We start from the raw sequence: 72,089 nt of genomic DNA, 5'->3' as shown, positions 1-72,089 counted from the left end.
AGTCCAGAAAAAGGTGTTTCTCCCGGAGGAGAAAGCCAGGGAGTTATCCGAACTAGTCAGAAACCTCCTAAAACCAGGCCAAGTGTCAGTGCATCTATGCACAAGGGTCCTGGGAAAAATGGTGGCTTCCTACGAAGCAATTCCATTCGGCAGATTCCACGCAGGAACTTTCCAGTGGGACCTGCTAGACAAATGGTCCGGATCGCATCTTCAGATGCATCGGCGGATAACCCTGTCACCAAAGACAAGGGTGTCTCTCCTGTGGTGGTTGCAGAGTGCTCATCTTCTAGAGGGCCGCAGATTTCGGCATTCAGGACTGGGTCCTGGTGACCACGGATGCCAGCCTGCGAGGCTGGGGAGCAGTCAAACAGGGAAGGAATTTCCAGGGCTTGTGGTCAAGCCTGGAGACATCAATTCACATAAATATCCTGGAGCTAAGGGCCATTTACAATGCTCTAAGCCTAGCAAGACCTCTGCTTCAAGGTCAGCCGGTGCTGATCCAGTCAGACAACATCACGGCAGTCGCCCATGTAAACAGACAGGGCGGCACAAGAAGCAGGAGGGCAATGGCAGAAGCTGCAAGGATTCTTCGCTGGGCGGAAAATCATGTGATAGCACTGTCAGCAGTGTTCATTCCGGGAGTGGACAACTGGGAAGCAGACTTCCTCAGAAGGAATGACCTCCACCCGGGAGAGTGGGGACTTCACCCAGAAGTCTTCCACATGATTGTGAACCATTGGGAAAAACCATAGGTGGACATGATGGCGTCCCGCCTCAACAAAAAACTGGACAGGTATTGCGCCAGGTCAAGGGACCCTCAGGCAATAGCTGTGGACGCTCTGGTAACACCGTGGGTGTACCAGTCAGTGTATGTGTTCCCTCCTCTGCCTCTCATACCCAAGGTTCTGAGAATTATAAGACGGAGAGGAGTAAGAACTATACTCGTGGCTCCGGATTGGCCAAGAAGGACTTGGTACCCGGAACTTCAAGAGATGCTCACAGAGGACCCGTGGCCTCTACCTCTAAGAAGGGACCTGCTCCAGCAAGGACCCTGTCTGTTCCAAGACTTACCGCGGCTGCGTTTGACGGCATGGCGGTTGAACGTCGAATCCTGAATGAAAAAGGCATTCCGGATGAAGTCATCCCTACCCTGATCAAAGCCAGGAAGGATATAACCGCAAAACATTATCACCGCATTTGGCGTAAATATGTTGCGTGGGCGAGGCCAGGAAGGCCCCTACAGAGGAATTTCAACTGGGTCGATTCCTGCATTTCCTGCTAACAGGAGTATCTATGGGCCTAAAATTAGGATCCATTTAGGTTCAGATTTCGACCCTGTCGATTTTCTTCCAGAAAGAACTGGCTTCAGTTCCTGAAGTTCAGACGTTTGTCAAGGGGGTGCTGCATATACAGCCTCCTTTTGTGCCTCCAGTGGCACCTTGGGATCTCAATGTAGTTTTGGGGTTCCTAAAATCACATTGGTTTGAACCGCTTAAATCTGTGGATTTGAAATATCTCACATGGAAAATGGTCATGCTGTTGGCCTTGGCTTCGGCCAGGCGCGTGTCAGAATTGGCGGTTTTCATCTTATAAAAGCCCTTACCTGATTTTTTCATACGGACAGGGCAGAATTGAGGACTCGTCCTCAATTTCTCCCTAAGGTGGTTTCAGCGTTTCACCTGAACCAACTTATTGTGGTACCTGCGGCTACTAGGGGACTTGGAGGACTCCAAGTTGCTGGACGTTGTCAGGGCCCTGAAAATATATGTTTCCAGGACGGCTGGAGTCAGAAAATCTGACTCGCTGTTTATCCTGTATGCACCCAACAAGCTGGGTGCTCCTGCTTCTAAGCAGACTATTGCTAGTTGGATTTGTAGTACAATTCAGCTTGCACATTCTGTGGCAGGCCTGTCACAGTAAAAATCTGTAAATGCCCACTCCACAAGGAAGGTGGGCTCATCTTGGGCGGCTGCCCGAGGGGTCTCGGCTTTACAACTTTGCAGAGCAGCTACTTGGTTTAGGGGCAAAACACGTTTGCAAATTTGATACCCTGGCTGAGGAGGACCTGGAGTTCTCTCATTCGGTGCTGCAGAGTCATCCGCACTCTGCCGCCCGTTTTGGGAGCTTTGGTATAATCCCCATGGTCCTTACGGAGTTCCCAGCATCCACTAGGACGTCAGAGAAAATAAGAATTTACTTACCGATAATTCTATTTCTCGTAGTCCGTAGTGGATGCTGGGCGCCCATCCCAAGTGCGGATTGTCTGCAATACTTGTACATAGTTATTGTTAACTAAATCGGGTTATTGTTGTTGTGAGCCATCTTTCCAGAGGCTCCTCTGTTATCATGCTGTTAACTGGGTTCAGATCACAGGTTGTACGGTGTGATTGGTGTGGCTGGTATGAGTCTTACCTGGGATTCATAAATCCTTCCTTATTGTGTACGCTCGTCCGGGCACAGTATCCTAACTGAGGCTTGGAGGAGGGTCATAGGGGGAGGAGCCAGTGCACACCAGGTAGTCCTAAAGCTTTACTTTTGTGCCCAGTCTCCTGCGGAGCCGCTATTCCCCATGGTCCTTACGGAGTTCCCAGCATCCACTACGGACTACGAGAAATAGAATTATCGGTAAGTAAATTCTTATTTTCTAGCAAGCTCAGGAGAGCCCCTAGAGTGCATCCAGCTCTGGCCGGGCACAGATTCTAACTGAGGTCTGGAGGAGGGGCATAGAGGGAGGAGCCAGTGCACACCAGATATAGTACCTAATCTTTCTTTTAAGAGTGCCCAGTCTCCTGCGGAGCCCGTCTATTCCCCATGGTCCTTACGGAGTACCCAGCATCCACTAGGACGTCAGAGAAATTTATGTTTACCCAGATAGTGCTTTTATACTCAATGCGCCAATTATGTGCCCCCCCCCCCCCCCTCTACTTTAAAACCCTCTTGTCACCGTGATCTAAGCAGGGGAGAGTCCGGGGAGCTTCCTCTCAGCGGTGCTGTGGAGAAAAAATGGCGCTGGTGAGTGCTGAGGGAGAAGCCATGCCCCCTCGGCGGCAGGCTTCTGTCCCGCTCTAAATTTTAAAACTTTGGTGGGAGCTCGTAGGTATATACAGTGGCCAGCTGTATATACCCATCTTTTGCCAGGAGAGGTTTATTTGCTGCCCAGGGTGCCCCCCCTTACAGTGACACAGTATGTGAGGTGAATGGGAGCAATGGCGCACAGCTGCAGTGCTGTGCGTTACCTCAGTGAAGAACAGTGAAGTCTTCTGCCGCCTCTGATGTCTTCTAACTTCTCATACTCACGTGGCTTCTACCTTCAGGCTCTGTGAGGAGGACAGTGGCGCGGCTCCGGGACGGACGGCGAGGATGAGACCTGCGTACCAATCCCTCTGGAGCTAATGGTGTCCAATAGCCAAAGAAGCAGAGCCTTTCAACTCACAGAAGTAGGTCTGCTTCTCTCCCCTCAGTCCCACGATGCAGGGAGTCCGTTGCCAGCAGAGCTCCCTGAAAATAAAAAACCTAACAAATATACTTTCTGACAGGAAACTCAGGAGGGCTCCCTGTAATGCACCCAGTCTCCTCTGGGCACAGTAGTAAACTGAGGTCTTGAGGAGGGGCATAGAGGGAGGAGCCAGTGCACACCCATACCTAAAGTCTTTCTTACAGTGCCCATGGCTCCTGCGGAGCCTGCCTATCCCCATGGTCCTTACGGAGTCCCCAGCATCCTCTAGGACGTAAGAGAAATATATCTGGCCGTGTGTACTTGGCTTGAAGTTTGTTAATTAAATCTTATATTGTAACATTTCAGAGGTGGCTTTCCTTTCCAGATTATGCTTGGGGAAAGCAGAACATTATCTGGGGACCCAGTTGTTTGTCTTTGTATTTCAACACACACAGGTGAGCTTGTACAGATGCCATACATAGAATGTGTGTGCAAAGGAACCTCAGAACAGAATACAATGAGGCTGTATTGAAAATGGAAGTAGCCTTTTCAGGCACTGCACAGAATACCCTCTTATGTAGAATGTTCTGGCCATCAGTGAGTGTAGTTACTATCTTATTTAATACATGGGAGTACTTGTACTTAAATATGTTCATATCTATCCCTCACACTGCATTTCCTGCAGAGGCAAGTTATTTTCTATTTACTACCAATTGCAGACTAAGGGTTATTTGATTATAGCACGCAGGCTGGTTAATGTGGAGCTTTCGGAGCCTTCAACATCAATCCGCATAAAGCTGTTTACCCATATCTGAGAATTGTCCCCCGATTCTACAGGTTAACGCACAAGGAGAAGGGGCTGTATTTGCATAACCCCAGTGATTTGAAGTACGAGGCTGCAACTCTTTTTCAGGCATGGTAAATTATTGCATTTGAAACCAACCATACCTCACAACTTTTGCCCTCTGTAAAGAGGGACATATGCGCGGCGAAGCTGCATGCGCTCCCGAAAAGGGGGCGTGGTCTCTGAAAAGGGGGTGTGGCTTCACAGGAGGACCTGCGATCGCGAGCCATGCCCCCGTTTTCGTCACTGAAGGGGCATGCCCCCTCTCCCTCTGTCTCCAATGAATAGACGCTGTGCGCATGCGCACAGCGTCTATTCACCGCTGCTCTGCTAAGCAGGGCAGTGAGAGACAGAGACTCCCAACTGCCCCCCCCCACCGCGGGACACTGCGGCCCGCGGGTGGGACAGCGGGACAGTCCCCAAAAAACGTGACTGTCCCGCGAAAATCGGGACAGTTGGGAGGTATGACCAACCCATACGCTTTGGCCACACAGTGTTTTCACAGGACCCGTTCAACAGGAAGGAGACTTTTCGCTGGATTCTGCAGAATAGGATCCAGTCAGTGCCACAACAGGATTTCAAGTAGAACACAGTGCAGTGAATACATACATTCAAATGTATGTGTTCTACTTGAAATCCAGTCGTCCGGTCATGCTACGGTTGGATCCGGCGCCAATGCATCCGTTTAGATGGCCAGACAGACGATCATGTGCAGGCTCCTTCCTGTCAAATTAGTCCTGTGAAATGGGTCTGGCGAAAACAGTGTGTGGCCTAAGGGTGATAATTATCAAAGCCATTCTTTCTAAACACAAACTGTAAAAATAAGAATTTACTCACCGGTAATTCTATTTCTCGTAGTCCGTAGTGGATGCTGGGAACTCCGTAAGGACCATGGGGAATAGCGGGTTCCGCAGGAGACTGGGCACTCTAAAAGAAAGATTAGGTACTATATGGTGTGCACTGGCTCCTCCCTCTATGCCCCTCCTCCAGACCTCAGTTAGGGAAACTGTGCCCGGAAGAGCTGACACAATAAGGAAAGGATTTGGAATCCCGGGTAAGACTCATACCAGCCACACCAATCACACCGTACAACTCGTGATACTATACCCAGTTAACAGTATGAATAACAACTGAGCCTCTCGAACAGATGGCTCAAAACAATAACCCTTTAGTTAGGCAATAACTATATACAAGTATTGCAGACAATCCGCACTTGGGATGGGCGCCCAGCATCCACTACGGACTACGAGAAATAGAATTACCGGTGAGTAAATTCTTATTTTCTCTGACGTCCTAGTGGATGCTGGGAACTCCGTAAGGACCATGGGGATTATACCAAAGCTCCCAAACGGGCGGGAGAGTGCGGATGACTCTGCAGCACCGAATAAGCAACCTCAAGGTCCTCCTCAGCCAGGGTATCAAACTTGTAGAATTTAGCAAATGTGTTTGAACCCGACCAAGTAGCAGCTCGGCAAAGTTGTAAAGCCGAGACCCCTCGGGCAGCCGCCCAAGAAGAGCCCACTTTCCTCGTGGAATGGGCTTTTACAGATTTAGGATGCGGCAATCCAGCCGCAGAATGTGCAAGTTGAATCGTGCTACAGATCCAGCGAGCAATAGTCTGCTTTGAAGCAGGAGCACCCAGCTTGTTGGGTGCATACAGGATAAATAGCGAGTCAGTTTTCCTGACTCTAGCCGTCCTGGAAACATAGATTTTCAGGGCCCTGACTACGTCCAGCAACTTGGAATCCTCCAAGTCCCGAGTAGCCGCAGGCACTACAATAGGTTGGTTCAAATGAAACGCTGATACCCCCTTAGGAAGAAATTGGGAACGAGACCTCAATTCCGCCCTATCCATATGAAAAATCAGATAAGGGCTTTTACATGACAAAGCCGCCAATTCTGATACACGCCTGGCCGAAGCCAAGGCCAACAGCATGACCACTTTCCACGTGAGGTATTTTAGCTCCACGGTTTTAAGTGGCTCAAACCAATGCGACTTTAGGAAATCCAACACCACGTTGAGATCCCAAGGTGCCACTGGAGGCACAAAAGGGGGCTGAATATGCAGCACTCGTTTAACAAAAGTCTGAACTTCAGGCAGTGAAGCCAGTCCTTTTTGGAAGAAAATCGACAGAGCCGAAATCTGGACCTTAATGGAACCCAACTTTAGGCCCATAGTCACCCCTGACTGTAGGAAGTGCAGAAATCGACCCAGCTGAAATTCCTCCGTTGGGGCCTTCCTGGCCTCACACCAAGCAACATATTTCCGCCATATGCGGTGATAATGTTTTGCGGTCACATCTTTCCTAGCTTTAATCAGCGTAGGAATGACTTCCTCCGGAATGCCCTTTTCCTCCTTTAGGATCCGGTGTTCAACCGCCATGCCGTCAAACGCAGCCGCGGTAAGTCTTGGAACAGACAGGGCCCCTGCTGCAGCAGGTCCTGTCTGAGCGGCAGAGGCCATGGGTCCTCTGAGATCATTTCTTGAAGTTCTGGGTACCAACTCTTCTTGGCCAATCCGGAACAATGAGTATAGTTCTTACTCCTCTCCTTATTATCCTCAGTACCTTGGGTATGAGAGGAAGAGGAGGGAAAACATAAACCGACTGGTACACCCACGGTGTCACTAGAGCGTCCACAGCTATCGCCTGATGGTCCCTTGACCTGGCGCAATATCTTTTTAGCTTTTTGTTGAGGCGGGACGCCATCATGTCCACCTGTGGCCTTTCCCAACGGTTTACAATCATTTGGAAGACTTCTGGATGAAGTCCCCACTCTCCCGGGTGGAGGTCGTGTCTGCTGAGGAAGTCTGCTTCCCAGTTGTCCACTCCCGGAATGAACACTGCTGACAGTGCTAACACGTGATTTTCCGCCCATCAGAGAATCCTTGTGGCTTCTGCCATCGCCGTCCTGCTTCTTGTGCCACCCTCTCGGTTTACATGGGCGACCGCCGTGATGTTGTCTGACTGAATCAGCCCCGGCTGGTGTTGAAGCAGGGGTCTTGCCTGACTTAGGGCATTGTAAATGGCCCTTAGTTCCAGAATATTTATGTGTAGGGAAGTCTCCTGACTCGACCATAGTCCTTGGAAGTTTCTTCCCTGTGTGACTGCCCCCCAACCTCGAAGGCTTGCATCCGTGGTCACCAGAACCCAGTCCTGTATGCCGAATCTGCGGCCCTCTAGAACACAGGTTCTCAAACTCGGTCCTCAGGACCCCACACAGTGCATGTTTTGCAGGTCACCTCACAGAATCACAAGTGAAATAATTAGCTCCACCTGTGGGCCTTTTAAAATGTGTCACTGAGTAATAGTTACACCTGTGCACCTGCTGGGTTACCTGCAAGACATGCACTGTGTGGGGTCCTGAGGACCGAGTTTGAGAACCACTGCTCTAGAAGATGAGCACTCTGCAGCCACCACAGCAGAGACACCCTGGCCCTTGGAGACAGGGTTATCAGCCGATGCATCTGAAGATGCGATCCGGACCACTTGTCCAACAGATCCCACTGAAAGATCCTTGCATGGAACCTGCCTAATAGAATTGCTTCATAAGAAGCTACCATCTTTCCCAGGACTCGCGTGCAGTGATGCACCGACACCTGTTTTGGTTTTAGGAGGTCTCTGACTAGAGATGACAACTCCTTGGCCTTCTCCTTCGGGAGAAACACATTTTTCTGTTCTGTGTCCAGAACCATCCCCAGGAACAGTAGACGCGTCGTAGGAACCAGCTGCGACTTTGGAATATTCAGAATCCAGCCGTGCTGTTGTAGCACTTCCCGAGATAGTGCTACTCCGACCAACAACTGCTCCCTGGACCTCGCCTTTATAAGGAGATCGTCCAAGTACGGGATAATTATAACTCCCTTTTTTCGAAGGAGTATCATCCTTTCGGCCATTACCTTGGTAAATACCCTCGTGCCGTGGACAGACCAAACGGCAACGTCTGGAATTGGTAATGACAGTCCTGTACCACAAATCTGAGGTACTCCTGGTGAGGAGGGTAAATGGGGACATGCAGGTAAGCATCCTTGATGTCCAGTGATACCATGTAATCCCCTTCGTCCAGGCTTGCAATAACCGCCCTTAGCGATTCCATTTTGAACTTGAACCTTCTTATATAAGTGTTCAAGGATTTCAAATGTAAAATGGGTCTCACCGAACCGTCCGGTTTCGGTACCACAAACATTGTGGAATAGTAACCCCGACCTTGTTGAAGGAGGGGTACCTTGATTATCACCTGCTGAGAGTACAGCTTGTGAATCGCCGCCAGCACCACCTCCCTGTCTGGGGGAGTAGCTGGCAAAGCTGATTTGAGGAAACGGCGAGGGGGAGACGTCTCGAATTCCAGCTTGTACCCCTGAGATACCACTTGTAGAACCCAGGGATCCACCCGTGAGCGAACCCACTGGTCGCTGAAGTTCCGGAGACGGCCCCCCACCGCACCTGGCTCCGCCTGTGGAGCCCCAGCGTCATGCGGTGGACTTAGAGGAAGCGGGGGAAGATTCTTGATCCTGGGAACTGGCTGTCTGGTGCAGCTTTTTCCCTCTTCCCTTGCCTCTGGGCAGAAAGGAAGCGCCTTTGATCCGCTTGCTTTTCTGAGGCCGAAAGGACTGTACCTGATAATACGGTGCTTTCTTAGGCTGTGAGGGAACCTGAGGTAAAAATGTCGACTTCCCAGCTGTTGCTGTGGATACGAGGTCCGAGAGACCATCCCCAAACAATTCCTCACCCTTATAAGGCAGATCCATGTGCCTTTTAGAATCAGCATCACCTGTCCACTGCCGAGTTCATAATACTCTCCTGGCAGAAATGGACATTGTATTAATTTTGGATGCCAGCCGGCAAATATACCTCTGTGCATCCCTCATATATAAGACGACGTCTTTAAATGCTCTATGGTTAGCAAAATAGTATCCCTGTCGAGGGTATCAATATTATCTGACAGGGTATCAGACCACGCTGCAGCAGCACTACACATCCATGCTGAGGCAATTGCAGGTCTCAGTATAGTACCTGAGTGTGTATACACAGACTTCAAGATCGCCTCCTTCTTTCTATCAGCAGGCTTTTTCAAGGCGGCCGTATCCTGAGACGGCAGTGCCACCTTTTTTGGCAAGCGTGTGAGCGCCTTATCCACCCTAGGGGATATCTCCCAACGTGACCTATCCTCTGGCGGGAAAGGGTACGTCATCAGTAACTTTTTAGAAATTACCAGTTTCTTATCAGGGGAAGCCCACGCTTCTTCACACACTTCATTCACTCATCTGATGGGGGAAAAAACACTGGCTGCTTTTTCTCCCCAAAAATAATACCCTTTTTAGTGGTACTTGGGTTAATGTCAGAAATGTGTAACACATTTTCCATTGCCGTAATCATGCAACGGATGCCCCTAGTGGATCGTGTATATGTCTCATCCTCGTCGACACTGGAGTCAGACTCCGTGTCGACATCTGTGTCTGCCATCTGAGGTAGCGGGCGTTTTTGAGCCCCTGATGGCCTTCGAGACGCCTGGGCAGGCGCGGGCTGAGAAGCCGGCTGTCCCACGGTTGTTACGTCATCCAGCCTTTTATGTAAGGAGTTGACACTGTCGGTTAATACCTTCCACATATCCACCCACTCTGGTGTCGGCCCCTCAGGGGGCGCCATCACATTTATCGGCACCTGCTCCGCTTCCACATAAGCCTCATCATCAAACATGTCGACACAGCCGTACCGACACACCGCACACACACAGGGAATGCTCTGACTGAGGACAGGACCCCACAAGGTCCTTTGGGGAGACAGAGAGTATGCCAGCACACACCACAGCGCTATTTAATCAGGGATTTACACTAACAGAAAGTGATTTATCCCTATAGCTGCTTTATATATACAGTTTTTGCCTAAATTTTGTGCCCCCCCCCTCTCTTTTTAACCCTTTGAGCCTGGAAACTACAGGGGAGAGCCTGGGGAGCTGTCTTCCAACTGCACTGTGAAGAGGAAATGGCGCCAGTGTGCTGAGGGAGATAGCCCCGCCCCTTTTTCGGTGGACTTCTCCCGCTCTTATAATTATATTATGGCAGGGGATTTTTACACATATATAGCTTATTAGGCTATATTATGTGCTTTTGCCAATTTAAGGTACTCTAATTGCTGCCCAGGGCGCCCCCCCCCCCCCCCCAACACCCATCAGTGACCGGAGTATGTGGTGTGCATAGGGAGCAATGGCGCACAGCTGCAGTGCTGTGCGCTACCTTAATGAAGACCGAAGTCTTCAGCCACCGATTTCCAGGATGATCTTCTTGCTTCAGGCTCTGTAAGGGGAACGGCGGCGCGGCTCCGGGACCAGACGACCGAGGCTGGGCCTGTGTTCAATCCCTCTGGAGCTAATGGTGTCCAGTAGCCTAAGAAGCCCAAGCTAGCTGCAAGCAGGTAGGTTCGCTTCTTCTCCCCTCGTAGCAGTGAATCTGTTGCCAGCAGATCTCACTAAAAATAAAAAACTAAACAAATACTTTCTTTTCTAGGAGCTCAGGAGAGCCCCTAGTGTGCAACCAGCTCGAGCCGGGCAGATTCTGAGGTCTGGACGAGGGGCATAGAGGGAGGAGCCAGTGCACACCAGATAGTACCTAATCTTTCTTTTAGAGTGCCCTGTCTCCTGCGGAGCCCGCTATTCCCCATGGTCCTTACAGAGTTCCCAGCATCCACTAGGACGTCAGAGAAATTTGTTATTTGCCCATTGGTTAATACTCTACCCTTCTCTTGACAAGCATTGATAACACTGGACACCTAGGAGGGTATTTCAGTTATATCACCCCTTTTTTCCCCCCATTTGGGCAATCTCCATTTTATATGGAAGAAATTACATACACCCAAAATTTTAGTCATATCAGGTTGTAGAGAAGGCGATTTAGTTAACAAAACTTCTATAGCTGTTAAGTTTTGTAGATGGCCAGTCTGAAAGATATGTCTTTTTTTCTGGTCATTGTCACACTACATTCACTCACTGATGGCAGGTCAGCCCCATCCACCAACCCCCCACAAAATCAAAGAATACACACTATTGTACTCATACCGTGGAGCTAGGGGCAACTGTAGTACATAAGACTACATCAACCTACTTTCAGAATAGTGAAGCACCAACTCTACTGATTTTAGCTACAACAGACTTGTGATATTTTACCCGCACCAGGATGGCCTCTACACAAGGGAAAGCACCTGCCACAAGCCTGTTCATATAATTCAGGAACAATGCTTTTTAAAATAGAATTTTGGCTATGCAAATGCATCCATTTCTCACCTATTAGATGAGAGAGTTTATAACCACATACAGGTTGAGTCTCCCTTATCCAAAATGCTTGGGACCAGAGGTATGTTGGATATGGGATTTTTCCGTATTTTGGAATAATTGCATACCATAATGAGATATCATGGTGATGGGACCTAAATCTAAGCACAGAATACATTTATGTTACATTTACACCTTATACACACAGCCTGAAGGTAATTTTAGCCAATATTTTTTATAACTTTGTGCATTAAACAAAGTATGTGTACATTCACACAATTCATTTATGTTTCATATACACTCTATTCACACAGCCTGAAGGTCATTTAATACAATATTTTTAATAACTTTGTGTATTAAACAAAGTTTGTGTACATTGAGTCATCAAAAAACAAAGGTTTCACTATCTCACTCTCACTCAAAAAGGTCCGTATTTCGGAATATTCCGTATTTCGGAATATTTGGATATGGGATACTCAACCTGTAATTATCTCCAATTTCAACATATAGCTATGTGTCTACATTGCACAACACAGAGGTGTTGTTACCTACTGCTTCTGTCAGGGACATTTACATTTGATTGCCAATGGATATGGTGTTTGTACACTGCATACAGTATGTCACTGAGGCTGGGTATATGCTTGGACAATGGATTACCCATCCAGCACACCCATTTAACAAGCTATATAAGCACACTTACCAATCCACTACCCTACATGCCTGATCACAGGAACCAGTAATACATTGTCAGCAGTTCCTGCAGCCAGCATATTGGTCAGATTCTGTGTGTGTACCAATGCATCAGTATATATCTTAATGTCATGCACAGACATCTGCATACATGAGCCAGTGTGTCCATCAGATATTGTATTAGCAATCCTGTACTCAGTAGAAGTATCTCCAGCTAAAGTTACACTATTGTGGGCCTGATTGTAAGCCAAGTGTAACAGGCATTTGCAGTACTGGACAATTAATAGTAACAGGCCTATGTATTCATCACAGAGCTGCCACAATTAGACTGTGTTGTGAAAGATTGTCAGCTTCAGTGGAAGCATCCCCGCCATGTACTAAACTTCACACAGAAAAAGTGACACAGGTAACTGCTGTCCCTGCAAGTTACTGACCCAGCTTATTGGGCAAGTTATTCATATTTTCAGAGATGTTTCCTGTGATTAAGCCTAAGTGGATGCTGGGGACTCCGTAAGGACCATGGGGAATAGCGGGCTCCGCAGGAGACTGGGCACAACTAAGAAAGATTTAGGACTACCTGGTGTGCACTGGCTCCTCCCTCTATGCCCCTCCTCCAGACCTCAGTTAGAATTTTGTGCCCGGCCGAGCTGGATGCACACTAGGGGCTCTCCTGAGCTCCTAGAAAAGAAAGTATATTTAGGTTTTTTATTTTCAGTGAAATCTGCTGGCAACAGACTCACTGCTACGTGGGACTAAGGGGAGAGAAGCGAACCTACCTGCTTGCAGCTAGCTTGGGCTTCTAGGCTACTGGACACCATTAGCTCCAGAGGGATCGAACACAGGCCCAGCCTCGGTCGTCCGGTCCCGGAGCCACGCCGCCGTCCCCCTTACAGAGCCAGAAGCGAGAAGACGTTCCTGGAAATCGGCGGCAGAAGACTTCGGTCTTCATCAAGGTAGCGCACAGCACTGCAGCTGTGCGCCATTGCGCCCCATGCACACCACACACTCCGGTCACTGATGGGTGCAGGGCGCTGGGGGGAGGCGCCCTGGGCTGCAATATAAGTACCTTGCTGGCGAAATAAACACATAATATAGTCATTAAGACTATATATGTGTAAAATCCCCTGCCAGAAATACATAGAAAAAAGCGGGAGAAGTCCACCGAAAAAGGGGCGGTGCTATCTCCCTCAGCACACTGGCGCCATTTTCCCTCACAGCTCCGCTGGAAGGACGCTCCCCAGGCTCTCCCCTGCAGTTTCCAGACTACATAGGGTAAAAAAAGAGAGGGGGGGCACTAAATTTAGGCACAATCTGTGTAATATCAGCAGCTATAGGGGAAAAATCACTGTGGGTAGTGTGAATCCCTGCATTATATAGCGCTCTGGTGTGTGCTGGCATACTTTCTCTCCGTCTCCCCAAAGGACTTTGTGACATGACAGATGTGGGACAGCCGGCTTCTCAGTCCGTGCCTGCCCAGGCGTCTCAAAAGCCATCAGGGGCTCAAAAACGCCCGCTACCTCAGATGGCAGACACAGATGTCAACACGGATACTGACTCCAGTGTCGACGACGATGAGACTACTGTACATTCCAATAGGGCCATCCGTTATATGATTATGGCAATGAAAGATGTGTTGCACATTTCTGACATGTACCCAGGTACCACAAAAAAAAAATTAATTTACTCACCGGTAATTCTATTTCTCGTAGTCCGTAGTGGATGCTGGGAACTCCGAAAGGACCATGGGGAATAGCGGGCTCCGAAGGAGGCTGGGCACTCTAGAAAGATTTATGACTACCTGGTGTGCACTGGCTCCTCCCACTATGACCCTCCTCCAAGCCTCAGTTAGGACACTGTGCCCGGACGAGCGTACACAATAAGGAAGGATTTTGAATCCCGGGTAAGACTCATACCAGCCACACCAATCACACCGTATAACTCGTGACATTATACCCAGTTAACAGTATGAAACAACTGAGCCTCTCAACAGATGGCTCAACAATAACCCGATTTAGTTAACAATAACTATGTACAAGTATTGCAGATAAACCGCACTTGGGATGGGCGCCCAGCATCCACTACGGACTACGAGAAATAGAATTACCGGTGAGTAAATTCTTATTTTCTCTGACGTCCTAGTGGATGCTGGAAACTCCGAAAGGACCATGGGGATTATACCAAAGCTCCCAAACGGGCGGGAGAGTGCGGATGACTCTGCAGCACCGAATGAGAGAACGCCAGGTCCTCCTTAGCCAGGGTATCAAATTTGTAGAATTTTGCAAACGTGTTTGCCCCTGACCAAGTAGCTGCTCGGCAAAGTTGTAAAGCCGAGACCCCTCGGGCAGCCGCCCAAGATGAGCCCACCTTCCTTGTGGAATGGGCATTTACAGATTTTGGCTGTGGCAGGCCTGCCACAGAATGTGCAAGCTGAATTGTACTACAAATCCAACGAGCAATAGTCTGCTTAGAAGCAGGAGCACCCAGCTTGTTGGGTGCATATAAAATAAACAGTGAGTCAGATTTTCTGACTCCAGCTGTCCTGGAAACATATATTTTCAGGGCCCTGACAACGTCTAGCAACTTGGAGTCCTCCAAGTCCTTAGTAGCCACAGGCACCACAATAGGCTGGTTCAGGTGAAACGCTGACACCACCTTAGGGAGAAACTGGGGACGAGTCCTCAATTCTGCCCTATCCGTATGGAAAATCAGATAAGGGCTTTTATATGATAAAGCCGCCAATTCTGATACTCGCCTGGCCGAAGCCAAGGCCAATAACATGACCACTTTCCACGTGAGATATTTCAGATCCACGGTCTTTAGTGGCTCAAACCAATGTGATTTTAAGAAACTCAACACCACGTTGAGATCCCAAGGTGCCACAGGAGGCACAAACGAGGGCTGAATATGCAGCACTCCTTTCACAAATGTCTGAACTTCAGGTACTGAAGCTAGTTCTTTTTGAAAGAAAATCGACAGAGCCGAGATCTATACCTTAATGGAACCTAATTTTAGGCCCATATTCACTCCTGCTTGCAGGAAATGCAGAAGTCGACCTAGTTGAAATTCCTCTGTTGGGGCCCTTTCGGCCTCACACCATGCAACATATTTCCGCCATATGCGGTGATAATGATTAGCTGTAACCTCTTTCCTGGCTTTAATAAGCGTAGGAATTACTTCCTCCGGAATGCCCTTTTCCTTCAGGATCCGGCGTTCAACCGCCATGCCGTCAAACGCAGCCGCGGTAAGTCTTGAAACAGACAGGGCCCTTGTTGTAGCAGGTCTTGTCTGAGCGGCAGAGGCCACGGGTCCTCTGAGATCATCTCTTGAAGTTCCGGGTACCACGCTCGTCTTGGCCAATCCGGAACCACGAGAATTGTGTTTACTCCTCGCCTTCTTATTATTCTCAATACCTTTGGTATGAGAGGCAGAGGAGGGAACACATAAACTGACTGATACACCCACGGTGTCACTAGAGCGTCCACAGCTATTGCCTGAGGGTCTCTTGACCTGGCGCAATACCTCTTTAGTTTTTTGTTTAGGCGGGACGCCATCATGTCCACCTGTGGACGATCCCACTGATTTACAATCATTTGGAAGACTTCTGGATGAAGTCCCCACTCTCCCGGGTGGAGGTCGTGCCTGCTGAGAAAGTCTGCTTCCCAGTTGTCCACTCCCGGAATGAACACTGCTGACAGTGCTAGTACATGATTTTCCGCCCATCGGAGAATTCTTGTGGCTTCTGCCATTGCCATCCTGCTTCTTGTGCCGCCCTGTCGATTCACATGGGCGACTGCCGTGATGTTGTCTGACTGGATCAGCACCGGCTGGTGTAGGAGCAGGGATTTTGCTTGACTTAGGGCATTGTAAATGGCCCTTAGTTCCAGAATATTTATGTGAAGGGAAGTCTCCTGACTTGACCATAGTCCCTGGAAGTTTCTTCCCCGTGTGACTGCCCCCCAGCCTCGAAGGCTGGCATCCGTGGTCACCAGGACCCAGTCCTGTATGCCGAATCTGCGGCCCTCCAGAAGATGAGCACTCTGCAGCCACCACAGAAGAGACACCCTGGTTCTTGGAGACAGGGTTATCAAGCGATGCATCTGAAGATGCGATCCGGACCACTTGTCCAACAGGTCCCACTGAAAAATTCTGGCATGGAACCTGCCGAATGGAATTGCTTCGTAAGAAGCCACCATTTTTCCCCAGGACCCGCGTGCAGTGATGCACCGATACCTGTTTTGGTTTCAGGAGGTCTCTGACTAGAGAAGACAACTCCCTGGCTTTCTCCTCCGGGAGAAACACTTTTTCTGGACTGTGTCCAGAATCATCCCCAGGAACATTAGACGTGTCGTCGGAACCAGCTGTGACTTTGGGATATTCAGAATCCAGCCGTGCTGGTGCAGCACTTCCTGAGATAGTGCTACTCCCACCAACAACTGTTCCTTGGACCGTGCCTTTATTAGGAGATCGTCCAAGTACGGGATAATTAAAACTCCCTTTTTTCGAAGGAGTATCATCATTTCCGCCATAACCTTGGTAACTACCCTCGGTGCCGTGGAGAGTCCAAACGGCAGCGTCTGGAATTGGTAATGGCAATCCTGTACCACAAATCTGAGGTACTCCTGGTGAGGGGATGATAAATGGGGACATGCAGGTAAGCATCCTTGATGTCCAGGGATACCATGTAATCCCCCTCGTCCAGGCTTGCAATAACCGCCCTGAGCGATTCCATCTTGAACTTGAATTTTTTTATGTATGTGTTCAAGGATTTCAAATTTAAAATGGGTCTGACCGAACCGTCCGGTTTCGGCACCACAAATAGTGTGGAATAGTAACCCCGGCCTTGTTGAAGTAGGGGTACCTTGATTATCACCTGCTGGGAATACAGCTTGTGAATTGCCGCTAGCACCGCCTCCCTGTCTGAGGGAGCAATCGGCAAGGCAGATTTTAGGAACTGGTGGGGTGGAGCCGCCTCGAATTCCAGTTTGTACCCCTGAGATACTATTTGGAGGATCCAGGGATCCACCTGTGAGCGAGCCCACTGGTCGCTGAAAGTCTTGAGGCGGGCCCCCACCGTACCTGGCTCCGCCCGTGGAGCCCCACCGTCATGCGGCGGACTTGGAAGAAGAAGCGGGGGAGGACTTTTGCTCCTGGGAACCTGCGGTCTGTTGCAGCCTTTTTCCCCTACCTCTGCCTCTAGACAAAAAAGACCCTCCTGTCACGATCCGGGTATCTGGACGCCATTTCTTACCCATCAGATGCCTCCTAAGGCTGGCTCAGCGCTCCAGGACCGGATCCCATCTGTTATCCTGATGTGTACATTCCTGTATCCTCTCCTGTCACTCTGGGACGCTGTCACAGTAAACGCCATATTACACCTGGCATGGCGTCTCCCGCGGCCTCCGCCGCCGTCCCTGCTCTTCTGCATGCAGAGTGTCTGAGTGGCGATTACGTCAGCCGCGGCCTCCGCTGTGTCCGCGTGGTTGGATGTGCATCTGTCAGCCTGGCGCCTCCTGTCTCCGGTGGCCGGCGCCGCCATTACTGTTTTCATTACCACATGGATTACAAACCAAACTTCCCTCCAAGTGTCTGCATGGGCGCAGCCATCTTGGATTCTGTCAGCTGATCATTTCCACCAATCTGTTCTCAGTATTGATAATCTGCATAATTGCCTAGCCAATCCCTTCCTTGCTGCAGGTATAAATACACTGTGCCTGAGCAAGGAAGGCGTCAGTGCTTTGGTTGTCAAACCTACTTCCTGTTTGTCTCTCTCCTGTGATTGTCTTCCAGGTTCCAGCTCCTGTCTCAAGACTTCTACCATAGAGACCCGCACCAGCATTCCACCTGCGGTGTAGCCTGACTCTCCAATCCATTGTGGATTCATCTGTTTCCAGCTACAACATTACCTGCTTCCAGCTCAGCTTCCAGCAGAGTACAGCTTCCCTTAAAGGGCCGGTGTCCTTTCTACACTTTACCACTCTCCACCGGTATTATTATTTCTCCGCTCTCAAGTTCTACATTTCAGTTCATATTTCATCGCTCCCAAGTTCATTTATTATTTAACTGGTTCCAGCCAGTATCCACTCCGTGCTAACAACAGTCTGGTTCCAGCCAGTATCCACAGCAGCTGTTTTATCTTCAGCAACCCAGCTTTTCCTGGAACACCAGCTGGCACAATCCTGGGTTATCTCCATTGCTACAGTCGGGCCTGGTAAGGACTTTCCATCTAGAAGATCATAAGAACTATCTCACACTACCAGTGCCCTGTGGCTCCTGCCATCCTGTAGTACCCAGGAACTGTATTTATTCTTTGCTGACTTTTACGTTTTCTTTTACTGCTGCTGTGTTGCGGAGTTGTCATAATAAACATCATTGACTTTTATCCAAGTTGTCGTGGTCACGCCTTCGGGCAGTTATTATTCATGTTACTTACATGTCCAGGGGTCTGATACAACCTCCCAGGTTCCGGTACATCTCAGCCCCTACAACTGAGGCTGCCTCCCGTCAGCTCAGGCCCTCAGTTGTGACACCTCCTTTTCCACGCTTGTTTTTCTGGGTCCGAAAGGACTGAACCTGATAAAATGGCGCCTTCTTAGGCTGTGAGGGGACATGGGGTAAAAATGCTGACTTCCCAGACGTTGCTGTGGAAACTAGGTCCGAGAGACCATCCCCAAATAATTCCTCCCCTTTATAAGGCAAAACTTCCATGTGCCTTTTGGAATCTGCATCTCCTGTCCACTGGCGAGTCCATAAACATCTCCTAGCCGAAATGGACAATGCACTTACTTTAGATGCCAGCCGGCAGATCTCCCTCTGTGCATCTCTCATATATAAGACTGAGTCTTTGATATGGTCTATGGTTAGCAGAATCGTGTCTCTGTCTAGTGTGTCAATATTTTCTGACAGTTTATCTGACCACGCAGCGGCAGCACTGCACATCCATGCTGACGCAATAGCTGGTCTAAGTATAATGCCTGAGTGTGTATATACAGACTTCAGGATTGCCTCCTGCCTTCTATCAGCAGGTTCCTTAAGGGCGGCCGTATCCTGAGACGGTAGTGCCACCTTTTTAGACAAACGTGTGAGCGCTTTATCCACCCTAGGGGGTGTTTCCCAACGTGACCTATCCTCTGGCGGGAAAGGGAACGCCATTAGTATCTTTTTAGGAATTACCAATTTTTTATCCGGGGAAAGCCACGCTTCTTCACACACTTCATTTAATTCCTCTGATGGGGGAAAAACTACGGGTAGTTTTTTCTCCCCAAACATAATACCCTTTTTTGTGGTACCTGGATGTAAGTCAGAAATGTTTAACACCTCTTTCATTGCCTCAATCATGCAGTGAATGGCCTTAGTGGGCATCAGATTAGACTCATCGTCGTCGACACTGGTGTCGGTATCAGTGTCGACATCAGTCTGAGGTAACGGGCGTTTTACAGCCCCTGAAGACCTTTGAGACACCTGAACAGGCACGAGCTGAGAACTCGGCTGTCCCACATTAGGCATGTCGTCAAATTTTTTATGTAAGGAGTCTATACGTGCACTCATTTCTTTCCATAAGCTCATCCACTCAGGTGTCTGCCCCGCAGGGGGTGACATCCCTTCCACAGGCATCTGCTCCGCCTCCACATCATTATCCTCATCAAACATGTCGACACAGCCGTACCGACACACCGCAGACACACAGGGAATGCTCTAAACGAGGACAGGACCCACAAAAGCCCTTTGGGGGGACAGAGTGAGAGTATGCCAGCACACACCAGAGCGCTATATAATGCAGGGACTAACTGAGTTATGTCCCCTATAGCTCCTTTTATGTATAATATATATATATTGTGCCTAAATTTAGTGCCCCCCCTCTCTTTTTTACCCTTACTGTGGTTGCAGACTGCAGGGGAGAGCCAGGGAGCTTCCTTCCAGCGGAGCTGTGAGGGAAAAATGGCGCCAGTGTGCTGAGGGAGATAGCTCCGCCCCTTTTCCGCTGACTATTCTCCCGCTTTTTTCTGGAATCTGGCAGGGGTATTTACCACATATATAGCCCCAGGGGCTATATATTGTGGTATTTTTGCCAGCCAAGGTGTTCTTATTGCTGCTCAGGGCGCCCCCCCCCCCAGCGCCCTGCACCCTCAGTGACCGGAGTGTGAAGTGTGTGTGAGGAGCAATGGCGCACAGCTGCAGTGCTGTGCGCTACCTTGGTGAAGACAGAGTCTTCATGCCGCCGATTTTCCGGACCTCTTCTTGCTTCTGGCTCTGTAAGGGGGACGGCGGCGCGGCTCCGGGACCGAACATCAAGGCTGGGCCTGCGGTCGATCCCTCTGGAGCTAATGGTGTCCAGTAGCCTAAGAAGCCCAATCCGGCTGCAAGCAGGCGAGTTCGCTTCTTCTCCCCTTAGTCCCTCGCTGCAGTGAGCCTGTTGCCAGCAGGTCTCACTGAAAATAAAAAACCTAAGTCTATCTTTCTTTCTAAGAGCTCAGGAGAGCCCCTAGTGTGCATCCAACCTCGGCCGGGCACAAAATCTAACTGAGGCTTGGAGGAGGGTCATAGTGGGAGGAGCCAGTGCACACCAGGTAGTCATAAATCTTTCTAGAGTGCCCAGCCTCCTTCGGAGCCCGCTATTCCCCATGGTCCTTTCGGAGTTCCCAGCATCCACTAGGACGTCAGAGAAAGGGTATTATGTTTGGGGAGAAAAAGCAACCAGTAGTTTTTCCCCCATCTGATGAATTAAATGAAGTGTGTGATGAAGCGTGGGTTTCCCCCGATAAGAAACAAGTGATTTCAAAAAAATTACTAATGGAGTACCCTTTCCCGCCAGAGGACAGGATACGTTGGGAGACATCCCCTAGGGTGGATAAAGCGCTCACACGCTTATCAAAAAAGGTGGCACTACCGTCTCCGGCCGCCCTAAAGGAGCCTGCGGATAGAAAGCAGGAGGCTATCCTGAAGTCTGTATATACACACACTCTCAGGTATTATACTGAGACCGGCTATTGCTTCAGCATGGATGTGCAGTGCTGCAGCTGCGTGGTCAGATTCCCTGTCTGATAACATTGATACCCTAGACAGGGACACTATATTGCTAACCATAGAGCATATTAAAGACGCAGTCTTCTACATGAGAGATGCACAGATGGATATTTGCCAGCTGGCATCTAGAATAAATGCAATGTCCATTTCTGCCAGGAGGGTATTGTGGACCCGGCAATGGACAGGTGATGCCGACTCTAAAAGGCACACGGAGGTTTTGCCTTACAAAGGTGAGGAATTGTTTGGGGAAGGTCTCTCGGACCTTGTTTCCACAGCAACACGTGGGAAGTCGACATTTTTACCCCATGTTCCCTCACAGCCAAAGAAAGCACCTTATTATCAGGTGCAGTCCTTTCGGCCCCAGAAAGGCAAGCGGGCTAAAGCCGCGTCCTTTCTGCCCAGAGGTAGAGGGGAAAAAGCTGCACCATACAGCCAGTTCCCAAGAACAAAAGTCCTCTCCCGCTTCCTCTAAGTCCACCGCATGATGCTGGGGCTCCACAGGCGGAGCCAGGTACGGTGGGGGCCCGTCTCCGGAATTTCAGCGACCAGTGGGCTCGCTCACAGGTGGATCCCTGGATTCTACAAGTGGTATCTCAGGGCTACAAGCTGGAATTCGAGACGTCTCCCCCTCGCCGTTTCCTCAAATCAGCTTTGCCAACAACTCCCCCAGACAGGGAGGCAGTGCTGGAGGCGATTCACAAGCTGTACTCTCAGCAGGTGATAATCAAGGTACCCCTCCTTCAACAAGGACGGGGTTACTATTCCACGTTTGTGGTACTGAAATCGGACGGTTCGGTGAGACCCATTTTAAATCTGAAATCCTTGAACACTTATATAAGAAGGTTCAAGTTCAAAATGGAATCGCTCAGGGCGGTTATTGCAAGCCTGGACAAAGGGGATTACATGGTATCACTGGACATCAAGGATGCTTACACCTACATGTCCCCATTTACCCTCCTCACCAGGAGTACCTCAGATTTGTGGTACAGGACTGACATTACCAATTTCAGACGTTGCCATTTGGTCTGTCCACGGCACTGAGGGTATTTACCAAGGTAATGGCCGAAATGATGATACTCCTTCGGAAAAAGGGAGTTATAATTATCCCGTACTTGGACGATCTCCTTATAAAGGCGAGGTCCAGGGAGCAGTTGTTGGTCGGAGTGGCACTATCTCGGGAAGTGCTACAACAGCACGGCTGGATTCTGAATATTCCAAAGTCGCAGCTGATTCCTACGACACGTCTACTGTTCCTGGGGATGGTTCTGGACACCGAACAGAAAAAAAGTGTTTCTTCCAGAGGAGAAGGCCAAGGAGTTGTCATCTCTAGTCAGAGACCTCCTAAAACCAAAACAGATGTCGGTGCATCACTGCACGCGAGTCCTGGGAAAGATGGTAGCTTCTTACGAAGCAATTCCATTCGGCAGGTTCCACGCACGGCTCTTTCAGTGGGACCTGTTGGACAAGTGGTCCGGATCGCATCTTCAGATGCATCGGCTGATAACCCTGTCTCCAAGGACCAGCGTGTCTCTGCTGTGGTGGCTGCAGAGTGCCCATCTTCTAGAGGGCCGCAGATTCGGCATACAGGACTGGGTCCTGGTGACCACGGATGCCAGCCTTCGAGGCTGGGGGGCAGTCACACAGGGAAGAAACTTCCAAGGACTATGGTCGAGTCAGGAGACTTCCCTACACATAAATATCCTGGAACTAAGGGCCATTTACAATGCCCTAAGTCAGGCAAGACCCCTGCTTCAACACCAGCCGGTGCTGATTCAGTCAGACAACATCACAGCGGTCGCCCATGTAAACCGACAGGGCGGCACAAGAAGCAGGATGGCGATGGCAGAAGCCACAAGGATTCTCCGATGGGCGGAAAATCATGTGTTAGCACTGTCAGCAGTGTTCATTCCGGCAGTGGACAACTGGGAAGCAGACTTCCTCAGCAGACACGACCTCCACCCGGGAGAGTGGGGACTTCATCCAGAAGTCTTCAAAATGCTGGTAAACCGTTGGGAAAGACCACAGGTGGACATGATGGCGTCAGGGACCCTCAAGCAATAGCTGTGGACGCTCTAGTGACACCATAGGTGTACCAGTCGGTTTATGTGTTCCCTCCTCTACCTCTCATACCCAAGGTACTGAGAATAATAAGAAGGAGAGGAGTAAGAACTATACTCGTTGTTCCGGATTGGCCAAGAAGAGCCTGGTACCCAGAACTTCAAGAAATGATATCAGAGGACCCATGGCCTCTGCCGCTCAGACAGGACCTGCTGCTGCAGGGGCCCTGTCTGTTCCAAGACTTACCGCAACTGCGTTTGACGGCATGGCGGTTGAACACCGGATCCTAAAAGAAAAAGGCATTCAGGAGGAAGTCATTCCTACACTGACTAAAGCTAGGAAAGATGTGACCACAAAACATTATCACCGCATATGGCGAAAATATGTTGCGTGGTGTGAGGCCAGGAAGGCCCCAACGGAGGAATTTCAGCACATCCTGCAGTCAGGGGTGACTATGGGCCTAAAATTGGGTTCCATTAAGGTCCAGATTTTGGCTCTGTCAATTTTCTTCCAAAAAGAACTAGCTTCGTTGCCTGAAGTTCGGACTTTTGTGAAGGGAGTGCTGCATATTCAGCCCCCTTTTGTGCCCCCAGTGGCACGTTGGGATCTCAACGTGGTGTTGGATTTCCTAAAGTCGCATTGGTTTGAGCCACTTAAAACCGTGGAGCTAAAGTACCTCACGTGGAAAGTGGTCAAGCTGTTGGCCTTGGCCAGGCGTGTATCAGAATTGGCGGCCTTGTCATGTAAAAGCCCTTATCTGTACATACCTATGCGCCTCTGAACTTATGACATAGTATGATAATGAGCCGAAAGAGAATGTTGTTCCCCGATGATGACATGTCACAATGCGTATATGTTCCTGTCATGCATTTACTGTGTGCAAACTACTCTCCTTCGAAATAACAAAAAACTTTTATTAAAAAAAAAAAAAAAAGCCCTTATCTGAATTTTCATGTGGATAGGGCAGAATTGAGGACTCATTCCCAATTCCTTCCTAAGGTGGTATCAGTTTTTCATGTGAACCAACCTATTGTGGTGCATGTGGCTACTAGGGACCTGGAGGTTTCCAAGTTGCTGGACGTAGTCCGGGCCCTGAAAATACATGTTTCCAGGACGGCTGGAGTCAGGAAAACTGACTCACTCTTTATCCTGTATGCACCCAACAAGCTGGGTGCTCCCGCTTCAAAGCAGACTATTGCTCGCTGGATCTGTAGCATAATTCAGCTTGCGCATTCTGCGGCTGGACTGCCGCATCCTAAATCGGTAAAAGCCCATTCCACGAGGAAAGTGGGCTCATTTTGGGCGGCTGCCCGAGGGGTCTCGGCTTTACAACTTTGCCGAGCTGCTACTTGGTCAGGTTCAAACACATTTGCAAAATTTTACAAGTTTGATACCCTGGCTGAGGAGGACCTTGAGTTTGCTCATTCGGTGCTACAGAGTCATCCGCACTCTCCCGCCCGTTTGGGAGCTTTGGTATAATCCCCATGGTCCTTACAGAGTTCCCAGCATCCACTTGGACGTCAGAGAAAATAAGATTTTACTTACCGATAAATCTATTTCTCGTAGTCCGTAGTGGATGCTGGGACTCCGTAAGGACCATGGGGAATAGCGGCTCCGCAGGAGACAGGGCACAAGAATAAAAGCTTTAGGATCAGGTGGTGTGCACTGGCTCCTCCCCCTATGACCCTCCTCCAAGCCTCAGTTAGAATACTGTGCCCGGACGAGCGTACATAATAAGGAAGGATATTGAATCCCGGGTAAGACTCATACCAGCCACACCAATCACACCGTACAACTCGTGATCTGAACCCAGTGAACAGTATGATAGAACGAAAAAGAGCCTCTGAAAAGATGGCTCCCAACAATAATAACCCGAATTTTTGTAACAATAACTATATACAAGTATTGCAGACAATCCGCACTTGGGATGGGCGCCCAGCATCCACTACGGACTACGAGAAATAGATTTATCGGTAAGTAAAATCTTATTTTCTCTGACGTCCTAGTGGATGCTGGGACTCCGTAAGGACCATGGGGATTATACCAAAGCTCCCAAACGGGCGGGAGAGTGCGGATGACTCTGCAGCACCGAATGAGAGAACTCCAGGTCCTCCTCAGCCAGGGTATCAAATTTGTAGAATTTAGCAAACGTGTTTGCCCCTGACCAAGTAGCTGCTCGGCAAAGTTGTAAAGCCGAGACCCCTCGGGCAGCCGCCCAAGATGAACCCACTTTCCTTGTGGAATGGGCTTTTACCGATTTTGGCTGTGGCAGGCCTGCCACCGAATGTGCAAGCTGAATTGTACTACAAATCCAACGAGCAATCGTCTGCTTAGAAGCAGGAGCACCCAATTTGTTGGGTGCATACAGGATAAACAGCGAGTCAGATTTTCTGACTCCAGCCGTCCTGGAAACATATATTTTCAGGGCCCTGACCACGTCAAGCAACTTGGAGTCCTCCAAGTCCTTAGTAGCCGCAGGTACCACAATAGGTTGGTTCATGTGAAATGCAGAAACCACCTTAGGTAGAAATTGAGGACGAGTCCTCAATTCTGCCCTGTCAGAATGAAATATTAAGTAAGGGCTTTTATATGATAAAGCCGCCAATTCTGACACACGCCTGGCTGAAGCCAGGGCTAACAGCATCGTCACCTTCCATGTGAGATATTTTAAGTCCACAGTGGTGAGTGGTTCAAACCAATGTGACTTTAGGAAACTCAACACAACATTGAGATCCCAAGGTGCCACTGGGGCCACAAAAGGAGGCTGTATATGCAGTACCCCTTTTACAAATGTCTGAACTTCAGGTACTGAAGCCAGTTCTTTTTGGAAGAAAATCGACAGGGCCGAAATTTGAACCTTAATGGACCCTAATTTTAGGCCCATAGACAGTCCTGTTTGCAGGAAATGGAGGAAACGACCCAGTTGAAATTCCTCTGTAGGGGCCTTCCTGGCCTCACACCACGCAACATATTTTCGCCAAATGCGGTGATAATGTTTTGCGGTTACATCCTTCCTGGCCTTGACCAGGGTAGGGATGACTTCATCTGGAATGCCTTTTTCCCTTCAGGATCCGGCGTTCAACCGCCATGCCGTCAAACGCAGCCGCGGTAAGTCTTGGAACAGACAAGGCCCCTGCTGGAGCAGGTCCTTTCTTAGAGGTAGAGGCCATGGTTTGTCCGTGAGCATCTCCTGAAGTTCCGGATACCAAGTCCTTCTCGGCCAATCCGGAACCACGAGTATAGTTCTTACTCCTCTCCTTCTTATGATTCTCAGTACTTTTGGTATGAGAGGCAGAGGAGGGAACACATACACTGACTGGTACACCCACGGTGTTACCAGAGCGTCCACCGCTATTGCCTGAGGGTCCCTTGACCTGGCGCAATATCTGTCTAGTTTTTTGTTTAGACGGGACGCCATCATGTCCACCTTTGGTTTTTCCCAACGGTTCACAATCATGTGGAAGACTTCTGGATGAAGTCCCCACTCCCCCGGGTGAAGGTCGTGTCTGCTGAGGAAGTCTGCTTCCCAGTTGTCCACTCCCGGAATGAACACTGCTGACAGTGCTATCACATGATTTTCCGCCCAGCGAAGAATCCTTGCAGCTTCTGCCATTGCCCTCCTGCTTCTCGTGCCGCCCTGTCTGTTTACGTGGGCGACTGACGTGATGTTGTCCGATTGGATCAATACCGCCTGACCCTGAAGCAGGGGTTTCGCTTGACTTAGGGCATTGTAAATGGCCCGTAGTTCCAGAATGTTTATATGAAGAGATGTTTCCATGCTTGACCACAAGCCCTGGAAGTTTCTTCCCTGTGTGACTGCTCCCCAGCCTCTCAGGCTTGCATCCGTGGTCACCAGGATCCAATCCTGAATGCCGAATCTGCGGCCCTCTAGAAGATGAGCACTCTGCAACCACCACAGGAGGGACACCCTTGTCCTTGGTGACAGGGTTATCCGCTGATGCATCTGAAGATGCGATCCGGACCATTTGTCCAGTAGATCCCACTGAAACGTTCTTGCATGGAATCTTCCGAATGGAATTGCTTCGTAAGAAGCCACCATTTTTCCCAGGACCCTCGTGCACTGATGCACTGACACCTGGCCTGGTTTTAGGAGGTTCCTGACTAGCTCGGATAACTCCTTGGCCTTCTCCTCCGGGAGAAACGCCTTCTTCTGGACTGTGTCCAGAATCATTCCTAGGAACAGAAGACGTGTCGTTGGAATCAGCTGCGATTTTGGAATATTTAGGATCCACCCGTGCTGACGTAACACTACCTGAGATAGTGCTACTCCGACTTCTAACTGTTCCCTGGACCTTGCCCTTATCAGGAGATCGTCCAAGTAAGGGATAATTAAGATGCCTTTTCTTCGAAGAAGAATCATCATTTCGGCCATTACCTTGGTAAAGACCCGAGGTGCCGTGGACAACCCAAACGGCAGCGTCTGAAACTGATAATGACAGTCTTGTACTACAAACCTGAGATACCCTTGGTGAGAAGGGTAGATTGGGACGTGGAGATAAGCATCTTTGATGTCCAGAGACACCATATAGTCCCCTTCTTCCAGGTTCGCTATCACCGCTCTGAGTGACTCCATCTTGAATTTGAACCTTTTTATGTAAGTGTTCAAGGATTTCAGATTTAAAATTGGTCTCACCGAGCCGTCCGGCTTCGGTACCACAAACAGCGTGGAATAATACCCCTTTCCCTGTTGTAGGAGGGGTACCTTGATTATCACCTGCTGGGAATACAGCTTGTGAATGGCTTCCAGAACTGCCTCCCTGTCGGAGGGAGACTTTGGCAGAGCAGACTTCAGGAACCGGCGAGGGGGAAACGCCTCGAATTCCAGTTTGTACCCCTGCGATACTACCTGGATCCACTTGCGAGTGAGCCCACTGCGCGTTGAAATTCTTGAGACGGGCCCCCACCAAGTCTGAGTCTGCTTGTAAAGCCCCAGCGTCATGCTGAAGACTTGGCAGAAGCAGGGGAAGGCTTCTGCTCCTGGGAAGCGGCTGCATGGTGCAGTCTTTTTCCCCTTCCTCTGCCCCGGGACAGAAAAGAGTGGCCTTTTGCTCGCTTGTATTTATGGGAACGAAAGGACTGAGTTTGAAAAGACGGTGTCTTTTTCTGCTGATGTGAAGTGACCTGGGGTAAGAAGGTGGACTTTCCAGCCGTTGCCGTGGCCACCAGGTCCGAAAGACCAGCCCCAAATAACTCCTCCCCTTTATACGGCAATACCTCCATATGTCGTTTGGAATCCGCATCCCCTGACCACTGACGCGTCCATAACGTTCTTCTGGCAGAGATGGACATAGCACTTACTCTTGATGCCAGGGTGCAAATATCCCTCTGTGCATCACGCATATATAGTAATGCATCCTTCAAATGCTCTATAGTTAACAATATATTGTCCCTATCCAGGGTATCAATATTTTCAGTCAGGGAATCCGACCACGCGACTCCAGCACTGCACATCCAGGCTGAAGCGATTGCTGGTCGCAGTATAACACCAGTATGTGTGTATATACTTTTTAGGATATTTTCCAGCCTTCTATCAGCTGGTTCTTTGAGGGTGGCCGTATCAGGAGACGGTAACGCTACTTGTTTAGATAAACGTGTGAGCGCCTTATCTACCCTAGGGGGTGTTTCCCAACGTGTCCTAACCTCTGATGGGAAAGGATATAGTGCCAATAATTTATTAGAAATTAGCAGTTTTTTGTCGGGAGAAACCCACGCTTTATCACACACCTCATTCAATTCATCTGACTCAGGAAAAACTATTGGTAGTTTTTTCACCCCCCACATAATACCCTTCTTAGTGGTATTTGTAGTGTCAGAAATGTGCAATGCCTCCTTCATTGCCGTGATCATGTAACGTGTGGCCCTACTGGACATTACGTTCGACTCATCACCGTCGACACTAGACTCAGTATCTGTGTCTGTGTCGACCCACTGAGGTAACGGGCGTTTTAGGGCCCCTGACGGTGTCTGAGACGCCTGGACAGGCACTAATTGATTTGCCGGCTGTCTCATGTCGTCAACAGTTTTTTGCAAAGTGCTGACATTATCACTTAATTGTTTAAATACGATCATCCAGTCAGGTGTCGACTCCCTAGGGGGTGACATCACTAACGCAGGCAATTGCTCCGCCTCCACATCATTTTCCTCCTCATACATGTCGACACACACGTACCGACACACAGCACACACACCGGGAATGCTCTGATAGAGGACAGGACCCCACGAGCCCTTTGGAGAGACAGAGGGAGAGTCTGCCAGCACACACCCAGCGCTATATATATATATATATATACAGGGATAACCTTATATGTGTTATTCCCTTATAGCTGCTGTTTATATTGTCATTTGCTGCCAATAGTGCCCCCCCTTCTCTTTTTTACCCTGATTCTGAAGCAGGACTGCAGGGGAGAGTCAGGGAGCCGTCCTTCCAGCGGAACGGTGAGGGAAAATGGCGCTTGTGTGCTGAGGAGATAAGGACGTCGTGAAGGGGCGGAGCCTATCTCCCGCTTTTTTGTGTAAAAATGGCAGGGGTTAAAATACATCCATATAGCCCAGGAGCTATATGTGATGTATTCTTTTGCCACCTAAGGTATTATCATTTATATTGCGTCTCAGGGCGCTCCCCCCCCCAGCGCCCTGCACCCTCAGTGACCGGAGTGTGAAGTGTGCTGAGAGCAATGGCGCACAGCTGCGGTGCTGTGCGCTACCTTAGTCTGAAGACAGGATTGTCTTCTGCCGCCGATTTCACCGGACCTCTTCGTCTCTTCTGGCTCTGTAAGGGGGACGGCGGCGCGGCTCCGGTGACCCATCCAGGCTGTACCTGTGATCGTCCCTCTGGAGCTAATGTCCAGTAGCCTAAGAAGCCCAATCCACTCTGCACGCAGGTGAGTTCGCTTCTTCTCCCCTTAGTCCCACGATGCAGTGAGCCTGTTGCCAGCAGGACTCACTGAAAATAAAAAACCTAAATTAAACTTTTATTCTAAGCAGCTCAGGAGAGCCACCTAGCCTGCACCCTTCTCGTTCGGGCACAAAAATCTAACTGAGGCTTGGAGGAGGGTCATAGGGGGAGGAGCCAGTGCACACCACCTGATCCTAAAGCTTTTATTCTTGTGCCCTGTCTCCTGCGGAGCCGCTATTCCCCATGGTCCTTACGGAGTCCCAGCATCCACTAGGACGTCAGAGAAAATAAGATTTTACTCACCGGTAAATCTATTTCTCGTAGTCCGTAGTGGATGCTGGGCACCCATCCCAAGTGCGGATTGTCTGCAATACTTGTATATAGTTATTGCCTAACTAAAGGGTTATTGTTGAGCCATCTGTTCGAGAGGCTCAGTTGTTGTTCATACTGTTAACTGGGTATAGTATCACGAGTTATACGGTGTGATTGGTGTGGCTGGTATGAGTCTTACCCGGGATTTAATATCCTTTCCTTATTGTGTCAGCTCTTCCGGGCACAGTTTCCTAACTGAGGTCTGGAGGAGGGGCATAGAGGGAGGAGCCAGTGCACACCAGGTAGTCCTAAATCTTTCTTAGTTGTGCCCAGTCTCCTGCAGAGACCGCTATTCCCCATGGTCCTTACGGAGTCCCCAGCATCCACTACGGACTAAGAGAAATAGATTTACCGGTGAGTAAAATCTTATTTTTACCTTATCTGAAGATAGTGTAAACTGAAAGGGACAAATAGATAACAGGGACTGCGGTCACCATCTCTAATTAGCCTTTTGTACATTTGTGACATCTGCATAAGGGTAGTAGAGGAACTGCATACAATTGTGCAGCAACTGCAGGTTACAATTACATACCTAAAAATAAGAATTTACTTACCGATAATTCTATTTCTCGTAGTCCGTAGTGGATGCTGGGAACTCCGTAAGGACCATGGGGAATAGCGGCTCCGCAGGAGACTGGGCACAAAAGCAAAGCTTTAGGACTACCTGGTGTGCACTGGCTCCTCCCCCTATGACCCTCCTCCAAGCCTCAGTTAGGATACTGTGCCCGGACGAGCGTACACAATAAGGAAGGATTCTGAATCCCGGGTAAGACTCATACCAGCCACACCAATCACACCGTACAACTTGTGATATGAACCCAGTTAACAGCATGATAACAGAGGAGCCTCTGGATAGATGGCTCACAACAACAATAACCCGAATTGTTAACAATAACTATGTACAAGTATTGCAGATAATCCGCACTTGGGATGGGCGCCCAGCATCCACTACGGACTACGAGAAAATAAGATTTTACTCACCGGTAAATCTATTTCTCGTAGTCCGCAGTGGATGCTGGGAACTCCGAAAGGACCATGGGGAATAGCGCATCCGCAGGAGACTGGGCACAACTAAAGAAAGCTTTAGGTCACCTGGTGTGCACTGGCTCCTCCCACTATGACCCTCCTCCAAGCCTCAGTTAGGACACTGTGCCCGGACGAGCTGACATAATAAGGAAGGATTTTGAATCCCGGGTAAGACTCATACCAGTCACACCAATCACACCGTATAACTCGTGATACTATACCCAGTTTACAGTATGAAAACAACTGAGCCTCTCAACAGATGGCTCAACAATAACCCTTTTAGTTAACAATAACTATGTACAAGTATTGCAGACAATCCGCACTTGGGATGGGCGCCCAGCATCCACTACGGACTACGAGAAATAGATTTACCGGTGAGTAAAATCTTATTTTCTCTGACGTCCTAGTGGATGCTGGGAACTCCGAAAGGACCATGGGGATTATACCAAAGCTCCCAAACGGGCGGGAGAGTGCGGATGACTCTGCAGCACCGAATGAGAGAACTCAAGGTCCTCCTCAGCCAGGGTATCAAATTTGTAGAATTTTGCAAACATGTTTGCCCCTGACCAAGTAGCAGCTCGGCAAAGTTGTAAAGCCGAGACCCCTCGGGCAGCCGCCCAAGATGAGCCCACCTTCCTTGTGGAATGGGCTTTTACTGATTTAGGATGCGGCAGTCCAGCCGCAGAATGCGCCTGCTGAATTGTGTTACAGATCCAGCGAGCAATAGTCTGCTTAGAAGCAGGAGCACCCAGTTTGTTGGGTGCATACAGGATAAATAGCGAGTCAGTTTTCCTGACTCTAGCCGTCCTGGAAACATAAATTTTCAAGGCCCTGACTACGTCCAGTAACTTGGACTCCTCCAAGTCCCTAGTAGCCGCAGGCACCACAATAGGTTGGTTCAAATGAAAAGCTGATACCACCTTAGGGAGAAACTGGGGACGAGTCCTCAATTCTGCCCTATCCATATGGAAAATCAGATAAGGGCTTTTACACGACAAAGCCGCCAATTCTGACACACGCCTGGCCGAAGTCAAGGCCAATAACATGACCACTTTCCAAGTGAGATATTTTTAGATCCACGGTTTTAAGTGGATCAAACCAATGAGATTTTAAGAAACTCAACACGACATTGAGATCCCAAGGTGCCACTGGAGGCACAAACGGGGGCTGAATATGCAGCACTCCTTTACAATGTCTGAACTTCAGGTACTGAAGCTAGTTCTTTCTGGAAGAAAATCGACAGAGCCAAGATCTGTATCTTAATGGAGCCTAATTTTAGGCCCATAGTCACTCCTGCTTGTAGGAAATGCAGAAATCGACCTAGTTGAAATTCCTCTGTTGGGGCCTTTTTGGCCTCAAACCAAGCAACATATTTCCACCATATGCGGTGATAATGTTTTGCAGTTACATCTTTCCTGGCTTGAATCAGCGTAGGAATGACTTCCTCCGGAATGCCCTTTTCCTTTAGGATCCGGCGTTCAACCGCCGTGCCGTCAAAACGCAGCCGCGGTAAGTCTTGGAGCAGACAGGGCCCCTGCTGCCGCAGGTCCTGTCTGAGCGGCAGAGGCCATGGGTCCTCTGATATAATTTCCTGAAGTTCTGGGTACCAAGCTCTTCTTGGCCAATCCGGAACCACGAGTATCGTTCTTACTCCTCGCCTTCTTATTATTCTCAGTACCTTTGGTATGAGAGGCAGAGGGGGGAACACATAAACCGACTGGTACACCCACGGTGTTACCAGAGCGTCCACAGCTATCGCCTGAGGGTCCCTTGACCTGGCGCAATATCTTTTATAGCTTTTTGCTGAGGCGGGACGCCATCATGTCCACCTGTGGCCTTTCCCAATGGTGTACAATCCTTTGGAAGACTTCTGGATGAAGTCCCCACTCTCCCGGGTGGAGGTCGTGTCTGCTGAGAAGATCTGCTTCCCAGTTGTCCACTCCGGGAATGAACACTGCTGACAGTGCTAACACACGATTTTCCGCCCATCGGAGAATCCTTGTGGCTTCTGCCATCGCCATCCTGCTTCTTGTGCCGCCCTGTTGGTTTACATGGGCGACTGCCGTGATGTTGTCTGATTGGATCAGTACCGGCTGGTTTTGAAGCAGAGGCCTTGCCTGACTCAGGGCATTGTAAATGGCCCTCAGTTCCAGAATATTTATGTGTAGGGAAGTCACCTGACTTGACCAAAGTCCCTGGAAGTTTCTTCCCTGTGTGACTGCCCCCCCAGCCTCAAAGGCTGGCATCCATGGTCACTAGGACCTAGTCCTGTATGCCGAACCTGCGGCCCTCTTGAAGATGGGCACTCTGCAGCCACCACAGTAGAGATACCCTGGTCCTTGGAGACAGGGTTATCAGCCGATGCATCTGAAGATGTGATCCGGACCACTTGTCCAACAAGGTCCCACTGAAAAGTTCTTGCATGGAACCTGCCGAATGGGATTGCTTCGTAGGAAGCTACCATTTTTCCCAGGACTCGCGTGCAATGATGCACCGATACCTGTTTTTGGCTTTAGGAGGTCTCTGCTAGAGATGACAGCTCCTTGGCTTTCTCCTCCGGGAGAAACACTTATTTCTGGTCTGTGACCAGAACCATCCCCAGGAACAGTAGACGTGTCGTAGGAACCAGCTGTGACTTTGGACTGTTTAGAATCCAACCGTGCTGATGTAGCACTTTCCAAAATAGTGCTACCCCGACTAACAACTGCTCCTTGGACCTCGCCTTTATAAGGAGATTGTCCAAGTACGGGATAATTAAGACTCCCTTTTTTCGAAGGAGTATCATCATTTCGGCCATTACCTTGGTAAACACCCTCGGTGCCATGTACAGTCCAAACGGCAGTGTGTGGATTTGGTAATGGAAATCCTGTAACACAAATCTGAGGTACTCCTGGCGAGGATGGTAAATGGGGACATGCAGGTAAGCATCCTTGATGTCCAGGGATACCATGTAATCCCCCTCGTCCAGACTTGCAATAACCGCCCTGAGCGATTCCATCTTGAACTTGAATTTTATTATGTATGTGTTCAAGGATTTTAAATATAAAATGGGTCACACCGAACCATGCGGTTTCGGTACCCCAAACAGTGTGGAATAGTAACCCCGTCCTTGTTGAAGTAGGGGCACCTTGAGTATTACCTCCTGGGAATACAGCGTATTAATTGCCTCTAGCACAGCCTCCCTGCCTGAGGGAGTTGTCGGCAAGGCAGATTTGAGGAAACGGCGGGGAGAAGACATCTCGAATTCCAGCTTGTACCCCTGAAATACTACTTGAATGAAACAGGGATCCACCTGTGAGCGAGCCCACTGATCGCTGAAATTTTTGAGATGGCCCCCCACCGTACCTGGCTACACCTGTGGAGCCCCCGCGTCATGCTGTGGACTCAGAGGAAGCGGGAGAAGAATTTTGATTCTGGGAACAGGCTGACTGGTGCAGCTTTTTCCCTCTTCCCTTGTCTCTGTACAGAAAGGAAGCGCCTTTGACCCGCTTGCTTTTCTGAAGCCGAAAGGACTGTACCTGATAATACAGTGCTGTCTTAGTCTGTGAGGAAACCTGAGGTAAAAATATTTCTTCCCAGCTGTTGCTGTGGATACGAGGTCCCAGAGACCATCCCCAAATAATTCCTCACCCTTATAAGGCAGAATCTCTATGCGCCTTTTAAAGTCAGCATCACCTGTCCAGTGACAGGTCTCTAATACCCTCCTGACAGAATGGACATTACATTCATTTTGGATGCCAGCTGGCAAAATATCCCTGTGCATCCCTCATATATAAGACGACGTCTTTAATATGTTCTCATGTTAGCAAACTAGTATGTTTGACAGGGTCACCGACCACGCTGCAGCAGCACGATCTGCAGGTCTCAGTCTAGTACCTGAGTGTGTAAATACAGACTTCAAGATAGCCTCCTGCTTTTTATCAACAGGTACCTTCAAATTGGCCGTATCCTAAGACGGCAGTGCCACCTTTTTTGACAACCGTGTGAGCGCCTTATCCACCCTAGGGGATATCACCCAGCGTAACTTATCCTCTGGCGGGAAAGGGTACGCCATCAGTAACTTTTTAGAAATTACCCACGCTTTTCACACACTTCAATCATTCATCTGATGGGGGAACAAAACACTGCCTGCTTTTTCTCCCCAAATATAAAAACCCATTTTTAGAGGTACTTGGGTTAATGTCAGAAATGTGTAACACATTTTTTATTGCCGGGATCAAGTCACGGATGTTCCTAGTGGATTGTGTATATGTCTCAACCTTGTCGACACTGGAGTCAGACTCCGTGTCGACATCTGTGTCTGCCATCTGAGAGAGCGGGCGTTTTTGAGCCCCTGATGGCCTTTGAGACGCCTGGGCAGGCGCGGGCTGAGAAGCCGGCTGTCCCACAGCTGTTACGTCATCCACCCTTTTATGTAAGGAGTTGACACTGTCGGTTAATACCTTCCACCTATCCATCCACTCTGGTGTCGGCCCCACCGGGGGCGACATCTCATTTATCGGCATCTGCTCCGTCACCATATAAGCCTCCTCAAACATGTCGACACAGCCGTACCGACACACCGCACACACACACAGGGAATGCTCTGACTGAGGACAGGATCCTACAAAGCCCTTTGGGGAGACAGAGAAAGAATATGCCAGCACACACCAGAGCGCTATATAATGTGGGGATTAACACTATAACTGAGTGAATTTTCCCCCATAGCTGCTTGTATATACAATATTGCGCCTAAATTTAGTGCCCCCCCTCTCTTTTTAACCCTTTGAGCCTGAAAACTACAGGGGAGAGCCTGGGGAGCTTTCTTCCAGCTGCACTGTGAAGAGAAAATGGCGCCAGTGTGCTGAGGGAGATAGCTCCGCCCCTTTTTCGCGGACTTTTCTCCCGCTTTTTTATGTATTCTGGCAGGGGTATTTATCACATATATAGCCTCTGGGGCTATATATTGTGATTATTTTGCCAGCCAAGGTGTTTTTATTGCTGCTCAGGGCGCCCCCCCCCAAGCGCCCTGCACCCTCAGTGACCGGAGTGTGAAGTGTGTATGAGAAGCAATGGCGCACAGCTGCAGTGCTGTGCGCTACCTTGGTGAAGACTGATGTCTTCTGCCGCCGATTTTCCGGACCTCTTCTTGCTTCTGGCTCTGTAAGGGGGACGGCGGCGCGGCTCCGGGACCGAACACCAAGGACGGGCCTGCGGTCGATCCCTCTGGAGCTAATGGTGTCCAGTAGCCTAAGAAGCCCAAGCTGGCTGCAAGCAGGCAGGTTCGCTTCTTCTCCCCTTAGTCCCTCGCTGCAGTGAGCCTGTTGCCAGCAGGTCTCACTGAAAATAAAAAACCTAATTCTATACTTTCTTTCTAGAAGCTCAGGAGAGCCCCTAGTGTGCATCCAACCTCGGCCGGGCACAAAATCTAACTGAGGCTTGGAGGAGGGTCATAGTGGGAGGAGCCAGTGCACACCAGGTGACCTAAAGCTTTCTTTAGTTGTGCCCAGTCTCCTGCGGAGCCGCTATTCCCCATGGTCCTTTCAGAGTTCCCAGCATCCACTAGGACGTCAGAGAAATAGAATTATCGGTAAGTAAATTCTTATTTTCTCTGACGTCCTAGTGGATGCTGGGAACTCCGTAAGGACCATGGGGATTATACCAAAGCTCCCAAACGGGCGGGAGAGTGCAGATGACTCTGCAGCACCGAATGAGAGAACTCAAGGTCCTCCTCAGCCAGAGTGTCAAATTTGTAAAATTTTACAAAGGTATTTGACCCTGACCAAGTAGCAGCTCGGCAAAGTTGTAATGCCGAGACCCCTCGGGCAGCCACCCAGGATGAGCCCACCTTCCTTGTGGAGTGGGCATTCACAGATTTTGGCTGTGGCAGGCCTGCCACAGAATGCGCAAGCTGAATTGTATTACAGATCCAGCGAGCAATGGTCTGCTTAGAAGCAGGAGCACCCAGCTTATTGGGTGCGTACAGGATAAACAGCGAGTCAGATTTCCTGACTCCAGCTGTCCTGGAAACATATATTTTCAGGGCCCTGACAACGTCTAGCAACTTGGAGTCCTCCAAGTCCCTAGTAGCCGCAGGCACCACAATAGGCTGGTTCAGGTGAAACGCTGACACCACCTTAGGGAGAAACTGAGGACGAGTCCTCAATTCCGCCCTGTCCGAATGGAAAATCAGATAAGGGCTTTTACAGGATAAAGCCGCCAATTCTGACACGCGCCTGGCCGAAGCCAAGGCCAACAGCATGACCACTTTCCACGTGAGATATTTTAAATCCACAGATTTAAGTGGTTCAAACCAATGTGATTTTAGGAACCCCAAAACTACATTGAGATCCCAAGGTGCCACTGGAGGCACAAAAGGAGGCTGTATATGCAGCACCCCCTTGACAAACGTCTGAACTTCAGGAACTGAAGCCAGTTCTTTCTGGAAGAAAATCGACAGGGCCGAAATCTGAACCTTAATGGATCCCAATTTGAGGCCCATAGACACTCCTGTTTGCAGGAAATGCAGGAATCGACCCAGTTGAAATTCCTCCGTCGGGGCCTTCCTGGCCTCGCACCACGCAACATATTTTCTCCAAATGCGGTGATAATGCTGTGCAGTTACATCCTTTCTGGCTTTTATCAAAGTAGGGATGACTTCTTCTGGAATGCCTTTTTCCTTCAGGATTCAGCGTTCAACCGCCATGCCGTCAAACGCAGCCGCGGTAAGTCTTGGAACAGACAGGGTCCCTGCTGAAGCAGGTCCCTTCTTAGAGGTAGAGGCCACGGGTCCTCCGTGAGCATCTCTTGAAGTTCCGGGTACCAAGTCCTTCTTGGCCAATCCGGAGCCACGAGTATAGTTCTTACTCCTCTCCGTCTTATAATTCTCAGTACCTTGGGTATGAGAGGCAGAGGAGGGAACACATACACTGACTGGTACACCCACGGTGTTACCAGAACGTCCACAGCTATTGCCTGAGGGTCCCTTGACCTGGCGCAATACCTGTCCAGTTTTTTGTTGAGGCGTGACGCCATCATGTCCACCTTTGGTTTTTCCCAACGGTTTACAATCATGTGGAAGACTTCTGGGTGAAGTCCCCACTCTCCTGGGTGGAGGTCGTGCCTGCTGAGGAAGTCTGCTTCCCAGTTGTCCACTCCCGGAATGAACACTGCTGACAGTGCTATCACATGATTTTCCACCCAGCGAAGAATCCTTGCAGCTTCTGCCATTGCCCTCCTGCTTCTTGTGCCGCCCTGTCTGTTTACGTGGGCGACTGCCGTGATGTTGTCCGACTGGATCAGCACCGGCTGACCTTGAAGCAGAGGTCTTGCTTGGCTTAGAGCATTGTAAATGGCCCTTAACTCCAGAATATTTATGTGAAGTGATGTCTCCAGGCTTGACCACAAGCCCTGGAAATTTCTTCCCTGTGTGACTGCTCCCCAGCCTCGCAGGCTGGCATCTGTGGTCACCAGGACCCAGTCCTGAATGCCGAATCTGCGGCCCTCTAGAAGATGAGCACTCTGTAACCACCACAGGAGAGACACCCTTGTCTTTGGGGACAGGGTTATTCGCTGATGCATCTGAAGATGCGATCCGGACCATTTGTCCAGCAGGTCCCACTGGAATGTTCTTGCGTGGAATCTGCCGAATGGGATTGCTTTGTAGGAAGCCACCATTTTTCCCAGGACCCTTGTGCAATGATGCACTGAGACTTGGCCTGGTTTTAGGAGGTTTCTGACTAACTCGGATAACTCCCCGGCTTTCTCCTCCGGGAGAAACACCTTTTTCTGGACTGTGTCCAGGATCATCCCTAGGAATAGAAGACGTGTCGTCGGGATCAGCTGCGATTTTGGGATATTGAGAAACCAACCGTGCTGCCGCAGTACTACTTGCGATAGCGCTAACCCGACTACCAACTGTTCCCTGGATCTCGCCCTTATCAGGAGATCGTCCAAGTAAGGGATAATTAAAACTCCTTTCCTTCGGAGGAGTATCATCATTTCGGCCATTACTTTGGATTGTCCACGGCACCCCGGGTCTTTACCAAACGGCAGCGTCTGAAACTGATAGTGGCAGTTCTGTACCACAAACCTGAGGTACCCTTGATGAGAAGGGTAAATTGGGACATGGAGGTAAGCATCGTTGATGTCCAGAGACACCATATAATCCCCTTCTTCCAGGTTCGCGATCACTGCTCTGAGTGACTCCATCTTGAATTTGAACCTCTGTATGTAAGTGTTCAAAGATTTTAGATTTAAAATAGGTCTCACCGAGCCGTCCGGCTTCGGTACCACAAACAGCATGGAATAATACCCCTTTCCCTGTTGCAGGAGGGGTACCTTGATTATCACCTGCTGAGAATACAGATTGTGAATGGCTTCCAATACCGCCTCCCTGTCGGAGGGAGACGTCGGTAAGGCAGACTTTAGGAAACGGCGAGGGGGAGACGTCTCGAATTCCAATTTGTACCCCTGAGATACCACCTGAAGGATCCAGGGGTCCACTTGTGAGTGAGCCCACTGCGCGCTGAAATTCTTGAGACGGGCCCCCACCATGCCTGAGTCCGCTTGTAAAGCCCCAGCGTCATGCTGAGGACTTGGCAGAAGCGGGAGAGGGCTTCTGTTCCTGGGAACTGGCTGTCTGCTGCAGCCTTTTTCCTTTTCCTCTGCCACGGGGCAGAAATGAGGAGCCTTTTGCCCGCTTGCCCTTATGGGGCCGAAAGGACTGCGCCTGATAATACGGCGTCTTATGTTGAGAGGCTACCTGGGGTAAAAATGTGGATTTTCCAACAGTTGCCGTGGCCACCAGGTCTGATAGACCTACCCCAAATAACTCCTCCCCTTTATAAGGTAATACTTCCATATGCCTTTTGGAATCCACATCACCTGACCACTGCCGCGTCCATAACCCTCTTCTGGCAGAAATGGACAGCGCACTTACTCTTGATGCCAGTCGGCAAATATCCCTCTGTGCATCACGCATATATAAAAATGCATCTTTTAAATGCTCTATAGTCAGTAATATACTATCCCTATCCAGGGTATCAATATTTTAAGTCAGGGAATCCGACCAAGCCACCCCAGCACTGCACATCCACGCTGAGGCGATTGCTGGTCGCAGTATAACCCCCGTGTGAGTGTATATACATTTTAGGATATTCTCCTGCTTTCTGTCAGCAGGTTCCTTAAGGGCGGCCGTATCAGGAGACGGTAGTGCCACCTGTTTTGACAAGCGTGTGAGCGCTTTATCCACCCTAGGGGGTGTTTCCCAACGTGCCCTATCCTCTGGCGGGAAAGGGTATGATGCCAATAACCTTTTAGGAATTATCAGTTTTTTATCGGAGGAAACCCACGCTTCATCACACACTTCATTTAATTCCTCAGATGCAGGAAAAACTACGGGTAGTTTTTTCTCACCAAACATAATACCCTTTTTAGTGGTACTTGTACTATCAGAAATGTATAAAACATTTTTCATTGCCTCAATCATGCAACGTGTGGCCCTACTGGAAGTCACATTTGTCTCTTCATCGTCGACACTGGAGTCAGTATCCGTGTCGGCATCTGTAACTGCCATCTGAGGTAACGGGCGTTTTAGAGCCCCTGATGGTTTTTGAGACACCCCGACAGGCACAAGCTGAGTAGCCAGCTGTCTCTTGTAAAGAGCTGACACTTTCACGTAATTCCTTCCATAAGCCCATCCACGCAGGTGTCGACTCCCTAAGGGGTGACATCTCCACTATAGGCAATTGCTCCGCCTCCACATCATTTTCCTCCTCATACATGTCGACACAATCGTACCGACACACAGCGCACACACACAGGGAATGCTCTGATAGAGGACAGGACCCCACTAGCCCTTTGGAGAGATAGAGATATAACAAATATAGACAGGGGTAAGCGCTGGTTATTACTTTGAGATATCAATGAACAATAAAAAACCACAAATGTGTTTGTAAAATCAAGTGCATAAAAATAAATGCTTGGAAAGTCACTAGGTCCTCCTTCAAATTTTCACGGACCGCTGCTCCCCTTTGATCAATCCGATTCCCACGGATGTAATATATCTGTTAAAAAAGCATATATAGGGGGCGCTCCATAGTGCATAAAAGTATTTAATAAAAATAGACAGACGTACAGAATAAGATTAGACTCGTACCGCAAGGTAACCAGTGTGCTGCTGCCTTTTGAGGGCCGCGAGTAGGAACACATCAGCCGTGGACTTCGGGAATCCCGAAGTCCACGGCTGATGTGTTCCTACTCGCGGCCCTCAAAAGGCAGCAGCTAACGGCGGGGTGAGGATTCCAATACGGACTAAGTGACTTCTGGTTCCAGCCTTTGTCGGGAGATTATTGTGAAATCATGTGGTAACCAGCCCACACTGGTTACCTTGCGGTACGAGTCTAATCTTATTCTGTACATCTGTCTATTTTTATTAAATACTTTTATGCACTATGGAGCGCTCCCTATATATGCTTTTTTAACAGAGATTATATATATATATATATATATATATATATATATATATATATATACATACACACACAAACAGAGAACCCAGCACTCAAAGTAAACTCACTTATCCTCAACAATTCAATAAATAAATGATGGGTGTTTAGTTGGTGGATTGGCCAATGCACGGAAGCCTGTATACCGATTCAAGGTACCCCACCTTCATGCAGGTCCTACACCACAGAGTCTTAAAACCTGACTACCACACTGCTGCATCATCTGCCTGCTAGATGTAATGTGTACCTGCCACAGACATCATTTATTTATTGAATTGTTGAGGATGAGTTTACTTTGGTGAGTGCTGGGTTCTCTGTTTGTATTTATTAGAGCGATGTGGTCATGGGCTACATGCACCCCACCCTGTGAGTGGTAAGTACAGCTGTGTACCCCGCTTCTGTGGTGGAGAGTGCAGTGTTACATGCACCCCACCCTGTGAGTGGTAAGTGCATAGCTGTGCCCCGCTTCTGGTGCGGTGAGTGCTGTGGTTTTTAGTGTGTGTGTGTGTGTACACACATATACAAGACTGGTGAGGTCAGCACTCACTTAGATTAGCAACTGCCTTGGTGCCATCCTAGAGTCCAATAGAAACTGATGCCGTTCTTATAGTAGGAGTGGATGGAGTATACCCCTCGCTATAAAAAGAACAGGTGGCACTCCAAGGTCTTAGTGAAAAAAGGTAGTGTATTGAAAATCAATAATTTAAATGGCACATGATGCCATGTGCCATTTAAATTATTGATTTTCAATACACTACCTTTTTTCACTAAGACCTTGGAGTGCCACCTGTTCTTTTTATAGTAGGAGTGGATGGAGTATACCCCTCGCTATAAGAACGGCATCAGTATATATATATATATATATATATATATATATATATATAAAATCAGGGATACCACCATATAATGTGTTTTCCCCTTATAGCTGCTGATATTATCAAACTGCGCCAAATTAGTGCCCCCCCTCTTTTTTTTTTACCCTTTTCTGTAGTGCAGGACTGCAGGAGAGTCAGGGAGACGTCCTTCCAGCGGAGCTGTGAGGGAAAATGGCGCCAGTGTGCTGAGAGATAGCTCCGCCCCCTTCTCAGCAGACTTTTCTCCCACTTTTTGTAGGAATCTGGCAGGGGTTAATATACATCCATATAGCCCTGGGGGCTATATGTGATGTATTTTTGCCAGCCAAGGTGTTTTTATTGCTGCTCAGGGCGCGCGCCCCCCCCCCCAGTGACCGGAGTGTGTGGTGCAATGAGGAGCAATGGCGCACAGCTGCAGTGCTGTGCGCTACCTTGTTGAAGACTGATGTCTTCTGCTGCCGATTTTCCGGACCTCTTCTTGCTTCTGGCTCTGTAAGGGGGCCAGCGGCACGGCTCTGGGACCGGACTCCAAGGCTGTGCCCGTGTTCGGTCCCTCTGGAGCTAATGGTGTCCAGTAGCCTAAGAAGCCCAAGCTGGCTGCAAGCAGGCAGGTTCGCTTCTTCTCCCCTTAGTCACTCGATGCAGTGAGCCTGTTGCCAGCAGGTCTCACTGAAAATAAAAAACCTAAAACTAAACTTTTGCTAAGAAGCTCAGGAGAGCCTCCTAGATTGCACCCATCTCGGCCGGGCACAAAAATCTAACTGAGGCTTGGAGGAGGGTCATAGGGGGAGGAGCCAGTGCACACCAGGTAGTCCTAAAGCTTTACTTTTGTGCCCAGTCTCCTGCAGAGCCACTATTCCCCCATGGTCCTTACGGAGTTCCCAGCATCCACTAGGACGTCAGAGAAAACTGTATAGGTTTTTCTGGCTTTAGGCTCCAATGATTTTTGGAGTTTCTGCACCACTCAGCACTTACCTGCTCATATTGCCAGCCGCCATGGCAGACTAGGGAAAGTTAGAATTACAGCTTGCATATTAGTATTCCAGCTTGGTCTTACACATTGTATAAATGAGGTTTAAAGCCCTTTATAGAAAGTGTTTAGTGGACTAGTTAAAATGTATCCTCACTTCTATTTAGTTCTGCTTTGTGGGATTAATGCCACATTCTTTGTTCTTACAATATTGTTGATTTAGTAGGGCACCATCTCTTAGATGTGTGTACACATGCAACACTGCTGTTCCTTACTGAATGAACTTCTGATCCACATACTAGTTAATACTTTCTTCTTTTTAATGTTAAACAGGAGTGAATAACAGAGGCAGTGAGGGGCCAGTATTTGCAGTAACTTTTTGCAACCCACCATTTTGTTTATTATACTGCCGGTTATTGCATTAGTAAAGCAACCAGTTCTATCATGACAAAGAAATCAGATGAGTGGGTTGTAAACAAGCTACCAGTCTTCACATTAAATAACCTCTACAACACATTAAGACATGGGGCCAAAAAATATTTTTTGTGAGGACAGTTCACTTGGTAAGTTACAGCTCATCTGCTGTGGCAGACCGCAGGTAGAACTCAGCAACACCTTCACGTCCGAGAGCCAGCAAGATTTTGTTAGATTATCCAGAGCAGGAGTGCAGCAGCTTGCGTCAGAATGCTGAAGCTTCTTTGAAACACACATGGAGCATCATTCTATACCAAGAGAATGAGCAAGTATCACACAAAGGCTTTACCCAGAGTGGAGTACAATGACTTTATTTGGACTAAATGACAAGAGTTTAAAATGTCTCCACTCCAATAATTTAGGGTCAGAAAACATGAAGCTCAATGATAACAGTCCAGTTTGAAGTTGGTCTTACAAGTTTCTTTAAAATCCTGGTGTTGTATGGAAGGGAAGCAGCAGCATTTGGTTATGATAGATGATCCAAACTCCATTACTGTAAACAAAAATAAATCCATGTAAGCAATCATGCATCCAGGAGATTTCTAACATGTATTCCTCTATTCAATCTGTTAAGTCAATGTCTGACAGACAGAAAGCGCAAGGAAAAAAAGTTTATTTAGCATCTCAGTGCAAACCAACAAGCAATAGTAGATGGCTTTTGGTCTATCAATAGATGCATTGAAGCATAGAGTACATTATCCCAAATACTGCATTCAAAGTCTCAAGACACCCCATTTATAGTCTCCGCAATCCAAACAGCAACCACCAGTTACAGCTTTTTCCCTACTTTGGTCAGCAAAAACCTTGATTTCTCAATTTTGGCATGCCTTCAATTATCAGATGAACTGTAACCCAATTTGGTGCTACGGCCAACAGCAATAATAACCACCAACTACTGTAGCCAAATCTATATTGCCAACTACCTTTCTGTGAAGAATGGATACGAGTGTCAACTTACACATTTTTCAATCTCCAGGCCATCTTTGAAGAAAGTGAAAAAAGGTGTTAAGCCATCCTCACGGTAGTCCAGCAGTCCCACCATTCCTTCTGGATTCATGGTCTCTCCTGTGTAAAACTAAACCAGAAGCATCTGGTGAGGAAACTGCATTGTGTGCCATCACATGCACACAATACTGGCAACATATACAGGAATATTTTACAGACATAATATACCTCTAAATTTTTGAAGTTTGCAAGAATTGCTTTGACTACTTCCGCAGCACCAGACATGAATGGCTTTACTCTGTCAGGACAAGATTTCTCAAGTCGGGCTTTGACGCTAGGGAAAAAATAAAAAATGCATGAGCTTTATTCTTACAAGAGAAAAAGACAGCACCACTAGAACACATTTGAGTGCTCAGACTTGAGTTGTTTCATAGGAGCAAAGCCTCCAAAGGTGTCCTAAGAGTCATCATTGGCACAGAACAAAAAAAACAAAACCTCATCCCACACATCTAATCAAGTTCCAGATTAACTCCAGCTTTGATTCAGTTATACCGCTTTCACATTGCATATGCAGGGTCACACACGGGAATTGGAAATGTGTCCTTCCCAGGTGTGACCTGGCAATATGCTATGTTGGTTGCCACGGCAACCGGGGAGGCGCTGGGAGATGAGCTCATCTCCGCGCCGCCTCCTGCCTATAGTGTGAATGGGTGCTGGCTCACATCGAGCCGGGTAACCCATTCACTGTGCCTCACCCAGTAATTACCTGGGAATAATCCTTTTTACCTGGGTTGAATTACTGGGTCAGGCAACCCAGTAATTCAGGACCGACCCTTTCACATCGCACAGTGACCCGCTTTGACCCGGCAATATGCCAGGTGCGATGTGAAAGGGGTATTACAGGAGTAGCTAACCAAGCAAAGGTGCTAGAAATTGCACAAACTCAAAGGACTCATATAATCCAGCGACACTCCACATTATTAACTTACACCTATGCAACATACATGCTGTTTAAGGGAAGTCATGAGGTTTTTCTTCACCTGCCCTCTAGACTCCATTAATAAGCCACAAGTACCAGGTGCACAGCTTAGGGAAATGTTCATGTTATAGGAGGTGCTGAAAGTAAGCCACTTGTAATAACTCAGGCATGTTATTTATTATTTTTGAAGCATTTGTACTGCTGTTGCTTCAGGAAACAATGTCATTACTAGCTGAAGTACCTAAATCCAAGCTAAGGTTTTGGCCATTTCACAGGTTTTTACTCAAAACTTAGAGCTGGCTACACACCAAAGACCATTACAGGTTGAGTATCCCATATCCAAATATTCCGAAATACGGACTTTTTTTGCGCGAGTGTGAGATAGTGAAACCTTTGTTTTTTGATGGCTCAATGTACACAAACTTTGTTTAATACAGTTATTAAAAAATAAGAATTTACTTACCGATAATTCTATTTCTCGGAGTCCGTAGTGGATGCTGGGGTTCCTGAAAGGACCATGGGGAATAGCGGCTCCGCAGGAGACAGGGCACAAAAGTAAAGCTTTTACAGGTCAGGTGGTGTGTACTGGCTCCTCCCCCTATGACCCTCCTCCAGACTCCAGTTAGGTACTGTGCCCGGACGAGCGTACACAATAAGGGAGAATTTTGAATCCCGGGTAAGACTCATATCAGCCACACCAATCACACCGTACAACTTGTGATCTAAACCCAGTTAACAGTATGATAACAGAGGAGCCTCTGAAAGATGGCTTCCTAAACAATAACCCGAATTAGTTAACAATAACTATGTACAAGTATTGCAGATAATCCGCACTTGGGATGGGCGCCCAGCATCCACTACGGACTCCGAGAAATAGAATTATCGGTAAGTAAATTCTTATTTTCTCTATCGTCCTAAGTGGATGCTGGGGTTCCTGAAAGGACCATGGGGATTATACCAAAGCTCCCAAACGGGCGGGAGAGTGTGGATGACTCTGCAGCACCGAATGAGAGAACTCCAGGTCCTCCTTTGCCAGGGTATCAAATTTGTAAAAATTTACAAACGTGTTCTCCCCTGACCACGTAGCTGCTCGGCAGAGTTGTAATGCCGAGACCCCTCGGGCAGCCGCCCAAGATGAGCCCACCTTCCTTGCGGAATGGGCCTTAACAGATTTAGGCTGTGGCAGGCCTGCCACAGAATGTACAAGTTGAATTTTGTTACAAATCCAACGAGCAATCGACTGCTTAGAAGCAGGTGCACCCAACTTGTTGGGTGCATACAGTATAAACAGCGAGTCAGATTTTCTGACTCCAGCCGTCCTTTAAATGTATATTTTTAAGGCTCTGACAACGTCCAACAACTTGGAGTCCTTCAAGTCGTCTGTAGCCGCAGGCACTGCAATAGGCTGGTTCAGGTGAAACGCTGATACCACCTTAGGGAGAAAATGCGGACGCGTCCGCAGCTCTGCCCTATGTCGAATGGAAAATTAAATAAGGGCTTTTATAAAACAAAGCCGCCAGTTCAGATACTCTCCCGGCCGAAGCCAGGGCCAGTAACATAGTCACTTTCCATGTGAGATATTTCAAATCCACATTCTTTAGTGGTTCAAACCAATTGGATTTGAGGAAATCTAAAACTACATTTAGATCCCACGGTGCCACCTTAGGCACCACAGGAGGCTGTATATGCAGTACTCCTTTGATAAAAATCTGGACCTCAGGGACTGAGGCCAATTCTTTTTGGAAGAATATTGATAGGGCCGAAATTTGAACCTTAATAGATCCCAATTTGAGACCCATAGACAATCCTGATTGCAGGAAATGTAGGAAAACGACCCAGTTGAAATTCCTCCATCGGAGCACTCCGCTGCTCGCACCACGCAACATATTTTCGCCAAATACGGCGATAATGCTTCGCGGTGACTTCCTTCCTTGCCTTTATCAAGGTAGGAATGACTTCTTCTGGAATGCCTTTTCCTTTTAGGATCTGGCATTCAAACGCCATGCCGTCAAACGCAGCCGCGGTAAGTCTTGAAAAAGACAAGGACCCTGCTGAAGCAGGTCCCTTCTCAGAAGTAGAGGCCACGGATCGTCCGTGACCATCTCTTGAAGTTCCGGGTACCAAGTCCTTCTTGGCCAATCCGGAGCCACTAGTCTTACTCCTCTTTGCCGTATAGTCCTCAATACCTTTGGTATGAGAGGCAGAGGAGGAAACACATATACCGACTGGTACACCCAAGGTGTTACCAGCGCGTCCACAGCTATTGCCTGCGGATCTCTTGACCTGGCGCAATACCTGTCCAGTGTTTTGTTGAGGCGAGACGCCATCATGTCCACCATTGGTTTTACCCAACGGTTTAATAGCATGTGGAAAACTTCTGGATGAAGTCCCCACTCTCCCGGGTGAAGGTCGTGTCTGCTGAGGAAGTCTGCTTCCCAGTTGTCCACGCCCGGGATGAATACTGCGGACAGTGCTATCACGTGATTCTCCGCCCAGCGAAGGATCCTGGCAGCTTCTGCCATTGCCCTCCTGCTTCTTGTGCCGCCCTGTCTGTTTACATGGGCGACTGCCGTGATGTTGTCCGACTGGATCAACACCGGTCTTCCTTGAAGCAGAGGTTCCGCCTGGCTTAGAGCATTGTAGATTGCTCTTAGTTCCAGAATGCTTATGTGAAGAGACTTTTTCAGGCTCGACCACACTCCCTGGAAATTTCTTCCCTGTGTGACTGCTCCCCAGCCTCTCAGGCTGGCATCCGTGGTCACCAGGATCCAATCCTGCATGCCGAATCTGCGGCCCTCCAATAGATGAGCCTCCTGCAACCACCACAGAAGGGATACCCTTGTCCTCGGCGACAGGGTTATCCGCAGGTGCATCTGAAGATGCGACCCTGACCATTTGTCCAACAGATCCCTTTGCATGGAATCTGCCGAAAGGGATTGCTTCGTAAGAAGCTACCATTTTTTCCCAGGACTCTTGTGCATTGATGTACAGACACCTTTCCTGGTTTTAGGAGGTTCCTGACCAGGTCAGATAACTCCTTGGCTTTTTCTTCGGGAAGAAAAACCTTTTTCTGAACTGTGTCCAGAATCATCCCCAGGAACAGCAGATGAGTTGTCGGCATTAATTTGGATTTTGGAATATTCAGAATCCATCCGTGCTGCTTTAGCACCTCTTGAGATAGTGCTAAACCCATCTCTAGCTGTTCTCTGGACCTTGCCCTTATTAGGAGATCGTCCAAGTATGGGATAATTAATACGCCTTTTCTTCGAAGAAGAAATATTATCTCGGCCATTACCTTTGTAAAGACCCGAGGTGCCGTGGACAAACCAAACGGCAGCGTCTGAAACTGATAGTGACAGTTTTGTACAACGAACCTGAGGTACCCCTGGTGTGAGGGGTAATTGGAACGTGGAGATACGCATCCGTGATGTCCAAGGATACCATAAAGTCCCCTTCTTCCAGGTTCGCTATCACTGCTCTGAGTGACTCCATCTTGAACTTGAACTTCTTTATGTACAGGTTCAAGGACTTCAGATTTAGAATAGGCCTTACCGAGCCATCCGGCTTCGGTACCACAAAAAGAGTGGAATAATACCCCTTCCCTTGTTGTAGAAGAGGTACCTTGACTATCACCTGCTGAGAATACAGCTTGTGAATGGCTTCCAAAACCGTCTCCCTTTCTGAGGGGGACGTTGGTAAAGCAGACTTCAGGAAACGGCGAGGTGGCTCTGTCTCTAATTTCAACCTGTACCCCTGAGATATTATCTGCAGGATCCAGGGATTTACCTGCGAGTGAGCCCACTGCGCGCTGTAATTCTTGAGACGACCGCCTACCGCCCCCGAGTCCGCTTGCGAAGCCCCAGCGTCATGCTGAGGCTTTTGTAGAAGCCGGGGAGGGCTTCTGTTCCTGGGAAGGAGCTGCCTGTTGCTGTCTCTTCCCTCGTCCTCTGCCTCGTGGCAGATATGAATAGCCCTTTGCTCTCTTATTTTTAAAGGAACGAAAGGGCTGCGGTTGAAAGGTCGGTGCCTTTTTCTGTTGGGGAGTGACTTGAGGTAGAAAGGTGGATTTCCCGGCCGTAGCCGTGGCCACCAAATCCGATAGACCGACCCCAAATAACTCCTCTACGCATCGCCTGTCCACTGTCGTGTCCATAAAGCTCTTCTGGCCGAAATGGACATAGCACTTACCCGTGATGCCAGTGTGCAGATATCTCTCTGTGCATCACGCATATAAAGAAATGCATCCTTTATTTGTTCTAACGACAGTAAAATATTGTCCCTGTCCAGGGTATCAATATTTTCGATCAGGGACTCTGACCAAACTACCCCAGCACTGCACATCCAGGCAGTCGCAATAGCCGGTCGTAGTATAACACCTGCATGTGTGTATATACCTTTTTGGATATTTTCCATCCTCCTATCTGATGGATCTTTAAGTGCGGCCGTCTCAGGAGAGGGTAACGCCACTTGTTTTGATAAGCGTGTTAGCGCTTTGTCCACCCTAGGAGGTGTTTCCCAGCGCTCCCTAACCTCTGGCGGGAAAGGGTATAAAGCCAATAACTTCTTTGAAATTAGCAGTTTTTTATCGGGGCACCCCACGCTTCATCACACACGTCATTTAATTCTTCTGATTCGGTAAAAACTACTGGTAGTTTTTTCACACCCCACATAATACCCTGTTTAGTGGTACTTGTAGTATCAGCTAAATGTAACATCTCCTTTATTGCCAAAATCATATAACGTGTGGCCCTACTGGAAAATACGGTTGATTCGTCACCTTCACCACCGGAATCAGTGCCTGTGTCTGGGTCTGTGTCGACCGACTGAGGCAAGGGACGTTTTACAGCCCCTGACGGTGTTTGAGGCGCCTGGACAGGCACTAATTGAGTGTCCGGCCGCCTCATGTCGGCAACGACTGCTTAAGCGAGTTGACGCTATCCCGTAATTCCACAAATAAAGGCATCCATTCTGGTGTCGACCCCCTAGGAGGTGACATCCTCATATTTGGCAATTGCTCCGCCTCCACACCAATAACGTCCTCATACATGTCGACACACACGTACCGACACAGCAGACACACAGGGAATGCTCTATACGAAGACAGGACCCACTAGCCCTTTGGGGAGACAGAGGGAGAGTCTGCCAGCACACACCAAAAAGCGCTATATATGACAGGGATAGCCTTATGATTAAGTGCTCCCTTATAGCTGCTTTTATATTAATATATTGCCATTTATTTTGCCCCCCCTCTCTGTTATACCCTGTTTCTGTAGTGCAGTGCAGGGGAGAGACCTGGGAGCCTTCCTGACCAGCGGAGCTGTGACAGAAAATGGCGCCGTGTGCTGAGGAGATAGGCCCCGCCCCTTTTCCGGCGGGCTCGTCTCCCGCTATTTAGTACATTTAGGCAGGGGTAAATATCTCCATATAGTCTCTGGGGCTATATGTGAGGTATTTTTAGCCTTTTTAAAGGTTTTCATTTGCCTCCCAGGGCGCCCCCCCCCCAGCGCCCTGCACCCTCAGTGACTGCCGTGTGAAGTGTGCTGAGAGGAAAATGGCGCACAGCTGCAGTGCTGTGCGCTACCTTAAGAAGACTGCAGGAGTCTTCAGCCGCCGATTCTGGACCTCTTCTTGCTTCAGCATCTGTGAGGGGGCCGGCGGCGTGGCTCCGGTGACCATCCAGGCTGTACCTGTGATCGTCCCTCTGGAGCTTCATGTCCAGTAGCCAAGAAGCCAATCCATCCTGCACGCAGGTGAGTTCACTTCTTCTCCCCTCTGTCCCTCGTTGCAGTGATCCTGTTGCCAGCAGGAATCACTGTAAAATAAAAAAACCTAAGCTAAACTCTCTAAGCAGCTCTTTATGAGAGCCACCTAGAATTGCACCCTTCTCGGCCGGGCACAAAAATCTAACTGGAGTCTGGAGGAGGGTCATAGGGGGAGGAGCCAGTACACACCACCTGACCTGTAAAAGCTTTACTTTTGTGCCCTGTCTCCTGCGGAGCCGCTATTCCCCATGGTCCTTTCAGGAACCCCAGCATCCACTTAGGACGATAGAGAAATATTGTATTAAATGACCTTCAGGCTGTGTGTATAAGGTGTATATGAAACATAAATGAATTGTGTGAATGTAGATACACTTTGTTCAATGCACAGTTACAAAAAATATTGGCTAAAATGACCTTCCAGCTGTGTGTATAAGGTGTATATGTAACAAATGCATTGTGCTTAGATTTAGGTCCCATCACCATGATCTCATTATGGTATGCAATTATTCCAAAATACGGAAAAATACAATATCCAAAATACCTCTGGTCCCAAGCATTTTGGATAAGGGGTACTCAACCTGTATTTCCTAGCACTGAACTAGCTGGAAGTGGGACCATAATTTGTCCATTTTTTTTACCAAGCATTCAGGAGCAAACAGTCAATTGGCCGTTGCTTCCAGTTATCAGATTTTCATTCCAATCAGCTATTTGGAACAATTTGTCTGTTTTGGGAGCTAACCGTTCAATAATTGGAAAGGTAATCTTTAGCAGACTGGCCTGCTTAGCTTTTAAATTCTTAAAGACACTGTAGTAAAGAAAAAGAAAAAAAAAAAGTTTGTAGACCAGAGGTCCCAAACGCAGTCCTCAAGGCACCCCAACGGTCTTAGTTTTTTTTAAGTGCAAGTTACATTAGCACAAAATTGTGAAGATACATTCAGGTCTATTCACTTACCATTTCAGGTAGATCTTAATATACTGTTTGAAAGTCTCCTTGGTGAAGCCAGTTGGCTGAAGATGGTGGTTTAATACTATATCAACCCCACTGATTCTTGTTGATTCTGAGCCTTCATCAACGCACTCTGCAGAAGCATTTCCACCAATCAAAGCATCATCAATTGAACCTTCTTCTCTGGTCACGACCTAAAGATAAGATTCAGCAGTTTAGAAAGAAAACCAAACACTACACAACAAAAAAAACAAAACAATGTAGCTTCAATAAAAAGTGGAACAGTACCATGGAACTTATTCCATTTACTATACAAAACCAACTTACCTTCCCTTCAACTTCATAACAGATTCCATTACTGCATTCAATTATCTTGTAGATGTCAGAGAACATTTCATCTCCTAATAAAAAAAAACATTTTTAAATTTCTGGAATTGTCACATAGAAAGGAATTAAATAGGCTATTTTTAAACTTCTAGTTTTGTTTAATGATCCAACTCAAAAGAAATGCAACCCCAACTACTCTTGGTTTAAAACAGGTTTGACAGGAAACAAGACTGGGACGCTAGGGGGTGTGTCAAGTTTGTATTAGTGTTTCACTTTGTTATACTTCCTGGGTGGAATACTTCAATTGAAGAATTGGGAGAGGTGCCAATCCCTTATGAGGGTAGCTAGCTTTGGTTGCAAAACAGTATGTCATTTGTTCATTACTGAAAACATCAGAATGCCTTTCAATTTGCTCAGTGTTTCCAAAGAGGTCATAAGCTAGTCAAGAAAAAAAACTAAACACGTTTACTTTGGTAGAGATGTGTATGTTACAACTAATGTTTAAAATGTTGTTTTCCTTTATTCAATCTGTTAAGTCACAGTCTGACAGACAGAAAGCGCAAGGAAAAGTTTCTCTAGCATCTCAGTGCAAACCAACAAGTAACAGTAGGAGGCTTGTGGTCTATCAATAGATGCATTGAACCCAGCTATTTAGATTGCAATACCTGATTAATACCTTCCATACTAAATATAGTGGGTCACAGTTGGCAGCCTGACACGGGTGCTACCCAACTAACCTGCATCAGCCCCCTATCACACCGCATTATGCAGAGTTGGTGACATCATGTGATCTCCAAGCACTGCGTCATTGTGATCTCCAAGTGCCGCCCGTCTATACACTAAACGGGAGCCAGGTCGAAGCGACCTGGCTACAGTTTGCCGGGTGTGTTCAACCATGCAAACAATCAGAGTTGGTATACCGGGTCACTCGACCCGGATTTCATCTGTCATTTTACACAGAGCAGCAACACTGGTTATGCACGCACGCTCATGTGCAATAACCAGTGTTAAATGCTGGTGGTGCAAAAATAAGATTTTACTCACCGGTAAATCTATTTCTCGTAGTCCATAGTGGATGCTGGGAACTCTGTAAGGACCATGGGGAATAGCAGCTCTGCAGGAGACTGGGCACAACTAAAGAAAGCTTTAGGACTACCTGGTGTGCACTGGCTCCTCCCCCTATGACCCTCCTCCAGACCTCAGTTAGGATACTGTGCGCGGAAGAGCTGACACAATAAGGAAGGATTTTGAATCCCGGGTAAGACTCATACCAGCCACACCAATCACACCGTACAACTCGTGATAGGAACCCCGGTTAACAGTATGATAACAACGGAGCCTTTGAACAGATGGCTCGCAATAACAACCCGATTTGTGTAACAATAACTATTTACAAGTATTGCAGACAATCCGCACTTGGGATGAGCGCCCAGCATCCACTACGGACTACGAGAAATAGAATTACCGGTGAGTAAAATCTTATTTACTCTGACATCCTAGTGGATGCTGGGGACTCCGTAAGGACCATGGGGATTATACCAAAGCTCCCAAACGGGCGGGAGAGTGCGGATGACTCTGCAGCACCGAATGAGAACTCCAGGTCCTCCTCAGCCAGGGTATCAAATTTGTAGAATTTTGCAAACGTGTTTGCCCCTGACCAAGTAGCAGCTTGGCAAAGTTGTAAAGCCGAGACCCCTCGGGCAGCCGCCCAAGATGAGCCCACCTTCCTTGTGGAATGGGCTTTTACAGATTTAGGCTGCGGTAGTCCCACCGCAGAATGCGCAAGCTGAATAGTGCTACAAATCCAGCGCGCGATAGTCTGCTTAGAAGCAGGAGCACCCAGCTTGTTGGGTGCATACAGGATAAACAGCGAGTCAGTTTTCCTTACTCCAGCCGTCCTGGAAACATAAAATTTCAGGGCCCTGACTACGTCCAGTAACTTGGAATCCTCCAAATCCCTAGTAGCCGCAGGCACCACAATAGGCTGGTTCAAGTGAAAAGCGGATAACACCTTCGGGAGAAACTGAGGACGAGTACTCAACTCTGCCCTATCCATATGGAAAATCAGATAAGGGCTTTTATAGGACAAAGCCGCCAATTCTGACACGCCTGGCCGAAGCCAGGGCCAACAGCATGACCACTTTCCACGTGAGATATTTCAAATCCACAGTCTTAAGTGGCTCAAACCAATGTGATTTCAGGAACTCCAAAACCATATTGAGATCCCAAGGTGCCACTGGGGGCACAAAAGGAGGCTGAATATGCAGAACTCCTTTGACAAAAGTCTGAACTTCAGGCAGTGAAGCCAGTTCTTTCTGGAAGAAAAATCGACAGAGCCGAAATCTGGACCTTAATGGACCCCAATTTGAGGCCCAACGTCACCCCTGCTTGCAGGAATCGACCCAGTTGAAATTCCTCCGTTGGGGCCTTCCGGGCCTCCCACCAAGCAACATATTTCCGCCAAGTGCGGTGATAATGTTTTGCAGTGACATCCTTCCTGGCTTTGATCAGGGTAGGGATGACTTCCTCCGGAATGCCTTTTTCCTTCAGGATCCAGTGTTCAACCGCCATGCCGTCAAACGCAGCCGCGGTAAGTCTTGGAACAGGCAGGGCCCCTGCTGCAGCAGGTCCCGCCTGAGCGGTAGAGGCTATGGGTCCTCTGAAAGCATCTCTTGAAGTTCCGGGTACCAAGCTCTTCTTGGCCAATCCGGAACCACGAGTATAGTTTTCACTCCACGCCTTCGTATTCTCAGTACCTTGGGAATGAGAGGCAGAGGAGGAAACACAAACCGACTGGCACACCCACGGTGTTACTAGAGCGTCCACAGCGATCGCCTGAGGGTCCCTTGACCTGGCGCAGTATCTTTTTAGCTTTTTGTTGAGGCGGGACGCCATCACGTCCACCTGTGGTCTTTCCCAACGGTTTACCAGCATTTGGAAGACTTCTGGATGAAGTCCCCATTCTCCCGGGTGGAGGTCGTGCCTGCTGAGGAAGTCTGCTTCCCAATTGTCTACTCCTGGAATAAACACTGCTGTCAGTGCTAACACATGATTTTCCGCCCATCGGAGAATCCTTGTGGCTTCTGCCATTGCCCTCCTGCTTCTTGTGCCGCCCTGTCTGTTTACATGGGCGACCGCCGTGATGTCGTCTGATTGTATCAGTACCGGCTGGTTCTGAAGCAGGGGCCATGCTTGGTTTAGGGCATTGTAAATGGCCCTTAGCTCCAGAATATGTATGTGAAGTGAAATCTCCTGATTTGACCACAGTTCTTGGAAATTTCTTCCCTGTGTGACTGCACCCCAGCCCCGAAGGCTGGCATCTGTGGTCACCAAGACCCAGTCCTGTATTCCGAATCTGCGGCCCTCTAGTAGATGAGCCCTCTGCAGCCACCACAGCAGCGACACCCTGGTCCTTGCCGACAGGGTTATCCGCTGCTGCATCTGGAGATGGGACCCGGACCATTTGTCCAACAGGTCCCACTGGAAAATCCTTGCGTGGAACCTTCCGAATGGAATCGCTTCGTACGAAGCTACCATTTTTCCCAGGACTCGTGTGCATTGATGTACCGACACCTGTCCTGGTTTTAGGAGGTTTCTGACTAGAGATAACACCTCCTCGGCTTTTTCCACTGGAAGAAACACTTTTTTCTGGTCTGTGTCCAGAATCATTCCCAGGAACAGAAGAAGAAGTGTCGTCGGGACCAGCTGTGACTTTGGAATATTGAGAATCCAGCCGTGCTGTTGCAGCACTTCCCGAGAAAGTGTTACCCCCACTACCAACTGTTCCTTGGACCTCGCCTTTATCAGGAGATCGTCCAAGTACGGGATAATTAAAACTCCTTTTTTGTGAAGGAGTATCATTTTGGCCATTACCTTGGTAAAGACCCTCGGTGCCGTGGATAACCCAAACGGCAGCGTCTGGAACTGATAGTGACGGTCCTGTACCACAAATCTGAGGTACTCCTGGTGAGGAGGGTAAATGGGGACATGCAGGTACGCATCCTTGATGTCCAGGGAGACCATGTAATCCCCCTCGTCCAGGCTTGCAATAACCGCCCTGAGCGATTCCATCTTGAACTTGAACCTTTTAATATAAGTGTTCAAGGATTTTAAATTTAAGATGGGTCTCACCAAACCGTCCTGTTTCGGTACCACAAACATTGTGGAATAGTAACCCTTTCCTTGTTGAAGGAGGGGTACCTTGACAATCACTTGCTGTGAATACAGTTTTTGAATAGCCACCAACACTACCTCCCTGGCAGAGGGAGTTGCCGGTAAGGCAGATTTTAGGAAACGGCAGGGGGGAGAAGTCTCGAAATCCAGCGTGTACCCCTGAGATACTACTTGAAGGACCCAGGGATCCACCTGTGAGAGCCCACTATGCGCTGAAATTTCTGAGACTGGCCCCCACCGTACCCGGGTCCGCCTGAGCAGCCCCAGCGTCATGCTGTGGACTTACCGGACGCAGGGGAGGACTTCTGCTCTTGGGAACTAGCTGTGTGCTGCAGCTTTTTCCCTCTACCTTTGCCTCTCAGCAGAAAGGATGAGCCTCTAGCCCTCTTGCTTTTCTGGGGCCGAAAGGACTGTACCTGATAATACGGTGCTTTCTTTTGCTGTGGGGTAGCCTGTGGCAAAAAAGTCGATTTCCCAGCAGTAGCTGTGGAAACGAGGTCTGAAAGACCATCCCCAAAGAGTTCCACCCCCTTATAGGGCAAAATTTCCATGTGCCGTTTCGAGTCGGCATCGCCTGACCATTGCAGAGTCCGTAACCCCCGCCTGGCGGCAATGGACATAGCGCTTATTTTTGATGCCAGCCGGCAAATATCCCTCTGTGCATCACGCATGTATAAGACGGCGTCTTTTATATGCTCTATTGTCAGCAAAATATTGTCCCTATCCATAGTATCAATATTATCCGACAGGGAATCTGACCACGCAGCTGCAGCACTGCACATCCATGCCGATGCAATAGCTGGTCTCAATATAATGCCCGTGTGTGCGTATATAGCTTTTAGGGTAGTTTCCTGCTTTCTATCAGGTTCCTTTAGGGCGGCCGTATCCGGAGACGGTAGTGCCACCTTTTTTGATAAACGTGTCAGCGCTTTATCTACCCTAGGGGGTGTTTCCCAACGTGACCTATCCTCTGGCAGGAAAGGGTACGCTGCCAATACCCGTTTAGAAATTATCAATTTCTTATCGGGGGAAGTCCACGCTTCGTCACACACCTCATTTAATTCCTCAGATGCAGGAAAAACTACTGGTAGTTTTTTCTCACCAAACATTATACCCTTTTTTGTGGTACCTGGGGTATTATCAGAAATGTGTAATACATGATTGAGGCAATGAAAAATGTAACGGGTGGATCTATTGGAGGGTACACTAGTCTCATCGTCGTCGACACTGGAGTCGGTATCCGTGTCGACATCTGTGTCTGTCATCTGAGGTAGTGGGCGTTTTAAAGCCCCTGATGACATTTGAGACGCTGGAGCAGGCACAAGCTGAGTAGCCGGCTGTCCTATGTCGTCAAACCTTTTATGTAAGGAGTCGACACTGTCACGTAATTCCTTCCATAAGTCCATCCACACAGGTGTCGACCCCGCAGGGGGTGACATCACATTCACAGGCATTTGCTCCGCCTCCACGTCATTTTCCTCATCGTACATGTCGACACAGCAGTACCGACACAGCACACACACAGGGAATGCTCTGACAGAGGACAGGACCCCACAAAGCCCTTTGGGGAGACAGAGGGAGAGTATGCCAGCACACACCAGAGCGCTATATACCACCTATAAAGAGTGTTTTCCCTTATAGCTGCATTATATTACTATACTGCGCCTAATTTTGTGCCCCCCCTCTTTTACCCTTTCTGTAGTGCAGGAATGCAGGGGAGAGCCAGGGAGCGATCCTTCCAGCGGAGCTGTGAGGGAAAATGGCGCCAGTGTGCTGAGGGAGATGGCTCCGCCCCTTTCTCGGCGGGCTTTCTCCCGCTATTTTAATAATTCTGGCAGGGGTATTTTTACACCTATATAGCCCCTGGGGCTATATATGGTGTCAGTTTGCCAGCCAAGGTGTTATTTATTGCTGCTCAGGGCGCGCTGCGCCCCCCCCCCCCCCCCCCAGCGCCCTGCACCCATCAGTGACCGCAGTGTGTGGTGTGCATGAGGAGCAATGGCGCACAGCTGCAGTGCTGTGCGCTACCTTGGAGAAGACAGAAGTCTTCAGCCGCCGATTTTCCGGACCTTCTTGCTTCTGGCTCTGTAAGGGGGACGGCGGCGCGGCTCCGGACGACGAGGTCGGGTCCTGTGTGCGATCCCTCTGGAGCTAATGGTGTCCAGTAGCCTAAGAAGCCCAAGCTACCACCACTTAGGTAGGTTCGCTTCTTCTCCCCTTAGTCCCTCGTTGCAGTGAGCTTGTTGCCAGCAGGTCTCACTGTAAAATAAAAAACCTAAACTATACTTTCTTTCTAGGAGCTCAGGAGAGCCCCTAGTGTGCATCCAGCTCGGCCAGGCACAGAAATCTAACTGAGGCTTGGAGGAGGGTCATAGGAGGAGCCAGTGCACACCAGATAGTCCTAAATGTTTCTTTAGATGTGCCCAGTCTCCTGCAGAGCAGTCTATTCCCCATGGTCCTTACGGAGTCCCCAGCATCCACTAGGATGTCAGAGAAATATGACCTGTTGGGGGTACAAGAGGACTGAAAGAACCACTGATCTAGAATAATGCAGTTCCCAAGTTTCAGGGAGCTGCTTTATATAGTAAGCCAGTGGTTAGGGGAGAAAAACATCCAAGTAAATGAAGCTACACTTCAATATTAGTATAAGATATGCTCTCATGCGTTTCCCCATACACTTCAAACAAACACTCACTGGCACATTTGAGACAACAAGCCTTGATGTAAGCTAGTGAGTTTGTGCACCGATGTGTGGAATGTGTAGATTCTCTCACAACACCTAGTGTACATTTGGTAGGGGATGCAAGTTGTAAGCTCCACTGGGTCAGGCACTGATGTGAATGGGCAAATGTTCTCTGTAGAGATACTGAATGTGTGCGCTATATAAATAACTGGTAATGCACATCGCACTCCACTGGGGCAGGGACTGATTTATATTGTATACTCCTGGCCAGTCAGTACTGTATGTTGGCATTCATAATGTTCAGACAATGCCAACAGTTATGGCCACAGTAAAAATACCAGCATTAGGGGCCCATGGATATACCTTAAGAACACTTGACATAAATAAGATGTCAGCATGAATGCCGGAAGGTGTGGTATAGAAGATCTAGTGCCTACTTACACAGTCATTAAGTTGACAGGTACAAATTGCAAACAAAAGTTTTAGTTTGTGGGGTATCATGTTGTTTGTTTCAACATAGGTGGCCATAATCCGTGCACAGGTGTATGCTGGTGGGCTCACTGCGCTCAGCAATTCGTGCAAAGGTGACGCTCCACAGGTTACTAGTAGTCCACTTATATAGAAAGCCGTGCAAATGTTGGGAAAACCATGCATCAACAATTACCATGTCAGCCTACCATCTGGAATCAGAAGTAGACATAGCAGTCCAAACCTAGGAGTGATGACAGTACATTGCTCCGGGGAAGGGGAGAGAACACACACACACTGCACCAGGGCACAGACGCACGCAGACCCATGTACAGTGAACACACCTCAGGCATGCACAGGCTGGGAGAGCAGCGGCACAGCAGCCTATGGCCAGCCCCCTCCCCGGCCACACATTGCGTAACCCGCAGTGAACACACAGATAAATGCACCGGACACCGCCCCTCCCTCATGTCCTAATCTGCCCGGCAACACCCCTCCCCCACATCTCCCGCCCAGTGGCCGCCGGTGACGCACAAACAAGGGGCGACACGTCACGATGGCGCCTCATGGAGCTGGCAAGCAGCTGCCATCATCACCGGCACCCGGGGACCGAGAGCGGGTGGCGGCAGCCGGGTGCAGGGGTGAGGCGGGCGGGAATATGGCGCTCTCCTCTCCGGAAACAACACGCGGCCGGCCTCCCAACCCGGTAACACGCGACCCCTCCCTTTCCCTTCCCCCCGGTTACAAATAGTGCCGGCTACCGGAAAAAGAACACCGAAAGTACGTAGGCCGCAGCACAAGACCTGGGCAATATCGCGATATAGCGACAATAACCGCGAGCGTGAATGAGCCAGCAGAGCGGGCCGGCGCCGGGCTACTCACCGCTGATGACGTCCTTATAGATGATCATGGTGGCGGCGGGCTGGTGGCAGGCGTCCCCGGAGCAGAGTGCGCGAGGCTCAGTGCCGGCGGAGGGTGGGGAATAAAAAGAACGAGTCAGCGCCTGACTGGCTTCATATAGGGGCGGCCCGGCCCTGGTGACGCGGTCCACGCATGCGCACTGCGGGGCGGGGAGGCCCGCGCGCGGCCAAGGGGGAGCACGAGGTGGTGTCGCCTCCCCTTTGCGCTATTGCCGCGACTGCAGCTGCTGGGTGGGGGGATTCCTCTGCCCACAGCACCCTCTGCTGGCTGCCGCTGGGACGTGTTGATGTTGCCTTTTCATTTGGTTGTGGAACATATTGTTCTTGCTGCGTTTGGACAGAACATCGACCCAGTGGCTGTACACATAACGTCCTTCCAGTGTGATCATCTCTGAGCAATTATCATGGCATCGAAATACACTTACATTTGTCATTTGTACGGAATGGAGAAAAATAAATATGCACAATGTAAAAGTCTCATGGTGTATCTCCACAATTTTAATTGGCCCACCTCTACATGAAACTGTCCTGGCATTGCATTTGACAACATGGGTGATGACACAGATGATCACCGCTACAGAATCCTGCCGCGGCTCTACAGTACACAGATTTAAGCTGGGTACACACTGGATGACCTCCCTACTAAACCTCTTTCACACTGCAAACCCGGTTCCGACCTGGTGTTTTGAACCTGGGTCCGACACGGTCACATACCTCCCAACATGACCCTCTCCAGGAGGGACACAATGCTCTTCTCCTGGACTTCCCTCCTAATTAGTGAATGCCGGAACCTGTGTTAAACAGGGTAATGGAGAGGAAAGATTTTTCACCACAGGTGATGGCAATCATACATAAGAGGAAAGTCCAGGAGCAGAGCATTCTGTCCCTCCTGGAGAGGGTCATGTTGGGAGGTATGCGGTCAGACCCTTTCACACTACACTTTCAACCTGGGTTATTGCAGGGTTGGCTCCTTTTAACTCAACCCAGGGTCAGCAATTAAAACACCATGGATGTCATTTTAAATGAACTTTTTTTGGCTTAGAAAGATGAGTTGTCAGAAGGGGACAAAAGTGGAGGGTGGGGACAGCTCACCGCATTGCAGGAATCATGGCTGACAGAGCTGTGTTTTTATACACAAGTGCAACTTTAACCCCTTCAGTGGCGAGTTCTCAATTTAAAAACACACCCTGAGGGTGTGTTTTTAAATTGGCATGGGAGTGGTGGGGAAGGTGTAGGGTGGGCGAGTGATAGGGTGAGGTTATCGCTTGGTGATTGCCCGGGGACCCTACCTGCGGGGATCGCCAGCCCCAGTGCTGATTTGCAGCCACTTTGTGGCGCCCGGGAATCAGCATAAGCTGTTATACAGCTAAGCCCACCCTCCGGCCAATAGAAGTCCTGAGGGCGGGCTTAACTCCATAATGGAGTATACTGAGTCCCGGGCGCCGTGCATGCTGCACTGATGTCACCAGGGAATCAGCAGGTAGTATGCACGGAAATCTTCCAGGGTTGTCAGCACTGGCTACCCCGGAAGATTTCCGGACATGCCACTGAATGGGTTAACTGTTCCAGTGACATACCTCCCAACTGTCCCGATTTTCGTGGGACAGTCCTGTTTTTCTGGGACTGTCCCGCTGTCCCACCCGCGAGCCGCAGTGTCCCGGTGTGGGGAGCAGCTGGGAGGCTCCTGTCACTGCTGCAGCGGTGAATAGATGCTGTACACATGTGCACGGCCTCTGTTCACAGGTGACAGAGGTGGTATGCCAGTAGCTCACAGAATGCTGGACATGCCCGCTCAGTGATGGAACAAGTGGGTGTGACTCGGGATCGCGGTTCTGACTCCTTTCTTATAGGCCATGCCCCCTTTCCGGGCACACGCGCGTTTAGCACGCGCCAAAGGTCCCTCTTTGTACTTTTAATAAGTTGGGGGGTATACAGTAAGCTGCCTAGCAATCTGCCTCACCCCTAATTCTTAATAGCTCTAATTCTTAATGCTCTCTGTTCTCTCCTGTGTAGCAGGGCTCAGGCTGCTGACATCATCAAGACACACAAAGAACAGCCAATCAGCACTTCTTTGGACCAGTTCTGCACTCCTTTGGACCTTATTAACCATGCCAAACTGGGGTGATGATGAAGTCAGGGAGTTGCTGCGGATCAGGGTTAAGGAGTAAACACGTCGGCAGATAACGGGTACAGTCAGGGATGTGATAACATATCGCAGTATCACTAAAATGCTTGCGGTATCAGGCTTTATTAGGTCCCAACAGCTGGTGGTCAATAAATTGAAGGCACTGAAGAAACAGTTTCACAAGGTTAACGACCACAGTAGGAACCACAGTGGTGTTGCCTGCATGGATTGGCAGTATTGAGTTGTATGCCCATGCATTTGGCCATACCGCATTAAGCAACCCTGTGACATTGTCATCCAGTCTGGCTGCAGCTGAAACTAGCCATGCCTGTGCTGCAGAAGCCCTCAGTCATGTAGTGACCCCAGAGGCATGGTCATCTCCGCCACAATCACCTGCATTGCTTCTGGATGAGCCAACATCCATGGTGGAAGATCTACTGCCGATGGGAGAATCCGGTGTGTTGCCTACAACACAGGTGGCTGATGGGATCCAACCTGGACCTAGTGTGGCCGCAACAACCCCAACATCAACAACCCTAATGCAGCCTTTACGAGGACCATGTAAGTTAACGATTATATTTTTTCACCAAAATCTAGACATACACTTGTTTTATTATTTGGCTACTTGTCCCCCGATTCCGATGTATATGCCAGAGAAAACGTGTGGTAAAAGTCGCCAAATAATAAAATATTCGAAAGTAATTAGAGATGAATTACAACTAAAATAATATTAAAAATGATAAATGATGCAGTGTGTAGGTGGGAGGAGACCACAGACACACTTGCTATCACTGTAGTTTTCTATAGCCTCACTGCAATTCACATTTGTTAAGAAATTTTTGATCTCTTGCGCCCACAGTATATACTGTAACGCTACACAGGAGGAGGCCTGACAACACAGAACAGGCAGCCAAAGCCATGACGACTGTTCTGCTGGATAAGCTGGAGCAAATGGACACAGCCATGGCAGCCAGGGAAGATGCTCGCATGGACCATTTCCTGGCAGCGGAACAAACCATGCAGAACAATTTTATGGATCATATTCGTGAGCTACAGAGGGAGAACCAGGAGTTTCTCACATCTCTGTTTGGTAGTCAACGCTTAGGGCACCCACATAATATGCCTCCCCAATACAGTCACTCATATCCCCATTTCAATCCTGCACCGTACCCAGCACCATATGAGTATAGTCATCCCCAACCACCCCCTACACAGAGGCCGGTAGATCCTAATGCACCGGTGTACCAAGCACCGTATGAGTATACTCATCCCCAACCACCCCCCACACAGAGGCCGATGGACCCTAATGCTCCATTGTATGAAAATTTACCTTAAACTACTTGGCTTTTAATTTATTACCAGAGTATTTGCAGACTTGTTGGTGTTGTTACTCTATTTTAGAAAAACGTTAAAACATTTATAATATGCTGTGTATTACCATAGTATTGTTATTTTGTATGTACAGTTCTTGTTTTGTATAAAGTAAAAAAGGTGTCACACCTGTTTTGTAAACTCTACTGAAATGTAATTTTTCAACCAAAAAAAGTGTAACAATCAGTTGAACATGGGCACAGAAGTTGAATGGGCAAAAACTGGGAACCAATCAAGTCCTTTTAAAATGACGTCACACTGGTTTTAACATGGGTGAACCGGGTTGAGCAAAAAGGCACCAACACTGCAATAACCCGGGAATAATCCAGGTCAGTATTGCGATGTGAACGTGTCTTACCCCATGTATGAAGGCATCTTTGTAAAGCCATGATTGGGAGGCATGTATATGAAGGAGGTTTGCCACTTTAAGCTTTCAAATTAGCACACTCTGCACCACTCCAATATAAGGATCACATTTGCATTTTTAATGTGCCCAAGATTTATGAGTTTTGTTTGCTACAGTAAATAAATTGGAGGACAATTATTAAAACTGGTGCAAAAATGAATACTAACGTTGCCTATACTAATCAAAATAATTTATTAACAGTTACTTATATAGCTCCGGCATTTACCATTGCACTGTATAGTTGGTAGCAAATAGTAATAAAACAAGACTGGGGAATAACAGATAGACATGGGTGCAGGAAAAAGACTTAAAGGTCTATTTACTAAGCCTTGGAGATAAAGTTGCTGGAGATAAAGTACCAGCCAATCGGCTCCTGTCATTTTTCAAACCCAGCCTGTGACATGGCAGTTAGGAGCCAATTGGCTGGTACTCTATCTCCCAGAAAAGTCGTGTAACTTAAGGGCCCCATACACTTATGGGACATGTCCGATCGTCATGTCGCACGCGATCACCCCGGCAGCCTCCCGTGCGGCAGGATCGCCCAAGATACATCTTATGCTGTCCTTTTACATACGATGTATGTGGTACCCTCAGGTCACCCCTTGTTAGCAATACTCTTACCGAAATACAATAGAGCGTTATCACCTCTGTTTTCTTCACGGAGAGGTCTGGGAATGCGAGTGACACCTTTTCTTAAATATGAGAGACAACATTCACTAATAACATGCGTTTATTTGATGCAGGATTTGGTGTATGATTCATCAAAGATAGGCAATCACAATGATAATAAAATATGACACAACTGATTACAACTTAGACAACCCTTTGAACCTGGATCTGTCTATGATACTTGCTGCTTAAACTCACTCTTTTCTGATTTGATAATCACTTCTCTATTACTGATTAACTATTATTTTGTGCAAATTAACTCTCAGCACGATCACTCAGGGATCACTATAAAATTGCTTCACCATTGGGCCTAAATACAAGTGCCAATTATACTCTGCAGAGTTAGGGTTAGACCTGTTCAACTCTCTGACTTTTCCCCGAACCCACCGGTTCAATTAGTTTAATATCTTAGGAAGTGTCGAAGTCAAAAATATTACATAGAAAGAACATACAAACTACACACATTATGAGTCGCTATACTTGCAAATACGCGCAGCGAGCACAGCAATATATGGTAACACACGCATTTACACGGACATGCCACAGAGATGGATTCGACACTTATTTCATGCAGTACATAATTATAATAATATCATGCGCCAGACATCATGATGATTTAAAATTATATATAATGAAGTAATGTCATGTATGTGTATTATTTGAACGAAACCAGATACAGCTGTCATATTTGGTATTTAAGCAACCAGATTAATGTGTGGATTCATTTGATACTTGTTATTAAGTTGTAGGACATTGCGACAAATAATTATGATTAAATGTATAAAAGCTAAAATCACTTTTATTAGATATTCCAAACAGGCAGTGGACAGGAAGCTCAGGCCAGCCCTTTGGATGTCTTCAAGGCTGAACCTGATTAGCATATACAAAGAGACTAGTGACTCATCATGAATGAGTAAGTTCCCTCCCCAAAAAACTAGATAACACATTACTGATCACACAGGAGGCCAGTTTCTGTTTGGTCTCAGAGTAAGATGGAGTGCCAGCATGATTTTACAGAGAGAGAGAGAGAGACATAAGCATTGAGGAAATGGTATTGTATTGCTGGCCTGTAACTGTAACTGAATGTAACTGTATGTATCAACTGCTTACTGTATGAGTTGTAACTATAGGTATACTGCACATTGTAATATATTGAATCCATATCCTTTTAATAACAAATATATACATCAATGAGCTTTGGAACTCAGATAATGTGTGGGTGTATTGTTTTCTCTTATGGGATGCAGTGTTTTGCGATGTACAGCGCACTTTTATCGTATATGGTAATAAGATGCGCCTGGCGTCTGCAGTATATATTAGAGTGGGCATTTTAAATATTTGTGAGAAAGCAATTTGGCATTCACAGATGTGGGCTGGTCCGCGATATCAGGGTCTTAATGATGCACTTTTAACACAAAGAATGTGTGGGACTCAAACAAATACAGGCGCTATGATATTAACGTGATTGGTACTTTACAATACGTTCCTCAATGTTCTTCTTTGACGGGACCTCCCTTTCACTCGTGTAGATGTCACCATGAAAAGAAAGGATTGTATAAATGTGTGACAGAGTCTTTAATAGTCCATGAATATCTTTTTATTAACTGAACGTATCAGACAGTGAAGAACGTGATTATTTCACCAAAGAGGCGTACCCCAACTCACTTTTCCAAAAAAAAGATTACACTCATAAAGGTATCTTTCATCCACCACTGTGTTAGACAGAATCACTCTCACGGGCAAACCCTTTTGCACGGGAAGAAGATGGGCATACCTCACTCACAATAAAGGAGGCTGCTTCAAACACATCAAGGTTTCTTTTGCTGATAGTTCTTTCTTCCTCCTAAGCAAAATGTCCTTCCCTCTCGTATGGGTGTTGCCGTGAAAAATATATATATATGTGTGAAATCGTTTTCACCTGTACAACACTTATCTAAAATGTAGATTTGTAGGATTATATAATAAAGATTCTTTAACAGTCCATAAAATATCTTTTGTTTCTGGACTTATCATACAGTGAAGAACGTGATTATTTCACCAAAGAGGCGTACCCCAACTCACTTTTCCAAAGAAAAGGTTAAACTCATAAAGGTATCTTGGTATCTTTTATCTACCACTGTGTTCAAAAGATTTGCTCTCACGGTAAACCCTTTTACACGAGAAAGATAGGCATACCTCACTCACAATAAAGGAGGCTGCTTCAAGCGTGTAAAGGTTTCTTTCGCTGTTGATACCTTCTTCCTTCTAAGCAGAATGTCTCTCCCTCTCGTGTGGGTATTGCCGTAAAAAAAGGAATATATATATATGTGTGATATCGTTTTTACCTGCACAACACTTCTCTACACTTTACAATATTCTCTTTCCTTAATATATGCATTCATCCATAAAGGAATAGTGATCACTCTCCACGCGGGGGTGTACCTTGTCTCATTTTTTCTATAGAGGGGAAACGCCCATCAAGGTATCTTTTTATTCCACCACTATGATCAACTCGTAAGCCCACTTTGCCCAAAGAGAAGGAAGCGTACCTCACTCACACAAAAGAATGCTGATGGAAGCACATCAAGGTTTCTTTATATTTAGTGAGAAAATATCAGGCGTACCCTACTCACAGAAAAGATGGTTGTGTGTAAGCTCATCTGGGTTTCTTTGGGAGACTGACCAGGGTAAAAGAGAAAGTTCCTGTCTCTGTGTGTATTAAATCCACCGTAGTGGCAGGTTTCTCAAAAAAAAAAAATGTGTTCCAATCACAATGGATCCATATGCAAAAAACACAATTTTTATTGTTAAAAAATACCCCACACACTCGGGGAGACATACAGCTGACAGAAACAATTCTTTTAAAAAACGGAGTCTAAAAAAGGATTGTAGCAGCAAGACTCACGATGGTAAAATGACTAAAAAAAAACATATATTTAAAATCCATATATACAAAAAAATCCTTGGAAAAGTACTTGATTCATACCTATGTAATAGATCCACACTCTCAGGTATGAATCAAGTACTTTTCCAAGGATTTTTTTGTATATATGGATTTTAAATATATATGTTTTTTTTGAGTCATTTTACCATCGTGAGTCTTGCTGCTACAATCCTTTTTTAGACTCCGTTTTTTAAAAGAATTGTTTCTGTCAGCTGTATGTCTCCCCGAGTGTGTGGGGTATTTTTTAACAATAAAAACTGTGTTTTTTGCATATGGATCCATTGTGATTGGAACACATTTTTTTTTTGAGAAACCTGCCACTACGGTGGATTTAATACACACGGAGACAGGAACTTTCTCTTTTACCCTGGTCAGTCTCCCAAAGAAACCCAGATGAGCTTACACACAACCATCTTTTCTGTGAGTAGGGTACGCCTGATATTTTCTCACTAAATATAAAGAAACCTTGATGTGCTTCCATCAGCATTCTTTTGTGTGAGTGAGGTACGCTTCCTTCTCTTTGGGCAAAGTGGGCTTACGAGTTGATTATAGTGGTGGAATAAAAAGATACCTTGATGGGCGTTTCCCCTCTATAGAAAGAGTGAGTCAAGGTACACCCCCGCGTGGAGAGTGATCACTATTCCTTTATGGATGAATGCATATATTAAGGAAAGAATATTGTACAGTGTAGAGAAGTGTTGTGCAGGTAAAAACGATATCACACATATATATATATTCCTTTTTTTACGGCAATACCCACACGAGAGGGAGAGACATTCTGCTTAGAAGGAAGAAGGTATCAGCAGCGAAAGAAACCTTTACACGCTTGAAGCAGCCTCCTTTATTGTGAGTGAAGTATGCCTATCTTTCTCGTGTAAAAGGGTTTACCGTGAGAGCAAATCTTTTGAACACAGTGGTGGATAAAAGATACCTTTATGAGTTTAACCTTTTCTTTGGAAAAGTGAGTTGGGGTACGCCTCTTTGGTGAAATAATCACGTTCTTCACTGTATGATAAGTCCAGAAACAAAAGATATTTTACGGACTGTTAAAGAATCTTTATTATATAATCCTACAAATCTACATTTCAGATAAGTGTTGTACAGGTGAAAACGATTTCACACATATATATATATTTTTCACGGCAACACCCATACGAGAGGGAAGGACATTTTGCTTAGGAGGAAGAAAGAACTATCAGCAAAAGAAACCTTGATGTGTTTGAAGCAGCCTCCTTTATTGTGAGTGAGGTATGCCCATCTTCTTCCCGTGCAAAAGGGTTTGACCGTGAGAGTGATTCTGTCTAACACAGTGGTGGATGAAAGATACCTTTATGAGTGTAATCTTTTCTTTGGAAAAGTGAGTTGGGGTACGCCTCTTTGGTGAAATAATCACGTTCTTCACTGTCTGATACGTTCAGTTAATAAAAAGATATTCATGGACTATTAAAGACTGTCACACATTTATACATTCCTTTCTTTTCATGGTGACATCTACACGAGTGAAAGGGAGGTCCCGTCAAAGAAGAACATTGAGGAACGTATTGTAAAGTACCAATCACGTTAATATCATAGCGCCTGTATTTGTTTGAGTCCCACACATTCTTTGTGTTAAATTTGTTTAAACTTTGAATTTTGGTGAGATTCAATTGTGGTGAATCACGGCTCGGGCAGCTTCCAGGGCGCCATTTACAAGGGTTCTCAAATCCGTATTCTCTCTTAATGATGCACTGTACATTACAAACGCGGCTGTGATCGACCGGCTCCGATGGACGCATCGCGACGCTGATGAATAACATCCACGTGTATTGTTGTGTTATCAGTAAGCCAATGATATGAAATTTCAAGGGACAATGCGTTTCTCATAATATTTAAGATGCTAAAATGTATTTTTATTGTTGCAAAACAAAGTTCAAATAAGTCATATTGTGTTTGATTCAGATTGGATTGTTTATCTGTTAAGTAGGTTTAAAAGTACATTTAAAAGTTGCTGCATAACCTTGATATAGTTTTTTTTTTAAACTCAGGCCTAAAATAACTTCAGGTGCTTGTATAATGTGTGATTTCTTTGTGACAAAGGAAGCCGCATGGTTTGTCCTCCATTTTGGACTAACCACATGGCCTGTCCACCATTTTGTGTAAACCTCGTGGATGTGGAAGGGGGAGAAGCAGTGGCCATTTTAGGAAGGTCATTTTCTAAATAGCTGATTTTCAGTCTGCTCAGAATAATCAGTTTCCTTGGTCCCATCAAACACAATTTATGAGTTACCAATGCATTTATTTAACCCATGCCATAGTCAATTACAAATAGTTTCAGTTGGGCTTAGTGAGAGTAAATGGTGAGATAAGTTTTTTGTTCCTGTCCTTCTTGTCTGTGCGTAATTACTTTACATCAAGTGAGGGGGTTGCACACAGATAGAAAAAGGAAAGAAAGAGTTGGTTTTGGGGTTTTTTCTTCCAAGACTTGTAGAATCTGCTTACAGGGAGGATAGCCACTGAAATGCAAATTAACCTGTGTAACTGCTTTTTCTTAGCAGTGAAAACCAAATAGCTTTGATATGCAAATTAGAAGCACTGAATGGGTAAATGAGTCACATAGAAGGCTAGTGAATGATACATATATATAATATTATTATAATTATGTGTATATTTATATCAGTGTATGTTCTGCAAGATAGCTATCCAATCTGAATCATATCATTTAAATTATTGATTATTGCTAGAGTCATTATAGATCTGTGTGAAATAGAACGAGCACAAAAAACTGCGGCACTCAGAGGCTTAATGCAAAACTCTTGATGTATTAAAAATAACACCTGAACTCCAACGTTTCGGGGTTGGCACACCCCTTTGTCAAGGAAAAACAGCAAATCTGTGTGAAATAGGATACATTTGTTGCTATATAGGTAAATTTGAAATAACAGTATTTTAAGGAAGTAAGTGTAAAGACACAAACGCAGGTCTGCATAAAAGTTTATACAGAA

General features: G+C 47.7%; 1 protein-coding gene and 3 non-coding genes across 4 annotated transcripts; all 4 read right to left on the bottom strand.

The window, feature by feature from the left end:
- Positions 1–44,235: 44,235 nt before the first annotated feature.
- On the bottom strand, positions 44,236–61,699 carry TPT1 (tumor protein, translationally-controlled 1). Its single transcript, XM_063952826.1, has 6 exons — positions 61,577–61,699; positions 53,371–53,444; positions 53,050–53,237; positions 45,585–45,690; positions 45,370–45,486; positions 44,236–44,904 (listed from the first exon to the last, which is right to left on the bottom strand). The coding sequence occupies exons 1-6, from the start codon at positions 61,602–61,604 to the stop codon at positions 44,902–44,904; spliced, it is 516 nt and encodes a 171-aa protein (XP_063808896.1). The 5' UTR covers positions 61,605–61,699; the 3' UTR covers positions 44,236–44,901.
- Positions 44,957–45,090, bottom strand: LOC135054269 (small nucleolar RNA SNORA31). Its single transcript, XR_010243468.1, has one exon. It is a non-coding gene; the product is annotated as a small nucleolar RNA SNORA31 (small nucleolar RNA).
- On the bottom strand, positions 45,764–45,832 carry LOC135054253 (small nucleolar RNA SNORD58). Its single transcript, XR_010243453.1, has one exon. It is a non-coding gene; the product is annotated as a small nucleolar RNA SNORD58 (small nucleolar RNA).
- Positions 53,878–54,008, bottom strand: LOC135054270 (small nucleolar RNA SNORA31). Its single transcript, XR_010243469.1, has one exon. It is a non-coding gene; the product is annotated as a small nucleolar RNA SNORA31 (small nucleolar RNA).
- Positions 61,700–72,089: the final 10,390 nt, after the last annotated feature.

The sequence above is a fragment of the Pseudophryne corroboree genome, chromosome 2, assembly GCF_028390025.1.
Source record: "Pseudophryne corroboree isolate aPseCor3 chromosome 2, aPseCor3.hap2, whole genome shotgun sequence".
Taxonomy (NCBI): Eukaryota; Metazoa; Chordata; class Amphibia; order Anura; family Myobatrachidae; genus Pseudophryne; species Pseudophryne corroboree.
Note: the sequence above shows the minus strand (reverse complement) of the source record. Positions and strands in the feature narration are given on the sequence as shown.

Bases quoted from the DNA above. Each gene is read 5' to 3' on its own strand.
- TPT1 (XM_063952826.1), bottom strand. From the start codon at position 61,604: ATGATCATCTATAAGGACGTCATCAGCG. The intron at 53,238-53,370 runs GTAAGTTGGTTT...TCTTATCTTTAG, and splicing joins GTTATGAAGTTGAAGGGAAG to GTCGTGACCAGAGAAGAAGG. The intron at 45,691-53,049 runs GTAAGTGAATAG...TTTTTTCCCTAG, and splicing joins ATTAAGATCTACCTGAAATG to CGTCAAAGCCCGACTTGAGA.